A 63,943-nucleotide genomic window follows, 5' to 3' on the forward strand; every position below is an offset into this window, starting at 1 on the left:
AGTTTCTTGCTCCCTCACGAATCCTCCTGGCAATCCTATTGGAGAGATCCACGGAGGCCGTGACCGCTTCTCTCCACCCCTGCCTTCAGACAAACTCCCTCCACCATCATCCTTTGCTTGGACTCACAGTCCTCCCTGGGGCCACACTCACCCCTACCGTCTTACCTCCACAGAGCAGCCGCAGGGATCCTGCTAAATCTTATGGCAATGTTGCTCTCCTCACACACCTACAGTTGACTTCCCACCTCACTGGAGTAAAAGTCAGCTCTCATTTCGGTGGAAAAGGCCCGATACAATCTGGCCCCAAACCTTCCTTCGGGCATCCAGCTAAGCTCCTCCCACTCTGCCCCTTCCTCAGCTGTGTTCTCCCTGGCTGCTTGGCTCTGCCTGGGACACACCAAGCCTACCCCAGGGCCTTTGCATTGGCTGTGCCTGTTTTCTGGTACGCCCCTGAATTCCTGCCTCGTTCTCTTCTTTACATAGCTTTAACCTGAATGTCACCATTTCTGGGAGACCTTAGCCCCCCTATTTAAAATTACACCCATCTCCCATGCTCCCTTCCATACACTCTACTGCATTTCTCTTGGTAGCATTTATCCCTGCCTGATACAGCTTTTATTTAACTTTTTTATTTTGTGTATTGTCTACCATGGAGAGTAGAAGTGTCACAAAGGTGAGGAGTTGGGTTTTTTTGTTTTTTTTGGTCTCCAGGGCTAAGGACAGCGCCTATCCCCATGCAGATGGAGTCTATATTTATGAATGAATAAATGCCACTTCCAGGGCAGATGTCTGTGACCAGACGAGGCAGCAGTCCACAAACACACGCTGTGCGGATGCCTCGCTAGCCCACACCACACCCCTCCTGGCAGTCCTCTGGTGCGGAGGACGGCGAGTGTGTCAGTGGGCACCCCTCTCCTCTTGGTGCCTCGCAGGGTCTCCCGCATTGACGGGAGGGGAGGTGGGAGGCACGCAGGTGCAGCTGGCCCACCCAGAACCTGTCCCCCTCGTTCTAGCTTTGGCATTTCCATTTCCATTTTGCTCTGGGGACCATCTGTCTCCCAATTTCAGTCCAGGACAAGAAGGAGGGGTCCTATACACCCCAAGTTCCAGGGCCAATCTGCTGAGTGCATTCTCTTGACCACAGTGGTTGGTTTGGGGATGGCCACGTGACCTGACATGGACCAATGAGAGCCAGCCCTGGGACTTTTGTGCTGATTACTGGAGCAGAGACGCTTTGTCTCTGTGGAGCTGGCTAAACTAGAAGGATAGAAGCTAGGTGCTCCTGGGGGCGCTTCTGCCATCTTTTGGGGAAAGCTTGCAAAGGCAAACAGAACTGAGAGATGATGAGAAAGTGACTCTTAGCATATTTGAGTCCCTAGATCCAGCCTTTCCTGAAGTCACCCTTCCCTAAAACTTTCCAGTTACATGACCCAGTGATTTCACTTCTCTGTTTATACCAGAGAGTGTTGGGGTTTCTGGCACTTGCCACCCAGAGTCAAGAGATTGCCATCTGCTATTCAATCTCCTCGTCACTGGAAGACTGGCACATGGTTTAGAGGTTTCCCAGAACCTGCCATGGAACACAGGCTGACTCTCTCTGCCTTGAGACTTAGGTTCTCTTGCAGTTTAGCTGGTGAACTTGGGGCAGTCACTTGCCCTCCCAGAGGGGGTGCCAGCTTCATCACCTGGAACACAGAGTAATAACTGTGTTTGGTGTCCAGTGATGCTGGTAAATGGTCTTTATCACCTCAGCACTTGTATACAACCCATGATGGCCTTGGGTCCTGCACTTCACCTCCCGTAACTCTTACCCCGAAGTAGTCACACTGGCTTTTCTTTTGGTTTGTCGAACACAACAAACTCATCCCCACCCTCAGGGCCTTTGCACTTGCCGTTCCCTCTGCCTGGAACAGTCTCCCCTGAAATGTAGACATGGCTGGATCCTACTTCATCTTCAAGGCTCAGTTCAAATGTTGCCTCCTCCAAGAAGTCCTCCCTGACCTTCCCTTAAGGTCCTTGCTTATTCTCTTTCCAGTCCTTGTAATTTCTGAACTGTTTTGTGAAGTAACATCTGTCTCCTCTTACAAACCCACAAACGGTAAACACAGGGAGCTTGCCCTTCGCTGTGGGTTATAACCCAGAAGGCATACTGTAGATGCTCAGTGAATCTTCATGGACTGGCCATGTGACCTCAAGCTAGTCACTTCCCTCTCAGAGGCCACCTTCTTTTTCTCATGAAGATGGCTCTGTAAGCCCTCAGATGATGTTGCAATCATATTGAAAAATAAGGGTTGCTTATTAGGTTCGGGGCAAGACCTTCCAACCTCCCTACAAACCCTCACCCCACCCCATCCCTAATCCAACCGTAAAGGAGTTTAGGCTTCAATCCAAGAGGGCTTCCTGGAGGAGGGGGCATTCTCTCCCCAGCTATATCAGCCCCTGGGGCTCCAAGGTAGCCTCCTTCTTTTCAAAACCTCCTCCTCCTCCCCTGTTTCCTTCCCAAAGTCCCGAGGCTTCTCGGCAAGCCCTCACCACTGTTACCGCACCCCCCCCTCCCGGCTCCGCCCCCCCGCAACCCTGAACATTTTCTTCAAGAATGCATCGGTCAAGGGCTCGGCCTCCTCCCCCAGCGTCCCCCGCCCCCTTGCCTGGGGAATTAGACTCTGGGCCACGCCATCTGTCTGAAAACAATTAGCAATAAACGCCAGCACACTGGGGCTCCGGGTCACCGGGGGATGGAGCGGAGGGGGTTATAAATTCAGAAGGTTCCCAGCTGAATCAGCCTTCCTGTCCACGGGCCAAGAAAAAATCCTCCCGGCGGCCCAGCCCGGGGGAGAGAGCTTCCCGGCTGCCTCTTGCGGGATGCAGGATGCTGGATGTCGAGGAGGCTCTGGGGGAGTCTCACAAAGCCCCGGCCTCGGCTGGGGAGGCGGCGGGGACCATCTGGCGGAGTGCGGGACGCGTCCGGGCCAGACGGAGGAGCAGCCTTATTTGCTGTGTATTGTGTGTTCCGTTTCTGAAAACACTCCACGCACATGCTTCAAGTGCGTGGCTTGCAGCCAGCTGGGACCCGGGGTGGGGTACTTCCGAAGTGAGGGAGGAGGGGGCTGGGCCTGTCCTCAAAGTCCCCACCCACCCCACTGGCCCCGCCCCTTGGCGTCCTGCGCCACCGCCCTCCCCCCTCGCTGCTCCCCCTCCTCTCCGGCCCGCCTCCCCCTCTCCCCGCCCTCCACCTTCGCCTCCGCCCCCCTCTCCTTGGCCTGGGTCTAACGTTCCCCTGCTCGGGCTCTCCAGCCTTGCTCAAATGTCACTTCCCCTTACAAGAGAAGGGGAGCCCACTGCCAAACTCTGCTGAGTTTATCTCCATGAGGTTGGCTCAGGGAGCTGTTTTTTAATTTTGGTAATTTGAATAAGTTGCTAGTGTATAAAAGCCAGGAGATTCTACAGAAAAATCTGGATGTTCAGCTTCTTTTGAAAACTCCCCAAATCTGGCCAGCCCATGCTGTCAGCATGACCACAGTGAGCCCCCGCTAGGTGGGGAGGAGGTGGGCGGCTGCCCCTTTAGTCTGCTCCCACTTTTCTGCTCCCATGTTCGCTCATTCATTCACTCATTCAAAAGCACTGGGATCTGTCACTGTGCCCGAGTCTTTGTGGCATTTAGACTCTCACAAGGGAGACAGACGCTAAACCCTAGACCAGTGCATATATAATATAATGTCACATGGTGATAAGTGTTACTAAGGAAATATATAGCAGGGAAAGGGAACGGGTGTGGGAGGCACTGCCGGGAAAGGCAGACCCATCAGGCCCAAGACAAAGAATGATGTTTTCTTGCTGAAAGGAACAGCAGGTACAAAGGCCCTGAGGCTCAAAACTGTTTAGTGTGTCTGAGGAGCAGCAAAAAGGCCAGTGTCGCTGGGGGGTAGGGAGTGAGGGGTGGCCGGGCCTCCTTTGGAATAGAGAATCCGGATAGACCAGGGTCTGGGGTACCTTGAGCGGAGCCTGTTGCTGCTTGAGACTCTGCGCAATGGACGCAATGAATCCTGGGAGATTTTCCCAACTTTGAGGACGCCAGGTGGTTTGATCCGGATTCTCAGCCTCTTCCGGACCAGCTTCAGGTGGTCCTGGCTGGGGGTGGGGAAGGTGCAACCATTGGTAGTTAAAGCTCCAGTTGCCTGGGTTCTGATCCCCTCTCCGGCAGGGAGTCTCCCCATCTGCCAGTAACCGGAACCCACGTCAGGGGGCTGTTGTTCGATTAAGTGAAAATCTGTGTGCACATCGATGTAAAAAAATACCTACGCCAAATGTTTAGACAGGTGCCAGGCTCATACAAAGCGCTGTGTAACTTAGCGATTTCAGTTTAAGGAGCCATGGAAAACCATTCTTTTAAGGGAGTGGCTCTCCAACATTTTGCGTTCTGGACGCTGCAAAGCTTGCAACTTACAGAGGACGCCAGAGAGGCCTTTGTGTGACGTGGGTCTTGTTATTGTGATTAGAGATTGAAATTAGTAAATTAGTAAAATTTTAAAACACGCATTAATTCATGTAAAAACTGATAATATGCTCATTACATGTTAATGTCAAGAATGTATCCTTATAAAAAAAAATCACCTTTCCCCTCCCCCCAAACGAAGAAGTCAATGAGAAGAGCGCACTGTTTTACTCTCGGCTAAATCTCCTTCGTGCTCACGGTGGGCAAGGAGTTAGTTCCGAGTGTCTGCGTCTGCACCCTGTACCTTGTCTGTCATCTCTGCTGAGGACCAGGAAGGAAAGCCGGATCACCAACCCGGGGCTGTGAAAGGTAGACCCTTGGACATCCCCCCAAAAGGGCCTCAGACTCTCGGGGTCCTCGGTCCGCATTTTGAGAACTGCTGGTTTAGGGGGACCCTTCAGGCTGCGGAGGGGGCCTGTTGCTGGCTGTTTCCTGGGGGCTTGTGGAGGCGCTGGGACCTGGCAGGATGGGCGGGAGGTGAGACCCAGCCCAGGTCTGGTGCAAGTGCAAGACCGGTGGGTGAGGCGGCCAGTAAAGGGGGAGTTCGGACACTGAAGGCCATGAACCCTAACGGGGGGGGGTGTGCAGGCCTTTGGGGGAACATCACATCTTTCCTCTGGAGGGGAAAGAGCTAGAGTCCCCTGCTGGTGCCAGAAAGCCTCCATACTAATCATAATTTTCATACTGGCCCCCAGACCTGGGTCCCTCAGTTCTGGCTCTGTGTGGGTCAGTGAAGGTTCCCTCTGACGGCTGCCAATGCCCCAGTATGCCCCAGTATGCCCGTGATTACACGGAGGACACTGAGCTTTCTGTCACCCAGCACAGAGTTGGGGGTGTGGGTGGCAGAGCCTGGGACGGCTTCCTGAGCCTGGGGGTGCCACAGGGACAGCAGCAGGCAGAGCTGGGATGGTCCTGCTTCCCCAGCATGAGGCCTGTAGGGGGCTGGGTGGGCGCTGGTTGGAGGGGGGCAGGAGATCCTATGGGCTCAGGACCAGAGGGCTGCCCCTGAGAAGTGGGGAAGCATCTGCCGCTTGCCAGCAGCTCTCAGACCCCTGGTTTCTCATCTGTAAACTAGAGTGCGAGCCCCACATGGTTCTGAGAATGAAAACCCAGCTCATCTGCGGCCCCCCCCCACCAGCAGGACTTTCACCAGGGCTCACTTGGGGACCCTTTGTGTGATGACTTTTCATGCAAGCGTGCCCACGTGGGACACTCGCATCTTTGCTGCATCCCTAATGGTCTTTCCTTCCTTTACCAGACTTGGCAGCTCTGCCTGGGGTCTAGCATCCTTATCCCCAATCTACAGGAGATAAGACTGAGGCAGGGTGTCAAGTGCCTGTACCCAGGACACGTGCAATTCCCTGCTCCGCCATCACGAAGCAGGGGAACAAAGCATCTGGACAGAAATTCTTCCGGGAATAGAAAAGAAAGTCAAAACCCCAGTGTGGGGTCGCTAACTGCCCCGGCTTGCTCTGCAACGAGTGGTTCTTGGGTTACGGGACGCCGGGTGCTATTCCTGGGACAGTCCTGAGCAAGTCAGGGTCTGCTACCCTATTTCCCATCCCACGTCTGGGAGGGTAGAGGAAAAGAGGGTTTTGAACAAAGCCCCAAAGTCCCCCATCCATGGGAGCCTTCCCTCCTTGGACCCCAGTGAAGCGGATCTTCTGGCCCCGAGAAGGGGTGGCAGGGTAGGCAGGTGGCCGCGGGGGCTCACGGGAACAGGCACAGCCGCTCGGGCCGGTCAGAATGACCTCATCTGCTTATCCCAGGATTTTAATAAGATGATTGTACCAGCCAGCGGGGGAGGCAGCCAAGGCCAAGAAGAAGGGGTCATTTCACACCTGTCTCACACCGGAGGGGTTGGCAGATGGACCTGGGTGACCTAGGGCACTCGGCCTCCTGGCTGGGATCAATCCTTATACGACCAGATAATATGAAACCCTGCCTTGTTGAGCCCAAGGTCCTCTGGGGGCTGATAGCCAAGAAGCAAACATTGACACCAGTTTCCCCCTGGAATTCCCCAAAACACTGACCTTATTCACCGTGCTCGCCACAACCACGTGGGGAGGAAACCAAAGGAGTGTATCTGGAGTCTGGGCTGCTCCTTCCCGGCTGTGTGTCCTTGGGCAACTTGCCTAGCCTCTCTGAACCTGTTTCCTCATCTGTACATAACAATGTGTTTAGTTGATATTCTTGTTACTTGGTTCAATCCCTCAATCCTTTGAGAAGGTCAAAGGAGAGAGATTGGATTGGTTTTTTTTTTTTTTTTTTGGTTTTTGGTTTTTTTGTTTTGTTTTGTTTTGTTTTATGTCAGAATGGAGGTTCAGAGAGGCAAGAGTGGCTTGTTCAGAGTCCCAGAGCTCTAGGATGAACCTGGGATTTGAATATGACTTTGCAAAGCTAATGCCTATCTCCCCCACTAGCACACCTAGGCTGCCCGAGAAGGTGAGCAAAATGAAGACACACCATCAAGGAGATGATTACTTCTTGTTTCTCAAGCTGTGGCGTCTGGACCACCAACATCAGGCTCATCTCGGTGTTTGCCAGAAATGCAGCGTCTCAGGCCCCACCAGAAACCAGGTGAATCTTGTCTTTCAACAGTCTTCCCAGATGACTGGTGTGCACAGTAAAGTTTGAGAAGCACTGGGCTAGATCGAGATTTCCTGGAGTATGTTCAGGGCAATGAGAGTAAGTGTGATTAAAAGAAAAGCTACTGAGGGGAGGAGGGTTGTGCCCAAATCAATCTGAGAAGGACAAGATTAAACAAAGAGAGAATGCAGGCCTTATCAGGGCATTTAGTGTAGACCGATACCTTGTGTGTCTGGAGGAGATATATGGCAATTATATCACAGGAACAGTGCTTTTTAGAAATTCATCGTGTTCTGCTGAATATGCTGGGGGAAACCCTGGGTCTTGGAGATCTGAATGATAAAATCACAGCTCCCATGTGTTTGGCACTTACTATGCACCAGGCCTGGGGCTCCTCTATACGGTAGTGTCTGACTTTCATCCTCAAAGTGACCTCATAATTCAAGGTGCCTCCTGGAGCTCTAGCCATTGTGTCTGCATCCCAGCAGCAGGAAAGAGGAACGAGACCACTGTCCCCCTGAGTCATCCTCCTTTGAGAAGTCTTCCTGGAAGTTCCACCGAACACTTCTGCCTTCATTCACTGGCCAGATTTAGCCACAAAGAAGGCCGGGAAAGGTCACCCAGCTCAAAACCAAAATAAAAATGTCCTTTTTTAGTTTTTTTCTGCTCAGATAAACTTGAGAAATGTTAATAAACATGTAGGGAAACAAGCCCCTTACTGTAGGACTGTCCGGGTGAATCAAGGAGCTACTGATAACAGAAGCCCTAGTTTAAATGGCTTCCTGGAGGGAAGTGTTATTATCTCATGATACATGAAGAGAGGGAGAAGGATGGTTGATTTGGTCGATTTGGCAACTCACTCTTGTCATTGAGGATCCGGGCTCTTTCTGTGTTTGTGTTCTGCCATCTTTAGGCTCATCCCCTCGTGGCACAAGATGGCTGCTGTTGAGCCAGACATCCCGTCACAATGTTCAGAGGGCAGCAGAGTGAATATCCTTTCCTTGGGGCTATGGGTAGAGACAAGAAAAGCTTTCCCACAGCCACAGGACTTCCCCTATTGCTAGAATTTGCTGTGTGACGTCGCCTAGGCCAGTTGTGAACAAGGGAGGCCTGGGGGTGGGGCCGGGGTCCTCCCCATAATTGGCCTAAATCATTGCTGTCCACTTGGGGCAGGAGTGGGACCAAGTTAGCACCTGGACAAAATCAAGGTTTGCCGGCAGGGAAGGGGAAGGGTTAAGGAGGCAAAACCAACAAGGCTGGTCATAGAGACCACAGTTGTGCAAACACATTCTGTGTAATCCCCACCTGGAGGGAAGGTGCCCCGGCCGCCACCCGGAGAGCCAGCTCCTTGTGGGGAAGGGGTTGGACGGGGTGGGGGGCCAGCACATTTGGACCAAGTGGACTGGAGAACAGACTGCATGAGGTTAATGTTCTGCCCAAGCTGTGTGTTGGAAATGTGGTATTAAATACTTTTCTGATACCCAAAGCCCCACTTATTAAGGTGGAGGTGGAGAGCGGTGGCTGAGATCCCCCTCCAAGGAAGGGCCTTTTGCCCCAGCTTTGGGTGCCTCTGTTGGCAGGTGGCCTCAGCTGTCAGCCCCTCTAGGACACCCCATGACCGCAGAGCCCTCTCCTCCGGGTCATGGCCCTCCTGGAACTCTCCTGATCTGATGACTCAGCACTTCTCAGCACAGCAGGGTAGGGGGTGGAGTTTTACACACACACACACACACACACACACACACCACCACCACCACCACCACCACCACCCCCGGGGGACATTTGGCAATGTCTGGAGACATTTCTGCTTGTCACAGCTGGGGAGGGAGTGACGCTGGCATCTGGTGGGTTGGGGTCAGGGACCTGCGCAGACAGCCCCCACAACAAAGGGCGATCAGGCTGCAGCTGTCCTTGGTGCTCAGCTGGAGGAGACCCTGAGTGCTGATGAAGACAGGGATGAAACCCTGGCGGCTCGGCCCCCTGCGGGACCCTGAGAGGCCAGGCCAGCTCCAGAAACCCCCATGAGGGGGACGGCTGAGTCTCCCTCTGCCTCTCCCATGTCCTTCCCTGCCCTTCCACAAGGTGGATCTCAAGGGCACACCTTAATAGACTGTGCATTTCACCTCCCTCTCAGAGTCTGCACCTCTGGGGATGCGAATGGAGACAGTCGTTCTCCAGGAAAATTCTAGCAAGGCAAAAATCTGCTATGCATTCTGTAGGCAGTGAACACTGCAAATCTCTGACTCCCAAGATGACTACTGTTCATCACCGGTGGATGTTCATCCTGAGGTTTTTTTTTTTTTTTTTTTCTCCCCAGGCATCTGGTAGGTACCTGTTCTTTGTGCTGGCCAGCTTCCAAGCTCTTTCTGGTAACCAGGCCTGGCCTTGGGGATCACCATCTCCTATGCTCAGGCCACCACGTTTGCCAGGACCTGACTCCCAATCCCCCTCCCCAGATGGGCAGAAGACCCAGGCCTGCCTAATCAGCACAGTCCTGCTTCTGACCTCTGTGATTGGTTCAGTAGTGGGCATGTGTTCCAAGCAAGGCAGGTGAGCGTCAGCCTGAGGAATCTGTTGGAAAAAAGAAGAATGCTTTCTGCTCTTGTTGCTTAGCAGGTAGAACAGAAACCTGGAGCTGCCTGGAGCCCCAGGTGGAGAGAGACTGCTTGAGAAGAAAGCCAGAACAGACACATACTGAGCAGAGAGCTGGGGAGCCTGAGATGGCCTGGTGAAGGTAGTAAGCCCTTGATCAAGCCACACCTGAAGACACATTCTTGTTTTTTCTTTCTTTCTTTCTTATTAGCCAGGACAATAATTTCCATTTTTTCTGTCATTGAGTCCCTGTTATGAGTTGAATTGTGTTCCTTCCTTCAGAATGATATGTTGAGGGGCGCCTAGGTGGCTTAATTGGTTAAGCAGCTTCCTTTGGGTTGGGTCGTGACCTCAGGATATTGGGATCGAGCCGGACATCGGGCTCCCTGCTCAGCGGGGAGCCTGCTTCTCCCTCTCCATCTGCCGCTTCCCCTGCTTGTGCACTCTTGCTCTCTCTGTCAAATAAATAAATGAAATATTTTTTAAAAAAAGAATGATATGTTGAAGCCTTAACCCCCAGGATCCCAGGATTTGACTGTATTTGAGAATTGGGTCTTTACATAGGTAATCAAATTCAGGTGAGGTTATTAGGGCAGGCCCTAGTCCTGGATGACTGGAGTCCCTAGAGCAAAGTGAAATTTGGACCCAGAGACAGACATACACGGAGGGACGAATATGTGAAGACACAAGGGGCAGTGCCACGTGACTAAAAGGTTGTGTCTACAAGCCAAGGAATGCCTAGGATGGCCAGAAAACACCAGAAGCTCAAAGAGGCAAGGAAGGGTCTTGCCTAGAGTCATCAGAGCGTGGCTTTGCTGACACCTTGATTTTGGACTTCTGGCCTCTAGATCTGTGAGGTAAGAAACTCCTGTTGTTTGAAGTCTCTTGGTTTATTGTTCATTGTCCCGGCAGTCTAGGAAACGAATACAGTCATGTTAGTTGGTCTAGATCACTTGGAAGCAAGAATTCTGAATAAGAGCATTATAGCAATTATTTACAAAAATAGTAAGCTTCCTATTTGAAATATCAGAATCTAACATTTTAAGTAGGACCCAGACTTCTTGCACCGACTTTGCCTCCCTCCGTTCTTTTTTCCCATCAGGATCCCTAGTTAAGTCCGACCTTTGCAAGACACATCCCACTCCCATCCCAGGAGAATGTGTGATAATTTGGACCCCGTGGTTGGGTCAAGTATGCTTTGGATTATCCTTGTAAAAGGGTTTTTTTTTTTTCCCATGACCCTATCCCAGAGTGCCATGAATACCGCTGAACTGTGAGGTTCAGTAGAATGCCAACTGTATTTTTGGCTTTAATGATTCATATTTTAATGTGTGTTCAAACACGGTAACTGGCTCATCCAACCTGAGATCTCACAAATATCATTGTTCAAAGTGTCCGAGTCCTGGCACTCACACAGGGAAAGGGGGAGAGTTTATGAAGGTGGAAGCCGGGTGTAGGTTTGCGAGATCAAGAAGAAACCGGAGCAGTGCTCAGGGCTAGCAAGAGCAGGGAGCTGTTACCCGAAGACGTGGGGAGCAAGTAGCTCCCAGAACCCAGAGGGAGCTGTAGCTGTAGGAAAGGAGTGACCATCGGCAGAAGAACATGTTATAATCACAGTGAGACTGAAGGGGTGTGGGGGAAATACTCCAGCCTCTCTCTCCTGCTGCCTGCCAGTCTTCCATCAGTGCCTCCCATTGGCTGAACCCAGCAGAGTGCAAGGGAGCCTGGGTAATGTAGTCCACAGAGTCAGTCCCCGGTGCACAGAGCTGGGAGGGTTTGGAGAGGCCATGAAAGAGAGCCAGAATACTTAAAATGAGGCTATACTAATGTAAATTAAAAAAAAAAAAAAGATTTTATTTACTTATTTGATAGAGATCACAAGTAGGCCGAGAGGCAGGCAGAGAGAGGGAGGGGGAAGCAGAGAGCAGAGATGCGGGGCTCGATCCCAGGACCCTGGCATCATGACCTGAGCCTAAGGCAGAGGCTCTAACCCACTGAGTCAGCCAGGTGCCCCTATGCTAATGCAAATTTTAAGGAAACTGTGAAACACCCCCCATCCCTCTCTCCCCCTCCCCTCTGGTCTGTCCTGATGCTCCCCACTGATCAGTCACAACCAGAGGTGGGAGCGGAGGAGGCTGGTTGATGCAGGTCTCGTGGGTCAGCCCGAGCCGGAACAGCAGGGAAGACCTAGATTGAGATCATTACCCAGAACCATCCTCATTTTATGGCTGAGGTACAGGAGGAGGTCGAGTTCCTTGCTCCTGAGCGAGCAAGCCGTAGAGTCGGGATTTGAACCCAAGACCTCATGGCTCCCGACTGCCAGCTCTCCCCACCAGCGCACTGGAAGCAGGGCGTGCCCATGTTGGGAGCCCAGCCACGTGAGCACATGGCGCGCCTGTGCGTGTGTGTGCGTGTGTGCGTGCGTGTGTGTGTGTGAGTGCATTTGCTGCTGCTTCGCACGCCCACCTGGTGCCGGGCGCCTCAGCCCCCGGGCATGTGTTTCTGTGGGTGTTTCTTTTTTTCCGATCTCTGTTACCACCAGCAAGTTTCAAAAGCAGCCAGAGAGAGAGAGAGAGAGAGATGAAATGACACTTTTACTAAACAGGAACCATCTCCCACCATCTCCGCACGCTCGAGGTGCTTCTGTGTCTAATTAGGGGTTGTGTAGTTCGGAGTGTGAATGTGAAACACCGCGCTCGGCAGGCAGGGAGGCGGAGGCGAGGCAGACACCCCGACTCCCGGGAAGCGGGGGCCCCCTCTGTGGCCCTGGGGAGGCTGTCTGCTCCATGGAGACCATGCCAGCGCCCCGTGCGGAGCGACAGAAGGGCCACGTGTGCACTAATGGGTCCTCCGTGTGTGTGAGGTGCCAAGGCCTCTTTTATCAGTATCATCACCATTGATCCTTGAACTTGAGTGGGAGGGGGAAGGGATTTAATGTAGGTGAGGACTGGCTCCCTGTGATTTCATTTCCTCTCTGCCACAACCACGGAGCTCTGGTTACACCCAGCAAAATGAGAGAATCACCGTCAGTGGAGCTCTGGCCAAGGGCAGGTCCGAAAGGCTACGCTAAGAGTCCCCCATTATGGCAGGACCAGATCCTGGTGGAAATCTTGGGTTCTGGAATCCCAGTTCCTGGGTTAGACCTCCACCTCTGTTGTCTCTCTGCGCTATGATGGGTGACTTACCTGCTCTGTGTCTCAGTTCCATCATTTGGAAAGCGGGAGCGGGAGTGACCACAGGACCCCCTCCAGGGGTCAGTGAGCGAGTGCCTGTAAAGGGCTTAGCACAGTGCCGAGCTCGTGATGCGCAGACGAGCGGCAGCTCGTTATTTGCAAACATTGTGTCTCCACCCTGAGATGGGACATTTGCTTCTCTCTCCTACCTCCAGCACCTCCCTGCTACCCATCTGGGACACATCAGAGCAGGAATGTTTGTGGAATGAATTATTGATTGACTTGGGCAGGTTGCTGTGTGGAGAGCATTCAGATCCAAAGGCTGGTAAGACAGATTTAACTCTGATGGGGCTGGAGCTCCCCCGGGAGGTAAGGAGGTTCTGGGACCCTCCCATGCGGGGTTGGGAGGAAGGAACGGAGGCTTCCCACCCACAGCCTGTAAGGACCCAAGGTTTGCTGTCGAAGGTTGAATTGTATACCCCCAGATTCCTGTGTTGAATCCTTGAGCCCCGTGGTACCTTGGAAGGGACTGAATTTGGAAATGAGACCTTCAAAGAGATGATGGAGTTAACACAAGGCTGTTGAGGTGGCCCTCGTCCAACCTATGTGTCGTTCCTGTAGGAACAGAGAGCTACACCAGGGACGCGAGCGCAGAGGAAAGGCCATCCGAGGACACGGTGAGAACACAGCCTTCTGCAAGCCAAGGAGAGAGGCTGGGAGAATCAGGCCTTGAGCAGCCTGGCGCCTTGATCTTGGACTTCCAGCCTCTAACGCTGCGAAAGCATAACGTTCTGTTATTAAGCCACCCAGGCCGTGGTGGTTACCGCAGCCCGACCGACAAAGACACCTGCCAACAGCCACTGAGTGTGCTATCTCCAGCCCAGATCACGCCGGCAGGTGAGGCAGGCCAAGCCCACACCCTCAGTGTAATCTCATAGGAGACCCCAGAGCAGAAGCACCCAGATGTGCTGCTCTCGAATTCTTGACCCAGGGAAGCGACACCAGATACATACTGGTGGCTTCATGGGTAAGTTTGGGGGAGTTGTTGCTCTGCAGTAGTGGTTGGCAAATACGAGGCGTGGTTAGCCATGCGGGGGCCGCGTCTAGCCCCCAGGCTTGGCTTGACCCACGCAGCCCAAGGTCTGTAACGGAGAGAGAGACACAGCTTGCTTTTTCATTCGGCAACTGCTCTATGCTTGGCATGTAGTCAATGCTCAACAAACACTTGTTGATGAATGAATAAGGAACCCTGAGATTTGTAGGCACCCCCCCGGGCAAAGGGATACTTAATCAGGACTACTTTTTTTCGGGACCATTTTTATTTTTATTTTTAAGAAGATTTTATTTATTTATTTGACAGACAGAGATCACAAGTAGGCAGAGAAGCAGGCAGAGAGAGAGAGAGAGAGAGAGGAGGAAGCAGGCTCCCTGCTGAGCAGGGAGCTCGATGCGGGGCTCGATCCCAGGACCCTGAGATCATGACCTGAGCCAAAGGCAGAGGCTTTAACCCACTGAGCCATCCAGGCGCCCCTCAGGACCATTTTTAAAGTCCAGCAAGGGGAGACACCCTGAAAATTTCCCTTGGCAACTTTTCTGAACACCTAGCAACCTTTGATGTCGTGGATTTTCCGCTCAGATGTAGCCCAGTTTGTATCACTGGCCCCCCCTTTTTTTCCTTTTCTGGCTTTTTGTTTAATTCCTGTTATTTGTTGAGCAGACATCTCCTGAGAACCACTCCTGAGCCCTCTCCACGGAGGTGGTCGTCAATGACGGACGGCGCCTTGCCCGTGAGGAATGAGAACGGGCACTGGGAGTCAGGGGTCCTGAGTCCCACTTTCTTCCTGTTACCGGGGACTCTGGTTTCCCATTTATAAAAATGAGGGCTTTGTGCTCCACGGTGGGGCCAGCAGCAGCCTTGATCGTGTGCCAGTTCCTTGCAGTTGAGAGTGACCGCCCCAACGTCCGGGTTGAGGATCCTGGGGTGATATTCAAGTTCAGTGGGAAAGAGAGCTGAGATTGATTAGTGATGTCTGCCAGGGTGTGGCCCAGGAAGGTGCTGGGTATTTGCCAACCCCAAGCTTGGCCGGCTCAGAATTTCCTGCAAAGTCTCCGACTCCGGGACACTCCGTGGGCCCCTATGGAATGTCCATGCACAGATACGCAGCTGGTGGTGGTTGCAGCCAAGATCCATGGAGAATTCTGCACAGGGAAATGGTAGCTGGGGCCAGAGAGCCTTCCCCGTGGGTCAGTGCTTCTGAGCCTGGCCGGCACACAGATGGGGGGCTTTTCCAGGCAGCGAGAGAGGAAGGCATGGGGTGAAGTGGGGGTGTTGACTCAGCTAGTCCTGGACATCCCAAGGAGTGAGATGAGACTCCCCTTGCCCTGAGCTCCTGGAGCTTTGTTTCGGCCTGAGGATGGGGCTCTCCGACGTGGAGAAAGCCGTGTGAATGTCTGCATCACCCCAGAGAGATTCAGAGCCTTGGGAGATTGGATTATATCAGGACTGAGGCCATGTGGAAATGCAATATTGATAATAGTAGAAGAATAACAACCTCTACGTTGACTGTCGCTGATTGAGAGCTTACTGTATGCTGGGTGTGGTGAAGGCAGCTCATATGGCTTCTTCTGTGTGACCTCCAGGACGCCCCTAAGAGGCTGGTGCTGCCCTCAACCCCTGATGTCCACAGTAGCCAGGGCAGCCTTTGCAAACACCAACCAGGCCATTCCACCCCCCACTCTATAGCCCATGGCTCCCAGAAGATCTGAACTCGTCACACGACTTCCGAGGTCTATGCCCACCTCTCCATCTCATGACCTCCCCTCTTCCCTTCGATTCACTCTGCTCCATTCCTAAGGGCCTTCCTTCTGCTCTTCAGAATGATCCGTTCCTGCCTCAGGACCTTTGCACTTGCTGTTCCCCTGCCCAGAATACCCTTCCTGCAGATGTCTGCATGTCCCTGTTCACCTCATGTCCACTGCCTTGTCTGGTCCCCTTTTCTAAATAGCCAGGACCCTCCCCATAGCTTGCTGGTCCTCACTCTGCTGTCTTCTTCTTCACCATCGTGTCTCCCTGACATTATCATGGAAGATTTCTTGTTCAGCTGCCTGTTGCCTGTCTCTCCATGGGAATCTCCATGGAGGTAATCCATGGAAGTTAATCTCCATGGAAACCCCTCCCCAGTGAGGGAAACTCGCTGCCCAAAGGCCACCCTAATGCCCTTTATTGTAGCAGAGAGGACAGTAATGTCCCCAAGGGGCAGTACACCTGGCTGCCTGAAGGTTATGACAAAGCCCCATGAGTCCAGCCTGAGGAGTGTCCTCTGGGAGAACAATCTCCCCCATGAAGTTCAGGACAGACTGTCCAGAGATTGATTCCCCTTTGGGAACATGGCACCGTCTTTCACCCCTTGCCGCAAAAGAGGAGAAAGTCAAAGGACGGTCGGTCAGGATGAGCACGCCACACCAATGCCAAGCCCTGCCACACCAGTGCCAAGCCCTGCCACGAACCCTTGGGCCATATTGACTCATCTCCTTCTGCGAGTTCGGGAAGTCACCACTTCTGAGAGGCCTGGCTTCCCTCCTCCCTGAAATCACAACATTTCCGACCACCAGGGCCTGGTCAGAGTTTCCGAGGCAACGTTTTCTCCTTAGTGGGGCGTCACATTACAGTGCAGCCGACATCTATGGTGGCTTCGTCTCGGCAAAATACAGTGTCAATGCGCCCACTTTCCAGCTGAGAAAATGGGGGCCCAGGGAGGCTGGCCTTGCTCAAAACCAGGGTGTGGGGAGTGGGGGAACCCAAAAGCCGGGCTGGGTGACTCCAGCCCCCACTGGTCTTGGAGACGCTGGCTTTTGTTGCGTTTGAATGTGCCCACCATGAACCAGTGCCGCTGGGCGCCAGCCCCCATCTTCCAACCCCCCTGATACCACCCCCCCAACACCCCCACCCCCACCCTAGGGCACCTGGAAAGTGCCCTGGATGCGTCAGTGGCCCAGCATGCACCGGGGAGCACACAGCCCTGGGGAGCATGACTGTCTTTCTATTTATTGCCTGGGTAAAGAACGTCTTGGCATTTTCCAGCAATTTTGGCAGCCAACAGATCTTTATCTTCAGAGGCAGAGATGAAAGACACCTGGCGAGGACAGGTGAACGCCCAACACATCTACCTCCTGCAGAGGCCCCGGGGCCGGGGAGCCTGGGCTGGCTCTCCGTGACCACTGTCCTGAGGCTGGGATACCCCCGCATCCCCAGTCAGGCCAGTGACCAAAGAACAGGAGGTGCCATGGCCTGATCACAGGGGACCGGGAAGAAGCGGGCTCCCGGGCTCTGAACTTGGGACTCCTAAGTCCACGATCATACCCATTCTGCATCGTGCGACTCCGGGTGAACAAGAACAAGACCAGAAGACGTACCCCGGAGCGGTTAGAAGCAGACATGGGCCAAGAGAGCTGAGTTTGCGTCTTTGCTTTGCCACGTAAGAGCTGTGTGACCTTGGGCAAGTCACTTCACCTCTCTGGGCTTCATTGTCCTCATCTGAAAAGTGAGGACAGTAACAGTAGCCACTTGAATGGATTGTTAGGAAAATTACACGAGTTAAAACATGTGAAGTGCTTAAAAAAACAGCGCTTGGCGTATGGTTAGTACGTTATAAAAGCTAGCCACATTCATATGTCCACATCAATGTGTAGAAGAAAGGCGGGGAAGAAATGTATTAAAATTGTAGTGGATGTTCCTCACTATCACTAGCATTTTCTTCTTTAGAGTCCAAATTTTTTTCTAAATATTTATAATAAGCACCTTTTCGATTGTCCTAAAAAAAACAACCTCCTTTGGGGACACCTGGGTGGCTCAGTTGGTTGAGTGTCTTCCTTTGGTTCAGGTCATGATCTTGGGGTCCTGGGATCGAGTCCCTCGTCGGGCTCCCTGCTCCGTGGGGAGACTGCTTCTCCCTCTGCCCCTCTCCTCTCTCATGCTCTCTCTCTCTCTTTCAAACTAATACATAAAATCTTAAAGGAAAAAAAAAACCTTTAAAAGCTGTAAGCTAAACTTTAATAAGGTGTTCTTGGCAGCCTTGTTGGCTCTGGAGGTGACAGCCCACCTGGAAGCTCATGGCTCTGGTCTCCAAAAAAGAAGGGGCTCACAGAGGCCTGGATGACACCGGGGCAGGAGACTGGACACCATGGGTCACTCGGGGACAGCGGGGGGGGAGGAGGTGTGGTGCCAAGACTTCCGAGCTTGGTGCCAGGGGCCTTATTGGCCACTTTGGGGGCAGTTTGGAAGTTTCTACTAAAACTGAATTTCACCTCCTCTGTAACCCAGTAATTTCACTTGTTTGACACCCCGTGCACCCCCAGTTCTGCAGGGAAATGCCTCTGGAGATGTTAATGGCAGCTCTCTTTGCGATTGCGACTGCCCGAGCAAGCCCGGTAGCTGGCTGGCGACAGGGGGATGGAGCAATCAGTGGTGGTGGCTCACGGTGAGATATTTAGTACAGCAAGGAGGAAGAGCTGCCTGTAACCGCACCGGACGTGGTAGAGGAAGCTCCTCCTGGCAATGGCGGGGAGGAAACACTGAGCACACAAGGGCACTAGCTCTGATTCCATTTGCACAAAATGCAAAACAGCCAAGATTGGATTGTTGGGATGGAGGCGGGGATGGTGGCTACCTAGGGGGAGCCATGTGGGGGGAGTGGCTGAGGGGAGTGCAGGGGCTTCGGGCAGCTTCCGGTGGCTTCCAGAAGCTTCTAGTCACATCGTCCGTCTGGGTGTTGGTCACCAGATATTCTCACTTCTAGAAATATATTGCTCTGAAAACTTATGACTTATTAAAATTTGTGTCTTTAAAAAAGATCTATTTATTTGAGAGAGAGAGAGGGCATGAGTGAGAGAGAGCAGGGGTGGGGAGGAACAGAGGGGGAGGGGGAGAGAGAATCTCATGCAGGCTCCATGGTGGGCATGGAGCTGTGTGTGGGGCTAGGTCTCACGACCTTGAGATCATGACCTGAGCCAAAACCACGAGTGGGATGCTTAACCCACGCTTAACCCAGGTACCCCAACACTTAGATTTATGCCCTCTTTTGTATGGCACATATTTTGGTAAAGATGTGGGGGACAAAAGAGAGAGACAAGGTCAAGATGGTTTCCTCTTCTTCTGCTAGACATTGCTGTGTTCTCCTAAAAGGCTGGATCTGCTGCAGCCATTTTGTGACTGGGGGCTATCAGTCAAGTACCAAGCAAGGCCAGCAGAGCAGAAAGAAGGAACGACCCTGGATTCTTGGTGACCATGCTGAGGCGCTGCAGAGGTGGGTCTAACTTCCCTCTCCTTGAACCTTGGGTGAGCCTTTGTGACTGCTTTGACCAGTGGGCAGAGGAAGTGAAGCTACATGACTTTGCAGCTTGGTCGTAGAGCTGGTAGGATCTCCACCCGACTCTCTTTTGGGACATGCTCCGGACACCGAGCCATGAACTGTCATGTAAGGAGCCCGGCTCTTCTGAGGCTGTCGTGCTGGAAAGAACACTTACCGCTGGGGCACCTGGGTGGCTTAGTTCTTAAGCTCAGGTTATGATCCTGGGGTCCTGGGATGGAGCTCCATTCTGGGCTCCCTGCTCAGCAGAGAGCCTGCTTCTCCCTCTCCCTCCTCCACTCCCCCAGCTGTGCTCTCTCTCTCTCTCTGACAAATAAATAAATAAAATCTAAAAAAAAAACCCACAAAAAAACAACACTTAAGTCTTAAGGCAGATACCTGAGGTGTGCCCACGGTTTGAATCTTCCGAGCCCAGTGCCAGGGGCATAAAAGGAAAGGGCGTCCAGATTACCCTGCATGAGCCCTGATGCTTCCAGCCGCATCTTCGAACTGCTGGGGCTCCGAACTCCCTGCAGAGCCACTCCCAAGTTCATGACTCACAGAAACTGGGACTTAAGAAATGACTATTGTTGCTTTAAGCCTCTGCATCTAGAGATAATTTGCTGTGCGGTCATAGACACCTGATTGTCACCTTAGTTCTGTGCCTTTATCAAATGACTCAGGTCTTTTTTATTGTTTAAGACAGGGTTAGCAAAATGGTCTTGTAACGGACCCGAGAGTCATACTTTCGGCTTTGCAGACCTGACGGTCTCTGTCACCAATAGTCAGTTCTGCTGTTGGAGCATGAAAGCTGCCGGAGGCAATATTCAAACAAATGGGCATAACTTGGTTCCAATAAAGCTTTATTAACAAAACACAGAGCCAGCCCATGAGCAGTAGTCTGGGGACCCCTGGTTCAAGCCATTTTTGAGTTAGATTTCCTATTACTTACAATCCAAAGCATGCCACCGGTTAGAAACTCTCTAGAGAGCCTGGGGCTAAGGGCAGCCAAGAGAGGGTCTGTGTATCTGTGTGTGTGTGTGTGTGTGTGTGTGTGTGTGTGTGTGTGCACAGGCTCCTGGTGTGTGCACGGGCTCTGGGTGTGTGTGCATGGGTTACTGGGTGTGTGCACGAGCTCTGGATGTATGCACGGGCTCTGGGTGTGTGCATGGGCCCTGGGTGGGGCCCTACCCCCTCACCGTCTTATGGGCTCAGAAGAGAAGGGCTTCGTGCTCAGAGATCATGTCTTATCAAGAGGCGACCAGCTCCCTCCTTTCCTCCCTGCTGACTCCAGAATCCCCGGAAACCTTCCTACCGGACGCTGGGCCAGGCAGGCCGGCAGGCAGGAGCATGAGAACCTTTCCCAAACGGGGACCTTGGAGCTACAGCCAGAGGTGGCACAAGACCAGGAAAAAGGAGGAGGGGCAGAGGCGTGCAGTGGGGTCCTCTCTTCCGCAGCCGCTGCCCTGCGGCCCTCATAGTCCTGGAGCCACGATCACGATCACGTAGGGAGAGCCTCCTGTGTGCAGAGAGCTGGGCTCGTGTTCACAAAGGCATAATGTGGGGAAGAACTCTCAGAGGTGGATCTTCTTCTTAGCTTCACTTCATGAATGAGGAAATGGGCAGCAGAGAGAGGAAGTCACTGTCCCCAGGACACACAGCAGGAACGAGGATTCACTCAGCCTGGCGGTTCCACACCCAGATCCGATGACTCTTCGATCTGAGCCAGAAAACCGCAATGGAGAGACGTGCTCAGCCACATCCCAGGGCCATAAATCTCTGCCCACCAGGGCCCCGCCCCCGGCCTCGGCCTGCTCCCTGGTGTCCCCCACCCCCACCACCAGCCAGCCGCCCTGCTCCCCAACCTCCACTAGGGTCTGCAGGGGGCTCGTGTGGGCGACACTGCTGCTAGCTGCTTCCTGGCTCATCTTGTTTGTTCCTATTATGTCAAGTAAGCCATTATAATTTTATGTTTTTTAGATTAACATTTTTGCTCAAGGGCATAGTAATTAGCACATGGCTGGGAGTTTATTCTGGGAGACAGTGAGGCAAAGTTTTCCCCAGTAAATCTTTGGAAAGGCCTGGAGGCTGCTGCACAGCCCACACAGACCCCAAGCCCCCTCCCTCTCAGGCGGGGGGGGGGGGGGTGCGGTTATGCGTCTGGATTTCTGCCAGGGAGCTCGTCTCCCTTTTTGCCTTTCCCTAGGGTGTACCTGGCACATAGTTGCTCAATAAATTCATATTAATTGAATGAATGGACCGAGGTTGCAGACCAGTGTTCCCATGGTCATATCCAACCCTCGATGCATCAAATCCAGCCAGCACAATATATTTTTGCAGAATTTAAATGACTCACTGCCCTTTGATGAGGAGGGTAATTTATAAGCATCTAAACTTCCAGCTTCTCTACAAAGGTCAGGATTTCTGGCCACCTTGGGTCCCTATTGCCCTGTAGCAGCAAGCGGAGGAGGCAAGGTGTTTCTCTCCTCTCTAGATGGGGCGTGGGCTCCGGTTTGCTGTAGTCCCCACCACTCCCTATTGCTTCCCAGCCAACCGCACTGTTCTCACATTACCCATCTGGCCGGCTGAGCGTTCATGTTTGGTACTCCTGATTTAGAAAGGCTCTCTCTCGTGGCTCAACACAAGTGAGTCTCTCGCTCACATGCCTGTTTGGGCTCCGGGTGGTATTTTAGGTGGAGGGGGCCCTGCTTTCTCCCAGTCATTCGTGTCTCAGGCTCCTGCCATCTTATGGTCCCACCATGTCCATGAGTTTCTTGTGACAGTGGCGTCAAGTAGGGCAACAAGAGATCAGGGCACACTTAGGGGAGGTTCGGAGGGGCCCACACAGGCGGGCTTATCCTTATACATATTTCCGCGCCCCCTTGAATCTTTCGTCTGGGGGATCAATTTCATGTCTGAAACTCTTCATTGCTTGGTCTGCCCCTCAAAAGCCCAGATTCTTGCAACACAAAAGCTCTGGTTTTGGAAACAGAGTAACCTTTCACATGCTTTTCTAGTCTGTTTTTCCTTCCTGGGGGGGGGCTGGGCAATAAAGTCCTCTGGGGTCTCATCTGGCAGACGGCAAAGGGCAAGGAAAGAATCCTTGGTATAAAAAGGGCATCGGTTAGAAATCGTGTCCTGCCCAAGGTCATATATGAAGGACAACATGCTCCGGCAGGACCCAGCAATTCCCCTCGTAGGCATCCACCTGAGAGAAATGCAAACCTATGTCCCATATAGTCTCTCACACCAGCGTGCACAGCAGCTTTGTTCGTAGTAGGTAAAGACAGGGAAAAGCCCAATGTCCGTCAGCTGTTGGACAGATAAGTGATGGATGTCCATGCTGGAACCCCATTCAGTGCTGAAAAGGAGGGACCTACGGATCCACACAGTGACGTAGGTAAGTCTCAGCCTCTGTTTCGTATAAGGGCCCACTTAGGATATTTCTGGTTTGTGTGATGTAGCATCTCCGGGCCGACCATTCAACTCCACTCTTCATAGTGCAGGAGAAACCAGTGACCTAGACTCATCCGTAAATGAGTCTAATCAAACTTAGTCTGTGGGCACCGAAATTTCAGTTTCATATGCGTTTCATGAAATAGTCTTCTTTGGATTTTTCTCAACCTTTCAAACAGGTTGAAACCCAGATATTTTCATTCATTGGGGGTAGGAATGCGAAACAGTACGGTTACTTTGAAGATGGTACTTTCGGTAGTTTATTTTTTTATTACTTTTTTTTTTGATATTTCAATTTATCTATTTGACAGAGAGACACAGTGAGAGAGGGAACACAAGCAGGGGCAGTGGGAGAGGGAGAAGCAGGCTCCCCGCAGAGCAGGGAGCCCGATGCGGGGCTCGATCCCAGGACCCCAGGATCATGACCCGAGCTGAAGGCAGATGCTTAACCGACGGAGCCACCCAGGTGCCCCTTTCCGGCAGTTTCTTACAACTTTTACCACACAACCCAGCAATAAGCTCCTAGGTATTTATCCAAGTGAGCTGAAAACACACGTCCATCTAAAAAGGTGTACAGGGATGTCTGCAGCAGCTTTCTTCCTAATCTCCCAGACTGGGAGCAACCAAGATGCCCTCCAGGAGGCGAGGCAGTAAACCGTGGTCCATCCGGCCAATGGGCTGTTACTCATCGCTAGAAAGAAATGAGCTGTCCAGCCGCGAAACGACACGGAGGAACCTTTAGTGCATATTGCTAAGTGAAAAGAACCAGTCCGGAAGGACTACAGACTGTATGGTTCCAACTGCAGAACATTCTGGAAAGGGCAGAACTATGAAGAAGACAGTACAGACATCAGTGGTTGCCAGAGTTTGGAGGACTTTGAGGGCAGGGGAAGTATTCCGTCTGCCGCGATCATGGTAGGCACCTGTCACACATTGGTCCCAAGCTACAGCGTGGTACATCCCCCACGGTGAGCCCTCATGTAGACAATGCACTTGAGCAAATAATGATTTACCAATACTGGCTCAGCATTCGGAACAAATGAGCCACACTCAGGCAAGACGTTCATGGGGGAGACTGGGAACAGGGGGACGGGGTTTGGAACAGGCTGCTTACACGAAACCGTCTGTGTGCTCTGCCCGATTCTCTGTCAATCCGAAACTATACTAGAAAAAAGGAAGTTTGTTCATTATTTTTTGAAGAAGAGAAATAAAAGTAAAAAACCCTTCTTAGCTTACAGGCCTTAAACAAGCAGGCAGAGGGCCGGATCTGGCCCTGGGGGCCCCTGCTTGGGGGAGGAAGCTGGACCTACAGCGATCCATTGCTCTTCCAGTCGGGAGAACCAAGTGGGCTCCAGAGTGACAACAAGAAGACCGGTGGGGGGGGGGGGGGCCTGCCTGGAAGGTGGTGGGGTGTGAGTGAGTGATGGAAATGACCTCTGTGTCCCCTGGGGCAGTGGCACATTCTTCACGTGTCTGAACCAGGCACTCCAAGTGGCTGCCTTTTGCGAAAACAGGTCTTGGGACCCCCCAGGCTGTCGGCTCATGGGGGTCAGGGTCGTGTCTGCCCTGCTCCCCGCCAGCGCGACCGAGGACCTGCTCAGCGCCCATCTGAGTGAATGCATGAACAAAGATCCATCCCGCAGTCCAGGGCCGGGCGGGGCCAGGTGGGACGGGCTATAGCCTGTGAGAGACGTAGAGGTTTGAGGATCAATCAGGCCCACCGGCTCTCAGCCATAAAAGGAGATATAATCGGGCAAAGGCTCCGGGAAGGGCCTGGTGAGTTTGAAGAAGCCATTGGATGGGCACGTGGGTGGCTCAGTGGGTTAAAGCCTCTGCCTTCGGCTCAGGTCATGATCTCAGGGTCCTGGGATCGAGCCCCGCATCGGGCTCTCTGCTCAGCAGGGAGCCTGCTTCCTCCTCTCTTCCTGCCTGCTTCTCTGCCTACTTGTGATTTCCGTCTGTCAAATAAATAAATAAAATCTTAAAAAAAAGAAGCCGTTGGATGTGGTCTGAGCTGAGATTGGGAGGTCAGGCAGGGCCGAGGAGTTTTGTCCCCACGGCAGAGGAAACCGGGTGGTTTGTAGTCCTATGTCCTTTATATGTCTATTCCTCACCTGTACTTATCAGACCCCCTCATCCAAGGTGGTGGCCCCAGGCCCTTGGGTCCCCCTGCCCTGGGGTGATGGTGAGGGAGCAGGGGGAGGCAAGGGCTTCCATGACCTCAGGTTGGAGGCAGAAATTTCTAGATCCAGAGACAGACTCTGGGGCGAGCCGGTCCCAGGGAAAGAGTTCTCCTGACCCATCCCAAAGGAGGGCAGAACTCGGCCACCTGAACCAGGGCTGGGTTTGGGGAGGCTTTCCACAAACACAGGTGTTTGGAAGGTGTCGTTCTTGCTGCTATAACAGGTGGTCACAAACTTAGTGGCTCAAAGCGGCGCACACGTTCTGGGGTTCTGGAGGGCCGACACCAAACTGGACCCATGCGCGGACCTTGTGCCCCTTTCAGACATACCTGCGTTTTGGGGTTCCTCTGACTCTGACTCCCCTACCTGCCTCTTGTGAGGGCTGTTGGTGACATCGGGCGGCCAGGATACCCGGAGATTATCTCTTCATCTCAAGGTCCCTTTTGCATCCGTAATGAGTTTTATTTTCCTCCTGAAACTCGTACGTGGAAGCTGGAGCCCCCCGCACACGGGAGAAAGGGCCTTTCAACAGCTAATTTGGCGGAACCGACCGGCTGTGCAGAAGGCAATCTCTTACCAAGGGCTAGACCCCTCCTCCAAGCCCGGGTCCTTCTGTGGCTGCCTCTGGCTGCCTGGGAGCTTCTGTCCCATCCCTCAGGTCCCGAAGCTTCTCTCCCGTGCAGGTGTCCACCCAGCCCGTGGCCTTCTCTTCTGTCCTGCCTGTGAGGGGCCCAGTTGCTCCGGGAGCAGCCCCGAGGCCTTGCCTCACTGTCACGCAGGTGTTGGGAGTCTCAGACAAGAGTCTGCCCTCGGCGTTCTGGAAAACAAAAAAAGCTGCTTCCCTGGGGTGTTCTTTGATGGGAAACCAGAGCTCTGTGGCCTGGCGGCCCCCTGCCCCCTAAGAAACATCAGGCAGCCCCTGCCTGCATCCTGGCGGGGAAGGCCAGTGTCAACTCTGTGCAGAGGCTGCCGCTGGGGGCTGCAGGCAGCGTGTCCCGGACGTGGCCAGGATGGGGCCGCTGCGTGCGGTGCTGTGACGAACCCCCCCAAACCCAGTTCCATCACGCAATTCATCCACTGTTCATCCGCTGATTGATCCCGCTGCCCTGGGAAGTGGGGCCACAGCAGTAAAGGAGAAAGACAATAGACCAACAAACAAGGTGGCTCAGGGATTCTGGGCAGGGGGAGGAGTACCTCCGCAAAACAAAATGACATGGAAGAGTGACAGAAGGGGTACGGCTGCTCTAGAAAGGCCCCTTGCCACCACCACCACCCCCCGGTTGAGGTGATCTTTGACCCAAGCTGTGCCAAGATCTGGGGAAGAACATTCCAGGTAGGGAGAATGGCAGGTGCAAAGGCCCTGTGGCAGGACCAGCCAGGTGTGTCCAAGGGCCCATTAGGAGGCTTGTGTGGCTGGAGCAGAAGCACCAGGCCCAACACAGAGCCTCCCCCAACTCTCAGCTCCGTCTCCATTTCAGCCCAAAGCCACTGCTGGGCAGGTCAATGCCCTCTATTGCGTGGGCCCCACCCATCTTCCCGCCACACTTCCCCATTCTCTGTGACCTCCCAGGTTTTCCTGCATCCTTGCTGTTACTCATGTTGCACTGGGATTTGAGTAGATTTTTTTTTAACAAGAAGCAGGGAGTCTGCATTCCTTAGGATGGACACATTTCTCGAAGTCACTCTCTCGGAGGTTGGAGGTGGGAGTGGCAGCTGACCCGAGAAACTCCTCTGGAGGAAAGGGCGGCACGGAATACGCGGCGTGGGGCTGGAGGGGCAGAGACTGAGGGAGACCAGGTAGGACCAAGCGAGGGCAGCTCAACACCTGGGCGCTTGGCTGTCTTGTAGGGGCCACCTGCAATGGACCCACCGTAGCCGGCTATGTGGACCGTCCACCTTGTGGGGGGGTGCCACCGCCTCTGAGATCACCCCGAAGTCTCTCTGGGATTCTGTCTTCATCTGTGGGGCCTGTTATAACAAAAGTACCACAAAATGGGGGGAGGGCTTCCACTGAAAATAGAGCTCCCACAGTCCTGGAGGCTGGAAGTCCAAGGTCAAAGCTCCGGCAGATCCAGTGTGTGGTGAGGTCCGCTTCTTGGTTTGTGGCTGGTCATCTTCTCGCTGTGTCCTCATGGGCTAGAAGGGGCCGGGGAGCTCTCTGGGACTACCCTCTTGATGCCTCAATCCTCTTCTACCTCCTGGAGGCCCCCCCTCCCGTTACCACGAAACCAGGGATCAGGTTCCGTTCAATATATGAACTTTGGAGGACACAAATATTCAGTCTATATCAGCCTCAGTGGAGGCATCTGGAGAATGGGTATAAGATCGGGAAGTGGCTTCTGGACGCTTGGAAGATGAACTTAGCCTTGCTGGGGAGATCCAAGTTGCCAGCCCACCCCCACCCTGGGGGCATGGAAACTCCCCACTTGGCTAGTAGCCACCAGCGAGTTTGTCTTAGCTGTTTGCTCTCAGATTCCTCAGGATCCTGGGATCCTCCTTAGGTGATCTTTCCTGCCCCCACTCCCAACCCTCAACCCCCTCTCCTGGTCTCCACTGGTTCCTGGGGGAGGGGCTTTCCTGCAATGCTGCCCCTCCGCTCATTCCAGGGGATCCTGAGAGCCAGCAGAACAGGGGGGCCAGCCTTGAACTCAGCAAAGAGGAACGCTTGACTCATTTCCAGCTGGAAGGCTGTGCCATGGCTGGGGATTTATGAGCTGCTCTAAGTAAACACTCAGCGCTTTTGTGACGGGGGAAGGGAGCGTACGAGCCGATTCCCCCGGATCCGTGTCCCTTCCCCAGACAGCCGCCCAAGGCCTCTGCAGCCTCCAGAGCTCCGTCAGCCAGAAAGGACACCACGGTTGCCAGACCGCCACCTGGGACAGCCTGCCTCTGCCTCCAGAGTCCTACAGTTGGGGAAGACCAGAAAGTTCTGGAGATGGACGGTGGCAATGGTTGCACAACAGTGTGAATGTCCCCATTCAACACTGACTGCCCCCCCTTCCTTCCCGAGGCCCTGGCAACCACCCTTCTGCTTTCCGTCTCCATGGCTGTGACTCTCCCAGGGACCTCCTGGACGCCGAATCATGCAAGAGTTGTCCTTCTGCATCTGGCTTCTTTCGCTCAGTGTCCTGTCCTTGACGGTCCTCCATGTTGACATCCATGTGTCCCCACCTCCCCTCCCCCCACCCCTCCCCCACCTCCTCCTCCTCCTCTTGGTACCGGGCCTGGGCCCCGTGGTGGGAAGACCCAATATTTGGGCAGTTTATTTGTTTGGATTCCAGATCATCAGACATTACGTCACTGGTCATGCCAGCTGGGTATGTTATGAGAAATACTGATTTGATTCTTTTGGACGCCTAACATCTCCGCCAGCTAGTCCATTTTTAGCTCACATTTACAAGGACAGCACTGATGGCCTGCAGGGGCATCTCTCAGACCGTGGGGCGCGATACCCTCAGCAGGAGCGGGGACTTTCAAAGGCTGAATAATACTTCCCAGTCCGTTCATCCATGATCCTGTTCACCTGGTCCTCTGTCCACGGCCTTGTGGGCGGCTCCCGCCATGCGTGGGTAATTGTGAGTAATGTACGGGCTCTTTTGGAGCCTTCGGGATCTTCCAGAGCACCTTCGTGGGTAATCTGACGGCAGCGTGCCACTTGCCGGGGGACCTGGAGCCACCGGGCCTCCCACACGCTGGGGGCGGGAGTGGGGGCGCAGAATGGCACGACCGCTTTGGAAAACAGCTGGGCGCCTTCTTACAAAGGTGAAGATACGCCCATCCTGTATCGGGGCGCTCGGGTCCCGGTCCCAGGGGCGACCTAAGAGGAAGGCAGGGCGCGCCCCCCGGGGTCCTGCACCTCAACGCTCACGGCAGCCCCGCTCACCGCCGTGGGGAGGTAGACCCACGCCGAGTGTCCATCCACGGATGCGCGGACGCACACTCCGCGGTCCCTCCGCCCGGTGGAATATCATCCAGCCGTAAAAAAGGATGGGACCCTGAGGTACGGCTGGCCATGAACCATCACTGAAAGCAAGCGGAGTGGAAAAAGCCAGACGCGAGAGGTCACACAGTGTGGGGTTCCACTGACATGAAATGTCCGTAACCCACAAATGCTATAGAGACCAAGAACAGACTGGTGGTGGCTGGGCGCTGGCCGGGTGGGGTTGGGCGCTGGCAGGGAGAAAGGAAAGCACCTGCTAATGAGCCCAGGCTTTCCTCTGGGGCTGAGGAAACATGTTCTGAAATTACGTGGTGGGGATGGGTGCACAACCGTGTGAATATACTGACCCCACAGAATTGTACACTTGAAGAAAGAGAAGAGGGGCTGTTCTGGAAACCGTGATCACTCCCATTTTGCAGATGAAACACTGAGGCTTAGCAGCCCAACACCTTACCCAAGGAGATAGAGCAGGTGTGTGGGAAAGCAGGGATTTGAGCCCAGGCTGGCTGTGCCTCCAAAGCCCCACCGGTAACCCCACATCATCAGGGGCTCCCCAGGTCTGGGGCAAGCGTCCCTGCCTCTCTGTGCCTCAGTTTCTGAATCTGTGCAAATGGGCATGAAGGCAGCGAGCGCGGCGCCAGGCACAGAGCAGATGCACGGGGACGGGCGCATGTGGCTCCGCCCTTCTCTGCTTCAGGAAAGGGCAGAAAAGAGCCGCAGGTCTTCAGAGAGCAGGCATGGGGCTGCGGGAGGCCATGGCCGCTCCGAGAGGCTCAGCCCCCTCCCAGCAGCTGTCCCCAGGCACAGAGAGAGGCCGCGGCATCGTGTTCCCGCTGCCAGTGTGTGGGTGTTTCCCGACACCCCCTTTTGTGCAAACACATCCCCGTTGCCATGGCGAGAGGCACCCTCTTCTATCTCGAGTGACAGCCACCACCTTGCTGGGACTAGAGCCAGCACAGCCCAAGGGCAGATTAATTCTGCCATAGCGAGTGTGGTTCTGCAGGCTCTGGGCCTCCCGGGAAGGCCAGCTGCCCAGCGCCTTCTCTCCTTGCTAGCTGCTCCTCCCGAGGGGGCAAAACAAGCGCATGCAGGGCCTCCTCCAGGATTTTACCCTGTTTTCTGAGGTGCTTCGGGTGGGGAGCGGGCAGGCTGACACAGGTTTTGGTCCTATCCTGGCGCCTCTGTTGACAAGCTCTGTGACCTTCAGCATTACTCGGTTTCCTTGAAAAGGATCGATATCAACACCGCCCCGCAGCCTTGTTTTAGGGGATCACTTATTCATTCAACCAACGTTCGCTGAACCCTGACTAAATGCCAGGCACTGGGATGAGAGCAAGGGGCCGGAGGCAAGGTCCCTGTCCACCTTGTTAACACAAGAATGAGCTCAAGAAGCTACGTAGCCAGGAAACCTGGGTGATGGGACTCGGGATAACAGGAAGAGGGATGTGACTTTCGCCTGGGGCAGGGGCTCAGGAAGATCTTTCTGAGGAGGTAGCCATGAGAAAATCTGGGGGACACGCATTCCAGACAGAGGAACAGCACGTGCAAAGGCCCTGGGGCAGGAATGGGCTTGGCATGTTTCCCCCCCCCCCTTCAATTGCGTATGCGGACCCATAACTTGTTTCTAACCCACAGAATGGGAGGAAGGTAAAGGTGTTTTGTGAATAAGATGTGAATAAAATCCCTCATCAGTTACCTTGTGCTAATCAAAAGGGTGGTTATCCTTAGTGGGCCTGATCTCATCAGGCAAGGCCTATAGGAGAGGGTCTGGCAGGGAGAACTGAGAAGCTTGCAGAGCCCTTCTGTATCGCTGGCTGTGAAGAAGCAAGCTGCCGTGACTTCTAACAGCCACAGGGAAGGGAATTCGACTGGTGACATATGACAGCTTGCTGGGGATCCTTCCGGAGTCAGGCTTCCAGAAGAGAACACGACCCATCCTTTACCTGGCCAGAGCCTGGTGGGTCTCCTTGCTGAGAGCCAAAAGGCATGCCTGGATTCCTGCCCGGCCCAAACAGGGAGCTAATAAACGTGTGTCATTTTGAACCGCTGAGTCTATCCCAATGTGTTATGCAGCAGTGGGTAACAAAAACGCAGCCCGGAGCAGAACAGGTGCGGCTAGAGAGGGCACGAGATTTCAAGGAGGTATCACGGAGCTGGATCCTGGCCGTGTCTCTCTGGGACGGCGTGAGGTTGTGGTCCCCGGTGGTCCTCGTGGGGACTGGGTGACCCCCGGTGGTCTTCGCGTGGCTTCCGGAGGCAGCCGGCCTGGGTCCGAGTCTCAGCTGCAGCCCCTTCCTGGGGATAGGGGACCCTGGGCAAGTGACCCGCCCGTGCCTCAGTTTCCATATCTACAAATGGGTCTGTATCCTAGGGACATCGAAAGGATGAAACAAGTTCGAATGTGTTATCTGTACCTGGTGCCGGGTAAGGGGAGCCGCAGTGACGTGTTGTACGGAGGGAATAGCCGAGAAGCTCAGAGGTCCTACCATGAGAACGCCCAGCCTCGCGGCGAGATGCCCGAGGGGGGCGGGTGCCCGGCCCTTGCTTGTCACAAGGGTTTTCTGAGAACAGGTGGGGCGGGACGGAGGGAAGGAAGGAGGGAGCTAGAGGACCAGAAGCACAGCGTGTCTCCCTGGGGCCTGTCACTCCCTTCACTGCAGGGACTCAAGCTTCGCTCCCCTAGACTACCCCCCCCCTCGCCCCCAGAGGCAGGAGGGGTCCCCCAGGCTGTGCCGCCATCCCTCTGGCCCCCACCACCGGGCACCCAGGAAGCTCGCTCCACGCAAAACTCGGGTGTTTGGGGATGGCACCTCCCTGGGCCCCGGTGCTTTTCCTCTGCAGGCTCTCCCTCCACACCGGGCCTGCCCTTGGCTGACTTCAGCGAAACGGCAGGCAAGGCTGTGGCTTGAGAGAATCATGGCGAGAAGCCACTGGTTGGAGGCTCGAGCCCAAAGAATGTTCCAGAAACAAGAACTGCTACTCGTGGAACTGCACGGCCAGAGGAAAGAGAGCAATTCTGGTTGACTCTGAGGGGAGGGGAGGGGGGAGAGACAGACTGGCAGACACAGCAGCTGCCAAAGGTCTGTTCCAGAACAGAACCCCACCCTCTCAACCCTGACTTTCAGGAGCGGTGTTTATTATGCAAGTCGTGAGAACTCAGGGTTCTGGGGTCTCTGAGGGAGGCCCTGGCTGGCCTGGGATCCACACGGCGGGCGAGGACTCAGATGAGCCAGCAAGGTGGGGCCAAGAGAGAGAGAAGGGGACACAAGCCCCCCCCCCCCCCCCGCCCCTGGGGCCCCTCCACAGGGGGTCATAGGTGGGCCTTGGGAAGAGAGACCCAGGCCAGGAGGGTTGTGACCTGATTCTGGCTCAAATCACACTGGTCACTCACTTGCCGTGGGACCTGGAGCCCCTTCTCAGACAGCCTGTGACTTGGTTTCCCATCTGTCAAATGCAGATGGTGATGATCTTACTATGCCATAGACTGAGACAAGGTGTGTGAAATGCATTGTACATAGTGACCTGTTAGGTGTTGTGTTGTTGGGATTGTTTTGGGTTTTTAAAAACACCCACAGCGGGGACCTTGCCAAGCAACGTGAGCTGGAAGCTCCTACATGGGACACAACACAGAAATCATTAGACCTGCCAGGTCCCATTAAATAAGTCCTGCGTACCAGCATAGAAATTGCTCCCCTTACTGACCCCTGGAGCCAACTGGTGATGGGTCCCTGGAGGCCGGCTCTAATCAAACAGGTTCTGAGGGGTGCCTGGGTGGCTCAGTGGGTTAAAGCCTCTGCCTTCGGCTCAGGTCATGATCCCTAGGACCCTGGGATCTAGCCCCGAATCAGGCTTTCTGCTCAGCAGGGTGCCTGCTTCCTCCCCTCTCTGCCTGCCTCTCTGCCTACTTGTGATCTCTGTCAAATAAATAAAATCTTAAAAAAAAAAAAAAAAAAAAAAAAAACCCACACGGGTTCTGGGAACCACAGGAAAACTGGGCCATGCTGCCTCCTCCAGGCAGCCCTCCATTCTGCCTAATGGAGAGGACAAGGGATAGGGCGGTCTAGGCAGGCTCACCCTCACACATATCCTCACAGACAATTGAAGAGTGCCCCACACTCACAGGGACACCCCCAGACTTACCCTCAGGCCTAGAAATTGAACGCAGTGTTAACCTTTCAAGGCAAGCTGTTCTAACTCTCATTTCATGCAGAGGGAAACTGAGACCAAAGAGTTTCCATAGTCTACCTGGGGCCGCCAAACGGGAAGCGGCAGAGCTGGCATTTGGACCCAGGAGGCTGGCAGCAGTCCCAGTCCTGGCCCCAAACAAAGCCTGTGGTCATGTGTCCTCCCAGGCCGTGGCAGGCAGGCAGGCGGGAGCAGAGCACGGGCCCATCAGGCACCTGGAGTAACATCAACTCGGTACCACCTCCAGAAGTTTAGCAGCCCTCGGGGAGGGGCTGGTGAGCATTGTTGTGGCTAGGCTTTAGAGCAGAAAGGGGACAGCAGGGAACCGAACTACCTGTCCTAGACAATCTTCCCAGGAAGCCACTGCGGACTCTGGGCCGCTGGAATTGTGCAGTGTTGAGTCTGCACAACCTTCCAGGGCCACCCTGGCTGAGGACTGTTCTAGAGTGTAGCATCTCGGGTGTAGAGAGGCCCCACGCAAGCCTCTGTCAGTGGCAACATCTGTCACTTAGAAATACTGGGGGATCCCTGCAAATGACCATCTGGCTGTTTTCTGAAGCTTCCTGGCTGTGGAGCTATGGGCCTCACACCTCCGTTGTCTTGTTGGGGGGCAGGGGTGCTTCTCTTCCATGTCCAAGACACCCCCTCCCTCTGAGCCTCTTATCCTCCCTGTAGTGGAGTTTAAGGACTGAAGGATCAGGGATCTGCCCTTGCACTCCCAGAGGCCTCCTCAAGGAGGGAAACTTGGTCTCCCTGGAGCTTTGGAAGCTGAACTCCTACACCCCTGTGGACACATCTGCTTTGAAATTCCTTCAGGATCCAGAACGTAGGTGGTGAAATGTCCCATCCAGTGGCACACAGCTGGCCCCAACCCAGTCGAGAGCAGCTGCCAGGGAGCCATGTGGATATCTGGGGGGAAGCGTTCTGGATGGCAGGTATAGCAAGTGCAAAGGCCCTGAGGTGAGAAGAGCTCAGTGTGTTTGGGGGATAGCTCAGAGGCCAGTATGGCTGGAGCTGGGGGAGCGATGAGACAGAGGAAGGGGTAGGGGTGCGACAGGTAGGTGGTCAGGGGTGCTCTCCCAGGACCCTGTTTGCTGATGGGCGGCAGCTTGATCTTATTGTTGGCGGGGAAAGCATGTGTCATTAGCCTTGCTGAGAGCTAAGCCCTTGATGGTCACTGTTACAGTAGCCCGAGGGCCAACCCCAGAGCTCAGCCATCTCAGCATCCCCAATTCACAGACAAGCAAACGGAGGCACAGAGAGGAAGCTGCTTGCCCAGGGGGTCTGTCCCTCTGGGCTGACACTTCCTCCCCTCCCAGGAGGTGAATGACCTGGCCCCACAAGGGGCTTCTTGGCAGTTCAGGTCTTTTGAAGTCCCAGCCAGCGGACTGGGCCGACCTGTTTCCTCCTGGACTCCTGCCTAGCCTCTCAGGGCTGCTGAGGACAGGGGCGGAGGTCCCAGGGCAGGGGGCATGTTTTGTTTCACTCAATTGTATCTTTCTAGATTTTTCCGTTGCGTATGTACCAGTTAAGCATTTTTTTGAAGGGTGCGGCAAAAAGCACGTCTCTGACTCCCCTCATCCGCCTGTTCCCAGTGTCTGTGTGTCCTTCCAGGGGAGGCCTGCAGAAATGCACAGACACAAATATGAACATATTCCTTGAGGGACCGGGGATGGGGCCGCTCCGTCTCCAGTACCTACTGGACAATATGGCTTACACGATTCCTAAAGCTCATCACCCCAGTCCCAGCACAAGAGAAACAGCAGCCCAGTCCTGACTGGGAAGCCTCCCGCACACTCCCCGACCAGGGCTCCTAAACACCATCCAGGCTGTCAGAATCGACAGTCTGCACGCCGTCCCAGCGAAGGGGACATGCCACCTGACTGTGATATGGTGTCCCTGATGGGATCCCAGAGAAGGGGAGGATGTTAGGGAGAAACAGAGATCGTCTGATGGACGTGGGGACGTATTGAATAATAATCTACCCATACTGGTTTGTTCATGGTGACAGATGTCGCATGTGAATTCAAGATGTTAATAATGGGAGACTGAGGGCCAGATGTCCTATTTTCATAATTTGTTGTAAATCAGAAACTGCTCATAAAATAGTTTATTTTTTAAAAAAAAAATCTAACAAGTGCACCCAAGGCAACTGCATGGCGTGACCTCTTCTATTATGTATTTTTAACTCTCAGTTAAAAAATACAGAACGGAAACGACAAGGGAAGCAGAGATCTTCGAGGTGGCCCTGTGCCCAGATCATGGGACAGCCTCACCTGCTGTGATCGCTGCGGAGCGTCCCTCCTTCTGGAAGTCCCATAGCTGACATACTGGGTCCCCTATCTGGGGGCCCCTGGCTTGCTTTCAGGCTTTGTTGTGCAAATCGGTCTGTCTGTGCTTCCACACCCATCCCCGCGTCTCTGCAGGGTCACTTCCCACAAATGGAACAGCTGCTTCAAAGAGTGTCTGTGTGAGTTTGGGTTTGGATGCCAAGCAAGAGATCTTCCCAAAAAAGATGGAAAAAGATGATGCAGGGTCAGGGGAAGAGGAGGGCACTTAGCCCTCTGATGCAGGGTGGTCAGGGAAGCAATGGTATAGATAAAGAAAGAGTTGGAGGCACGTATGTGTGCAGAGAAGAGCGTTCCAGGCAGAGGAGATAGCACAGTTGCAAAGGCCCTGGGGTAGGACAACTTCTGATGTGTTTGAGGAACAGTGGGGAGGACAATGTGTTGGAGTGGAGTGGGTGAGGGGAGAGAATACTACAGAGACTGGAAAGGGTGGGCTCATGGGGGTCTGATTCTGCCATTGGCAGGAATTGTGATTGTTTTGTGAGCAGGATGGGGAAATTTGAAGGGGCGGTGACAGGCCTGAGGTAGGTTTGGTAAGGATCCCGCTGGCTGCTTGGAAGAAGAGGGGGCAGAGTGGATATAGGAGACTGGGGAAGAGGCTACTGCACCAGTCCGAGCAAGAGAAGATGGTAGTCAGACCAGGGTGTTCACTGTGGGTGGCTGGAGGGGCAGATTTGGGGTATATTTTGAAGACAGAGTCAATTGTGCTTACTGAAGTGCAAGGTTACTAGATGAGGGCACCATGGTGTGTATTCGTTTTTTAGGACTGCCATAACAAGGTACCACAGACTGGGTAGCTTAAAACAACAGTTATGTATTTTTGCAAGTTTCCGTAGTTAGAAGTATGAAACTGAGGCACAGCAGGGCTAATGTTCCTACTGTAGATTCTAGTGGAGGACCTTTCTTTGCCCCCTCCGCCTTCCTCAGCTTGCAGAAACTCTAGTCTCGGCCTCTGCTGTCTCAGGGCGACATCCGTGAGGGACTCTGTGTCTTCATTATGGAGCGCTCCTCTCTTATAAGGACACCAGTCATCCTGCATTTAGGGTCAACCCCACCCCAGCATGACCTCAGCCTAACTCAACTAATTACAACTACAGTGACTCTTTTTCCAAATGAGGTCACATTCTGAAGTCCTGGGTGTTAGGACTTCAACCCGTCTTTAAGTGGGATACTCCTCAATCAAGAACAGGGGGGAAGTAGCATTCCAAGCAGAGGGAATGGCACTTGCAAAGGCCCTGAGGCAGGAGAGGGGTGTTGGTGTCAGACCTTTGTTTCCTGCAAAACTTGTTCAGGAGGAAAAGCCTGAGGCTGAATTTTGAGTTGGGGGGCATGACAAGAAGCACTGTGCTCCCTCCCTGCCCCCCCCCCACCCCATCCAGTTGATAGCCACCCCCTCGAAATTTGCCAACTCTCCCCAGACTGCCTCCACCTCTGTTCCCTTCCTCCCTCCTTCCGTTTCAGGCAGCCAGACCCTCTTATCACCCATGCACACTACTTCCTTTTTGGCCTGAAGGTCGTTATTTTAACACCTGCTGGGAAAACCGGCAGGCACTCTCCTGGGGGGTTGGTGGAGGGGGTGGGGGTGCACTTGGGGAGAGGCTGTTTGCAAGGCTGACGGTCAAGACTCATGAGGGTGCTGGGCGGACTGGATGATCTGTAGGGCTTCCCCCCCTCTGCTGGCACTGCAGCTGACCAGGCTGTAAGGGCAGGGACCTGCGGGTCCGTCCCTCCATCTGTTGTCCCTCCTTTCCTCAGTCGTCCCTCTGTCATTCTGGCAACTGGCCTGAGCTTCTCTTCATGGTGGAAGCAGGATCCCAAGAGAGGGAAAGTAGAACCTGCCAGGTCCCTTAAAGCTTGGTCCCAAATTAGCATTAAATCACTTCAACTGCTTCCTATTGGTCAAAGCAGTCAAGGAACCCACCCACTTTGGGGGAGACTCCGCCCCTTGGTGGGAGGAGCTTCGGGTACCTGCAGGCAGGAGAGGCATGCGGATGGCCATCTTTGCAGGGAACCCTCATTCCCCTGCAGCTTGCTTCCAGCAGGCCTGGCAGGAGCTCACAGGCTGCGGAGGTCAGCACGTCCCTCCTGGGAGAGGCCAGCAACATGCGAGGGCTCCAAGGAGTCTTGTTTTATAAACAAAACAAAACAGGGAGGGGGTTTGATATCCCACCAGAGGCAAACATCCCAGCCACTTGGCACTGCAGTCTGACTGGGAGGCTGAGCACACAAATTAGATGTTTATGAGAATAAACAGTCATTAAAACTCGAGAACTAGAAGGGAAATAAACACCATCTCAAGATATTTCGCTAATTTAGCCCTGAATTCTGCCTGCCTGTGAATCTGGCTTACAGAGGGGGGTGTGTGTAAGTGTGTGTGCGCGTGGGTGCAGGTGGATGTCTGTGCATGTGCACGTTGTAAGGCCTCTAAGTGCCCTTCCTGAGTGCCTTGGTCTGCTTGTCTGTAAAATGAGGACAAGAGAAGCACTAAACTCAGGCTCGTTAGGAGAGCTGAGTGAGGAAATACATACAAATGTAGTAACACTGTGCTTAGCGCCTAGCAGGTGTTCGAGATATGTAAGCTGTTGTTTTCATTCATTCATTCATTCATTCATTCAGCAAATACTTAGATGGTCCCTACTAGTGGAGATCCTTTGCCTCGTGTGGTAAATGCAAAGCCTGGGCTTAAGGTCCTGTAATGACTGATGTCCCGGTCAGACGGGTGCCGGGGAACAGCTTTCTTGAGGAATGAATGAACGGGGCCCAGGTTCTGACCTCCAAAGCTCCAACCTGGAGAAGAGACAGACTGGTAGATAAATCATTACAAATAATGCAACAAGTTCTGTAAGAGAGTTTAAGATATAGGTTTCACCCAATACAGGTTTTTTGTTTTGTTTTTTAAGATTTATTTATGGGTTACCTGGGTGGCTCAGTAGGTTAAGTGTCTGCCTTCAGCTCAGGTCATGATCCTGGGGTCCTGGGATTGAGTCCCATGTCAGGGTCCCTGCTCAGCAGGGACCCTGCTTCTCTCTCTCCCTCTACTGCCCCTCCCACTTCCCCGCTTATGCTTTCTTGGTCTCTGTCAAATAAATAAAAAAGTCTTTTTAAAAATTTATTTATTTATTTGTTATTTTAGAGAGAGCGAGAACACGCGGGGTGGGGGCAGAGGGAGAGGGAGCGAGAGGAAACTCAAGCAGACTCCCTACTGAGCGTGGAGCCTGACCTAGGGCTTGATCTCACCACCCTGAAATCATGACCTGAGCTGAAATCAAGAGTCGGATGCTTAGCCGACTGAGCCATCCAGGCCCCCAAAAGGACAGGCTTTAATGGAATTGCAGACCCGGGGACCAAAATAGGGAAAGGCTCTGAGAGTAGGATGCCCTCTTAGACCCCTTTAAATCATACCAGGTTGGCGATGACCTCTGACCCCAGTGGGGAGACAAAGGAGCCCCCCCTCCATGTCCTCCGCCCCCAAACCAGGGGCTCCGAGCTCCTGGCTCCTGGCAGGAAACGTAGGTGGCAGGGACAGGGCCGGGCAGCCCCGGTGGAGAGGGTTTTATGTCGGGAGGACTTCCAAGTCTGTCTGTAGGGCAAGTTAATGAGTGACTCTGGATATTTAATCAAAACCAGACACCACCTCACAGACGTCTCCCGCGAGCAGCTCTGACCTCAGCAGACGTTCTTTCAGTGACACAGGCCCAGAGGGTTTCCAGCGTCTTCTGGCCAAGAGGTGGGGATCTGCAGGCCACAGCACTGGGGGCCTTGATTTTAGGCTGCATGTCTGATCTCCGCGGGCTGTCAGGGAAACAGCCTTCTAGATCCCTGTCTGGGCATCTAGAACAGGGCCTCTGTCCAGGCCGATCGCGTAATTCGTGGGGCCTGGTGTAAAATAAAAACAGAGGATCCTTTGTTCAAAAATGATGAAGAAACTCAGTGTGGTGACAGCAGCCATGGGCCCTTCTGAGGGTGGGTCCCCCCATGACTGCTCCCTGTCCCCGTCGGCCCCCATGTGGCAGGAGTGCACCCTGAGAGCAGAGAGACTGGGAATCAGGAGAGCTGGGTTCTGGGGCCTCAGTCTCTTGGCCTCCCCTCACTTTGCTAATCGACCGAGTGGGTACGCCAGTCCTGTCTTCCTGCCCTCCCTCTTCCCGCAGAGGGCGCAGGCCTGGCGAGAACAAAGTACACTCTCAAGGCCCATAAAATACAAAGGGTGATTGTGTCCGCTCTTAGCTTTGGCCCCAAAAGCAGGTGTTGTTGAGTGCGGAGTGCACATGGTGCCAAACTGAGGTCAGTGCCTTGCATCTAAGAGGTACTAAATAAGTGCTAGCTCCCAGACTTGAATTGCATCATTGCAGTGGAGCTGGGAAGCCCTGACTTACCCTCTGGTACTTGCTGCGGCCCCTCCTTGCCCTTGGATGCCGCATCAGGGAGGAGAAGAGGGTAGGAGGCAGATGGGGAAGTCGGAGGCATTAATTCCTCCTTCCTGGAGGACCTGAGAATCCTGATCAGGCACACCGACTGGACCCAGCTGTGGACAGAGGCCCTAGAGTTACAAAACTGAGAAGTTACCCCCCTGTTCAGCCCAAAAGGAACCGGGCACTCCAGACCCATCAAGCTAAATAAAACCCACCTCCCTCCACGGTCCACCGAGCCCTGTAAGACCTGGCCTGCACACTCTCCCTGCTCCTACTATGTCCTGGCTTCCTTACTATCAGCTGAATATTGCTAGTGCATTGTCGCCTCAGGGCCTTTGCACTTGCAGCTCCGGCTTCCAGGTGTGCTCCTCTCTCAGATATTTGCAAGGCTCAATTCCTCTCTGTTCTCTCTCCGTTCAATTGCAGCAGCACTCCTCCCCGGCCCTCTGTTCCCTCCGTACTACTCTCCTTCCCACCAGGCCCCTCTGCATAACATCCCATTTGTTTGTTGTCTCTCTCCTAATGGCCGCTTCCTGGAAGCAGAGACTCCTCCGTCTTATTTACCATTGTGCTGCAAAAAATAAAATAAAATAAAATAAAAAATAGAAGAGATGCACAAATGTAAGGCAGTGCCTTGTTTTTATATCAGTGAGAGGGGCATTTGTCCCGTGGTTTTGGATGAGCTTCAGTGTAAGAGTTCGGAGGTATAAATTAAACAAATGTTTACTTGCCCGTTTGTATTAGTAAAAGAGTCACATATGCCCATTTACGTCTGTGTCAAGTCACATGTTACGTAAGCGTATATACATAACGTAATACATTAAGAATCAGTTCTTTCTGTCCCGTGCTTGCCTTCAGGAGACGCTGCAACGTGTTTTGCGCCCCCCTCCCCCCAGCCCGTGTCTTTGACATGGTGGTTTGAGTCATCAAACAGAGCTTGGCTGAGCCCATCTGCTCTCCTTATGTCTAGAACTTCTCAGACATGGTGTTTTTTGAATCTGCATATGACGCAGCCACTGGAAATGTTATCCCAGGCCACGAATACCCTTTTGCATAAATTAGGACATCGGTTGTTTCATTTGCTTTGTGGGTATCTATTATTGATGAGCTCGAGCAAGGAACTGCTTCCTATATTGCTTTTTTAAAGGGATCTTTGAAAGGTTTGTTTATTGCGACAGCCAACACCTGTGAATGCCAAGTCATGCCCCCGGAATCATGGCTAGATCTGATTAAGTTTCTCGGGGTCCTCTCGGGATAAATGATTCGAGAATCCCATGCGGCACGCATCATTTGGGGTGGTTTCAGGCCAAGGCTCTGGTTCTCCCTGGGCAGTTTGTTTAGAATCACCAGGCAGGGGTGGGGGGGTGGGGGAGTGGGGTGCGAGAGGGGGGAGCTTTTCACATATATGGATGGTTCTGGGTTCCTGGGTGGGGGTGGGGGGGATAGGCATCTGGAGGCCTAAGCACTCCCCGGGGGGCGGGGGGGGTTCTACTCTCTAGCCAGATGGAGACTCATGAGGCTAATTTTGATACGACAGACCAATCGTTCCCAAATCCAAATCGTGCTCCCTGGGCCGTCCACATCAGGACCACCTGGGAACTTGCTGGAAATGCAACTTTCACCCCCAGCCCATACCTGCTGAATCAGACACTCGGGGGTGGGGCCAGCAAGATCTGCGTTTTCATAAGCCCTCCAGGGGATCCCGGTGCTCAGATTGGGGAATTGCTTAAAAAAAAAAAAAAAGTTAATGAGACAGAAATAAGGAAGCACCAGGCTTTGCAAGGACTCCAGTATCAGGTCGCTGCTGTGTCTCTGAAGGATGGCTATTCTATTTGTTGAGAGACAGAAGGAGTTAGTGTCCCTTTGATGTCCTGAGCATTCCCGGGTGTCAGCCAACTGGGACAGACACTTTGCATGGTGGCCCGGTCACACAGGGGTTCCAGTATTAGACCCAATTTATAGACAAGGGAACTGAGGTTAAAGAGGAAATTCTTTGCTCGAAGTCCCATATTTGGGAAGTGGCCTGGGTGCTCCATTGTGGGGTTAGTCCCCAAGCCCCTGCTATTTATACTACAACACCTGTCTACTGCAGGGGCTGAGGTCTTGGGGTCAGCTACCCTGGGTCGCAGGGAGTGGCCTCCTCTATCTTGTCGGGTGTGTAGGACGTTATCCCAGGCCCAGACCCCAGTGGCCCCAAGGGACCCTTCTCTGGTCCTAGGGGGCTTGTGGAACAGGAAGGGCCAACCTAAGTCCAGGTTGGGGGGACCCAAGAGGGACTGGGGTTCCCTCCGAGCCTGACATTAAGAGATTTAGTTGCAAGCGCTCTCTTTCCCACTCTGTAAAATCCGTGCACGTCAATTTCATTACTCCTGAAGGGAAATAAAACCCCAGTGCGGAAGCACCAGACACCAACTGGGACAGTTAACATTGGAAAGACGGGTAATACCCAGTGCTGGCAAGGCTGCGGAAAACCCGACCTCCCATGCGTGGCTGGTGGGAATGCTTAGCCGAACTGCTGTTCTGTAGACACTGTTCTGAAATTTCTTATAGAGGGAAGCGTATGGTCACCATAGGACCCTGCAGCCCACGTCCTGGGTATTTAACCCAAGAGGGTTAAATTTAACACATGTCCACACCAAGGCTTAGACAACAAGATTCGTAGGAGCAAGATTCCCCATCACCCAACACGGGGAACAAGCCACAACCCCAATAACTCATGACCAATAACCATGCCATGGGACTTCCACGTCACAGAAAGATATTCTACAAGTAGTCATGAACCTTCGACACATGCTGCAATGCAGATGAATCTCCAATACGTTATACTGAATGAAAGAAGGCAGAGAGAAAACCATATGTACTGTATGATCCCAATTATAGGGAACTCAAGAAGAGGCCACATTTAAGTGATCAGGACAGAAATCAAATCAGTGGTTGCCAGGGAGATGGGGCGCAGGTGGGGTAGGTCCCCAAGGGCATCTCCCAGGGTGCTAGAAGTCTTGTATGTCTTTACTGGAGGGATGGGTGTACATATGTAAAAATTCATCATGCGTTTTTCTGCACACAGGCTATAGCCCAGTTAAGAGGAAACAAAGACTCCTAAAAGCGCCTGTCTACTAACTCATTTGTAGTTCACAGAACAGCCCTCGATACATATATGCCTTGAAAAACGGCCCCATTCTACAAGGTGGTGTCCCGGTCCTTGCCCTCTGAGGACCTGGTTGGTCTTGGCACAGGTTGGTGGTGCGTCTTGAGGAGTCCAAGCCCAGGAAGCTTTCTGGCCATTATCATGAACCTTGTCGCCTCCTCTGGGCCCTGAAGAAATGTTCCAGAGAGCAGCCCTTCAGCTCTGTCCTGTGGGCGTGGAGTCTAGAGATTTAATGGTCCCCAGATAATGTCTTTTAGGATTTGCAGTAACCAAGGGGAATGCGGAGGGCTTTTCCTGAACGGAGAAGAGAGATGCTAATCTTCCCGTGATGTGGGGATCGTCCCCTAAAAGAAGGAATGGTCCAACCTCCTGCATTTTTGGTTGAAGACCCTCTCTATCCCAAACTGATTCTAGAGCCTAACTCTAGAAAATAGGTTCTAGAGCCTAACCAGAAAATAGTTTTGGCAAGGTTTTCAGTGGGTACGGGGTTTTCCAGAAATCCGGTGAGTGTGGGGATCAAGGGGCGAGCAGGGTCCATTTGGTTCAGAGTCCTGCCAAGCGTCAGGTGCCCCTCTGGCAAGCCATATATCTGATGACATCGCCATCAGTGACATGTGGGTTACTGTCACCCACACACCTGTGTGAGTCTGTGCACTACCTGGGGCCTTTGGAGTGATTCCTCAAACAGGTGCAAACCCACCGCTGGGACCAACTAGGTTGCCTGTATTTGAGCACTGACCTATAGAAATACAGATTATTTTAATAGGAATCTCTTTCTTTGATATTTCAGACAGGGCATCCTGTGTGCCTGTGTGTTATTTTTTGTACGTACCATATGTAGGTAGTCATGAGTCACATTTCTGGATCGTGGAGGCGACAGTCCAAACATTTGGCTTCCAAGGGGGCCTTGAGCTCTAGAGAACTCTTGAGCCTCAAGAAGCATGCATAGGATTTTTCACGGTAGCCTCCCTTGTTTGTGACGGGGGAAAATTGAACACCACCCGCCCGTCCGTCAAACGGTGACTTAAAAAAATACTGTAGCTACACCAGCTAATGGGATACACCGTAGTGGTTGAATCAAAGAAGTCGAACCAAGTTTATCAGCGCGGCTTACTACAAAGGCGTAATAGGGAACAGGAGATGCTAATTACAAAATCATTCCTGCTGTAGGATGTTACTTAGGTGACGTTTTAGAACACACATGACTGCATTCGAGTGAGGTAGAAGTACCCTCGGCTGAAGCGGTAGCGGTCCGCACGGTAACTTCCGGGTGGTGCTCAGCTCCGGGGAGGGGGACACCTGAGGGGCGGGGGTCCAGCGAGTGTCATCGGATCTGTGACGTTTGATTGGCTTCCGATGCATCTGAAGCAGTGTTGACCAAGGGAGGCCTTTGTTCAATGTGGGGGTGCGTAGCGGTGTTCACGATAGAATTCTCTGTTCTTAGGCCATGGGTGTTTATTTTTTTATTTTTATTTTTTAAAGATTTTGTTTATTTATTTTATAGACAGAGATCAGAAGTAGGCGGAGAGGCAGGCAGAGAGAGAGGAGGAAGCAGGCTCCAAGCTGAGCAGAGAGCCCGATGCGGGGCTCGATCCCAGGACCCTGAGATCATGACCTGAGCCGAAGGCAGAGGCTTAAACCACTGAGCCACCCAGGCGCCCCAGGCCATGGGTGTTTAAAATACTGATACTCATATATCCTATATTGATAATAATAAGCGAAATGAGTCAAGCAGGAGCAGGGCTGCTGAGCCCTCGTGAGAATCGGCAAGAAGAAGAAGAAGAAGGTTGGAGGCTTGGGTGAGCGGACGCCGCGTCCTCTCGCCTCCTCCTTCCCCTCTTACTTTACTCTTTCCTTATTTCTTACTTCCGCACGACACTCCGGCCCGAGGGCCACCGTGAGGGCTCCCGTGGTGGGAACTGACCCCGTGCGCACAGCCCCCCGTGCGCACAGCCCTCACTCTCTTGCTCAAGCATACACAGAGAGCCGGCGGAGGGCCCGTCTGACAAGAGGTCCAGCCCCCCCTCTCCACCCCAACCCCGTGGGTCCCAGGCATAGTAGCCGGACTCTGAATCCATCCACTGGAGAGGCCGGTGGTGACATTCTCCTGGGCCCGGCGGCCATGACGGTGTGGGGAGCGCACATAGACCTTCTCCCCAGGAGGACCCAGAAGTCCTCCTTTCGTGTGCTGTTGGTCAGATGGAGGGTGAACGTCTCCCCACAGGTCTAATGCACTCACCAGACAGGGGTCATTGGGGGTCAACCCCGGGCATGGTTGGGGTCTTGGGGGGTCTCTGTCAGTGAGCGTGCTTCCTGCTGCAAGTAACCACATCTGACTAGAAGATTCCATGAGAAAGGCCCAGTGTACTCTCACAAGAACAGAGGTGGAGATACGGGCAGGTGGCCGCAGGACTGGTGGCCAGCTCGGTGGCAACCACAAGGACCCAAGACCCGTACCCACTCCATGCGGGGACCCTCCTGAGCTCAAAATGGCCGCCATGGCCACGTTTCCTCACACAATTGTGCTCATCAGGGAGGGAAAACCTTCCCCAGACTCTTCCTTCACGTCCGGGGCCAGAATTAGGTCCTGGGGCCTCTCCTAGCTCAGAACGGGTGTCTCGGGTCGGTCTCCTCAGAGGCAGACTCTGAGGTGACAGTTCTATGAGGGTGACTTATGGCTAAGGTCATGCTCCTGGCACAGCTGGGGAGGGAGAGGGGAAGTGAGTCAGGAAAGGGGGCAGTTTTAGGTTAAGTCTTGGCCTTGGCCTGGTCCCACGGGGAGCTGTGGGCACGGGGCCCCCGCCTTAGGACCAGGCACTCGTCCCTGTGCCAGCTGGTGCTGCCAGACAGCTGTGCCAGGGGACGTCATCGCCAGGCAGGGTGGTGAGAGGCCTCCAGCAGCCCAGAGCCAGCCCTCGGGAGCCTCGCCGGCCGTCAGCAGCAGACAGCACGCAGAACCAGACAGCACGCAGAACCTGGGGCTGGAGGCGCAGATTCGCCAAGGGCTCCGAGGGATCCGGGCCAGCCACCAGCCAGGGTTCCCTGCACTGGGAAAGCAGACTGCTGGAAGCTTCCTTCCCCATGACAGGGAAGGCACCGTCCCCATCAAGAGCAAGGACACATGTGCCAGAGGATTCAGCTGACACATGACCACCACGGACCGCAGCTGACTGCTGCGCTCAGGCCAAGAGGAAGCAGGAGGCCACACCAGGCCAGGGAACGGTCGTGTCCCCTGTCCCCGCCCTTCCCATCCTCCAGGGAACGACTCCCCAGAACCCCTGCTCTTGCCCAAGCAGGGGGCAGCTCAGGACCAGCAGAACCTGACACGTGTCCCCAGAAGGGGAAGCTCTGTGGACAGCACATCACGAAAGGGTCGGAGAAGAACCAGAGCCCCGGGGCGGTGGGGGTGGAGGGGGCGCCTTCCCCTGACTTCTGTCTTCACTGGGCGCCCAGGGTAAAAAACATGCAAGGTCACAAATGAATTACTGGCCGTGCTCTATTAGTTCTCTCTAATTCCTTTCTCAGTAATAAAGGGAAAGGTTATTAGCACAAGGTGGCTGGTAATAAGATAATTATGGTGCTGGCAGATCGCAAGAGTGAGGAGGCCGAGGCGGTGCCCCGGGTCTCGTCTGAGCGAGCGGTTGGTTCTGAATGATTAGGGACAGCGACAAAGCTGTCCCCAGCTTGCTGTGTTATTCATTCGGCCGATTTGCCCGGGCACAAATACCCAGGCGGATCCCTTTGAACTGCTGGGTTCTGCCTGCCTTCTTCCATCCCAAGGCCTGCGGCAGAAACACAGGGGGCTGTGCAAAATACAGACGCGGGGAGGTACCAACACCGAGGGTTTCCCGACTTCCCTGGACTCGGTCCCCTTGTCGGCGAGGCCGGGAGCTTGCTCTCTCTCTCTCTGCCGCTGGCCGGGCCCCCGGCTGGCCTCGCTGTGGGTTTCCACCTGAATGCCTGTCTCGGGCTGCGTGGGAAAGAAGGGGAAGTTCAGGACAGCGGCTGACCAGGCCAGGGTGTGGGGGAGGGAAACGAAGGGCCAAGGTTGTGGGTTTGAGGCCCGTCAAGGCCTGGGAGCTAGGACTCTTGCTTCTGTGCCAGCAGGGGGAGGACAGAAGGCATAAGGGACTCATGGCACTGTGCCCCTGACACAAAGCCTGGGAGGCTGTCCAGACCACAGTGACCGACTCATCCTGGTTTGTCTGGGACTTTCTGGGTTTTAGGACTAAAGGTCCCTGGTCCTGGGAAACCCCTCCATGCCAGGGAAACTGGGACCATGGTTTGCTCTGGTCTAGAGCCGAAGCAAGGGAGTTGCCTGGAGGTAAGGAGTGGGGGGGCGGCCCTGGGTGTCGGACAACACAGGGGCTGAATCCGGCTTCCACTGACCCTCCTCTGCCCCCATCTGCTTCCTGGAAAATGGAATAATTTATCTCAAAGCACACTGGGGGAAGGCAATAGAAGGAAACAGAGAAACTTGAGTGCCCGGAGTAGAGTGAGGTCTCAAACATATCACTGGTTTTTGTTGGTGGCAGAGAGATGATCGTGGGGAGGGGAGGTCCAGATGAAGGCCTTTTACAGACTGAAATTAGCGGGGACAGGGCTGCCCTTGACCTCCAGGAAGAAAACTAGGAATCGGAGGAACTCCCACCCAGGGATGTGTGTTCCAGCGCTATGGGAAGTGAGAAGCCAGTAGGGGGCTGACTGGTGGGTCGGGGAACACCAGGGCTGTGGATCAGCCTGCAGCTCTGCGGAGATCACCGACTCCATGTAAAACGGATGAGGGACAAGCTCTAGTTACAGATTGTTGAGGAACTCTTCAGGAGGCCAAAAAGAGTGGCTAGCGGGCTCCGTTCATGGGACAAGGAAGGGCGTCATTAGTCATCAGGGACACGTAAGTCAAAACCACAACGAGACGCCATTTCACATCCAACAGGACGGCTCTAAGAAAAACCTAAAAATAAATGTTGGCGAGGATGGGGAGAAATTGGAGCCCCTCTGCACCGTTGGTGGGAATAGGAAATTGTGCAGCCTCTCTGGAAAACAGTACGGCGGGCGGTTCAAACCGTTACATGCCTTCGGCTCGGCAGTTCTACTCCTAAGTGTGGCCCCGAATCACTGAGAACGGAGGCTCGAATAAATCCTGCACGGGCAGGTTCACAGCAGTGCTGTTCGCTATGGCCAAAAAGCAGAAACAGCCCAACGGTCCATCCACAGATGAGTGGATCAACAAAGTGTGGTCTCTCCGATCAGTGGAGTATATTTTGGGCATAAGAAGGAATGCAGTGTTCATATCCGCTTCCACCTGGATGAGCCTGAACAGACGTTTGCAGAATGGAAGACGCCAGGCACAGAAGGCCACATGCTGGGTGATTCCATTTATAGGAAATGTCCGGAACAGGTAAATCCTAGGAGCTGGGGGGGAGGAATGAGGAGCGATTGGTAAATGGGTGTGAGTTTCCTTCCGGAGACATAAGAATGTTCTAGAACTAGATAGGGATGGTTGCCGATGTCCCCAGTGTCACAAATGGTTAAGTTTTATGTCAGGCATCTTTTATCTCACACACACACACACACACACACACACACACACACACACACAATAGCAGGGGGATGGGGTGGGGCCCCTGGCTGGCTCAGTCAGTGGAACATGGGACTCTTGATCTCAGGGCTGTGAGTTCGAGCTCCATATTGGGTGTAGAGATGACTTAAAGGTAAAAAAAAAAGCAGGGGGAGGATACTTACCAACACATGTATGTACACACGTATGTCCTGGTGTCTGCCCGTAATATGTCTGGGAGGAAACACTGATGGGCATGGTTGTCTCTAAGGATGGGATTCAGCGGGCTGGGGATCAGGGAGGGGGCATCTCTTTAATTGCATATCTTTTGGGTCTGCTGGAACGCATTTTATCATATGCACGTGTTACTTTAAAAAAAGTAATAGGGTCTCCAGGTGACTTTTACACGAAAAAGAACATACGAAATTCAGAAGGAAAAATGAGATGTCAGAGACAGACTCCCCGAGGGAGGAGATGGGGTCATGTGGTCATACAACAGGAAGAACACGGAATCACTCATCTTTGATGCAGCTCTGCCTTCACCACTGAGGCCAAACGTTCTTTCAAATCCCACGGGAGGAAGAGAGGTTCTGAAGAGAGAATTGAATTCACGGCTCTCCGGGAGATAGTAAGAAGGGACCCAGAAGAAACCGCTGGATGGAAATTGGAGCCTAAGATGGGCAAGGACTTCCATTTTCTAAAAGGGAAGATAATATGGATTCTGGAAACCCCAGATGGGAAATGTCTGACAGCAAGAGCTCTTTGCAGAATATTCTGGAACAGAGCTTTACACAGATGGCTTGTGACTGTTTAGAAGAAAATATGATAATCATGAGAAGCTAACACAGGTTCACGAAGCTACCTTGTGTCAACTCATGCCAATTTCCTGTTTCCGTGGGGAGACCACCCTGGTAGAGCAGATGGCCACTTAGGACCCTGCGCTCCTAAAGGATCTGTAGAATACTGGTTTTATTATCCTTATGTTAGGAATTATTACCAACTTCTAGATTATCTGCCTTGTGTTTTCTGCATCTGTTTTATCTGAAAATTCCTATCCCACATGTTTTTAAGTCATTTCCCCAAATAGTTGTCGATTTGTAAGCTACTCAGACTTATTTTAATAATCTATATTAATCAAGAATCTTTTGGTCACAAGGGAAAGAAATCCAGCTCAAATGGTCATAAGCAGAAATGTCTGCAAGTGATGAAACTGGTTTCAGGTATGGCTGGATCCAGGTGTTGAAGAGCTATCATAGGGGATTTGAATCCTGCACAGATCCTGTGTTCGATCTGCTTTCCCTTGTATTTGGTTTCATTCTAAGATTGGATTTCCTCAAGGGGAGTTAGAACAGTGCCAACAGCTGTTGGTTTACCTCTTATCACCTTGGCAACCTGAACAGCCCCAGTATCTGGGCCAGCTCTGATTGGCCCACCTGGGTCTTATGCCCATACCTGAACCAATTACCATGATTGCTTGGGTTAGTCCATGTCCTCCATACAAATCACATTAGAGATCATTTCCTTTGGTGTAGGAGAGGAAAAGTTCCTTAAAGGAAAATTGAGATGCTACTATGGGGAAAAGAAGGAATGTGTACTGGTCAGGCAAAAAAGCCCCAGCTTAATCAAATTATGATTAGTTATGCAAATACCACGCAAGGAGGATAGGTCTGAACGGCATCCCAAAGTCAAAATGAATCTGCTACCGTTTCTCCATGTTCCACCCCTCCATTAACACAGAAAACTAATTGGTAGCAGTCTGGCTCGGGAAAACTATATGGTGCTTTTGTGAGATCCGCTTGGGCATGGAGCACACAGGTGAACATATGCAAGGCTTTTCTGTCTAGAAGTGAATGCTGTACAGGAGAGGAAGGGGGTCTGGTAGCGGGAAAGCAGGTAGGGCTGAGAGCACAGATGGTCCAGGCATCACGCGATGTGACCTAGTCCAAGACAGAAGCTGTGGATGTCTCCCCTTCTGCACTCTGTGCTGGGCATGGCGATCTCCTGGGTGTGTCCTTGGCAGAGGTAAGACCCACGGCTTAGAGTCCTCCTGATCAAGGCAGGGCAGATATTTGGAGCTGGAATGTCAAGTAGATGTCGTGCAACAGCAAGCTGCCACTGTTGGCAACAATTCTCCATGATGTTGTGTTGTAAAGGATTAACAACTTAATCTGGGATCAATGGACGCGAGTGCTGGGATTGATTAGCAATGCCTGCCTGGGAATGGCGGGTAAAGGGATAGGCGGCACACCTTGTATTTGCTGCAATAACCAGGACTTCCCAAGGTTATTCCAGGGAGAGGGGCTTTTAAGAGGCCAGCCCAACAACTGAAGACAGATCTATTTCCATCAAGTGTTAAATGAAATAATCTCTAAGCAAATAGTACTTTTTATGCCATGTCTGTTCTCCTAAGCCTCTTCTCTTAGTCTACATTATCACAACAGGTGTTGGCTGTTCATTCGACTCCAGCCACTAAAAAAAAGGCATGATAATAACGATGATATAAGACAGATTCCAAGACTTCAGTCATTCCTGAAAACCCGCACATTCCAGAAGCCAATATACTGATTCTATTGTTTAGGTAGTATTTTTCTTTTCTTTTCTTTTCTTTTTTTTAAGATTTTATTTATTCATTTGACAGACAGAGATCACAAGCAGGCAGAGAGGCTGGCAGAGAGAGTGGGGGAAGCAGGCTCCCTGCTGAGCAGAGAACTTGATGCAGGGCTCCATCCCAGGACTCTGGGATCATGACCTGAGCCGAAGGCAGAGGCTTAACCCACTGAGCCACCCAGGCGCTCCTAAAGATTTTATTTATTTATTTGAGACAGTGACAGGGAGGGTACGAGCAGAGGCGAGGGCTAGAGGGAGAGGGAGAAGCTAACTCCCTGCTCGGTGTGGAGCCTGACGCGGGGCTCGATCCCAAGACCCTGAGATGGTAACCTGAGCTGAAGTCAGATGCTTCAGGTGCCACCCAGGTGCCCTTGAAACTATCCACTGAGGTATGTCATACATACAGAAAAGACACAGGTCTTTAGCGCATGCCTTAAAGAATTCGTGAAACAAACACACGGGTTTAATCAACACTCACTCCATGGTTTCTCAGCTCAGCTTTCCTAGGACTCCCCCTTCCCAGGCCCTTTTCCTATCACTGTCCCCATGGATGACCATTACTGTGACTTCTAATGACAGGTTAGCTTTGCTTGGTTTGAGACATAAATGAATGGAATCCTGCAGCTGGATCTCTTCTCTGGTTTTCCCCGTGCTGTTATATGGAGCTGCGGTCTTGTCTGCCACGGCATAAATACCCCATGATTTATTTATACGTTCCACATTGATGGGCATTTGAGGCAGTTTTTATTCTGAATAAATCTTGTCTGGACATCCCGGTGCCTGTGTTTTTATGAACACATGGGCACATTTCTAAAGGGTACCTACCTGGGATAGAAATCGCTGGGTCCTCAGGCAGGCTCATGTTCAGACTAGCAGAGAGGGTTTTCCAAAGTGGTTGAACCATTTTACCCTCCCACCTGAATGTATGAGAATTTGCCCATGGGGGCACCTGGGTGGCTCAGTGTTTAAAGCCTCTGCCTTCAGCTTGGGTCATGATCCCGGCGTCCTGGGATCAAGCCCCTCATCAGGCTCTCTGCTCGGCGGGGAGCCTGCTTTCTCCACCCCCACCCCGCCTACTTGTGATGTCTGTCTGTCAAATAAATAAATAAAATCTTAAAAAAAAAAAAAAGAATTTGTCCATACATTTCATTTTATGTATTTTGTTTTATTATGTTATGTGTATTTATTATTTTTTGGTGTAATTATTATTTCAAAGTTCAGAATAGTGCCACGTAAGCTTATCCTATTTTATTTTATTTTAAAGATTTTATGTATTTATTTGACCGAGAGCAGGAGGCAGGGCGAGAGAAAGCACAAGCTGCAGGAGGAGCAGAGGCAGAGGGAGAAGCAGGCTCCCCGCTGAGCAGGGATTCCCGATGTGGGGCTCGATCCCAGCACCCCGGGATCATGACCTGAGCCGAAGGCAGACGCTTAACTGACTGAGTCACCCAGGCGCCCCTAAGCTTATTTTAAAAAGGAAATTGTATAGCTATCATAAAAGAAAAATCAGTATCACTGGCCACAAATAAGAGGTTATAATAGCTATTATAAAAACTAATAACTATTAGAAAGGTTCATCTAAAACCTATTAAAAAGTTCAGCACCGAAAATTACCTTGTGTGCTGTCAGCAGTGTGGACGTCACCCTTCAGGAAAGACGGGTTGGGGGTATTTCTGCTGGTTCTTACCCAGAAGGACGAACCTCGGCTTTATCAGAGTCCTGACAGCCTCCGCTGACCGGGCCCCTCAGGGATAGCTGAGCCCACCACCAGCTCCAGGGACGACCTCGATGGATCTGTGAGCCAGCCAATCTCCCTTCTCTGGGATGGGTTCAGAAATGTGCACGTGACCCAATTCTGGCCGATACGACGTTCACGACATTGTGTGTAGTGCAGTCACGCACCTGCAGGATGGCCCTCAGGGCCCTGAGACCCCAGCTCAGACCCTGCTTCTCTGCTGCTTTGCCCTGGGTAATCTGAGCCACGCCACTCCTCTTCTCTGACCCTCTGTCTCTTCATCTGCCCGGGGCAGCTGATAAAGGCAAAGGCGAGAGAGGTCCCTTATGCCAAACACTTAGCCCAGCCTCTCTCTTTTAGCAAGGACCACTCAGATTCTTGTTTGTTCTGGGTGGAATGCTCACTCAAGTCCTTCCACTACCGGCTTCTAGAATGGGTCTTGCAATGCAGTCATTTTCAGCAGCTTTTTGTTTTGAATTAGGGGGAGACTAGAGAAAAGTCTTCCACAGTCAAGGCAAAGGAATAAGAAGAGATTTTCTGGGCCGTGCCCTGGGGAGGAAGCTGAAAAAAAGATAGTGGTAACTGGGCTTGTCGAGATCTGGGCTTTGCGTGGTCGACTCATGACACTGTCAATACAAGCCTGTGAACAAGGTCCCATTACTACACCCATTTTACAGATGGGGAAACTGAGGCCCAGAAAATGGTTCAGGGGGAATGTGGCAGAGCCTAGATTTGAACCCAAGCCATCGGCTGCTGAAGCAATGATCCCCTTCTTTCTTGCTGGGGAAGTCATGATTTTACCAAGGGGCCCATGTGTCTCTGTGTGGTTCAAGAAAGCGTGACACAACTCCAACTCTGGGGGTGTGTGGTGGTGGAGGGAGGATCTAGATTGATCTCAGGTAATTGCTCTGATCCTTTCCCAGAGATTGGTTAAGCCATGGGCATGGGGCCTAGGTCTAGCCAATGGGACATGATCGAAAGCCGGCAGGAGGCTTTGGGAAATTTCTTGTTCTCCACGCACCGGCTGTTGTATCTGCATGTGTTAGCTGGAGCAATGGCAGTCATTTTGTGGCCATGAGGCAATTCGGGATGAGAACAAAGCTGAGGAGTGAAGGATCCTGGAGTCCGCAGCAATGGCCCTTTTAATCAAACTAAGGACTCCCTCTCCTCCTGATTTCCTGCTGTGCGAATTAGCAAATGATCACAGCGTTTAAGCTGATTTGAGCTGGGAGTTCTGTTACTTGCATCGAAATGGATCTCATAGAATGATGTTCAGCTTTGTGCAGACAAGGATGTTCTCCTGTTTTGGTTGTCACTGTATCTCCTGTGTCTGGAGCTCTGCCTGGCACATAGTAGGTGCTCAATTACTGTTTGTTCAATGAAATGGTGCAGCAGAGTCACTGAAGCACACAAATGCAGGTTCAAATGATGAACGTAGCAAAAGCCCAGATCCCGGACTGTGGCCACTGTGGGCCTCGAAGTCTGACAGTCGCAGTTCAGGGCTCAGCACTCTCTTTTGAGCCAGGTGACCTTGGGCGAATTCTTCCACCTCAGTTTTCTTGTGCATAAGATAGATCTGGAAGGCAAAATAATGCCTTCCCCAAAGCTATCCCCATCCTAATCCAGGGAATCTCTGAATGTGTGACCTGACATGGCAGGGGGGCTTTGTAGTTGTGATTAAGTTAAGGATCTTGAGATGGAGAGATTATCCTGGATTATCCAGGTGGCCCAGTGTAAACACTAGGGTCCCCATAAGAGGGAGGCCAGAGGGTCAGAGTCAGAGAGGAGATGTGAGGACAGAGGGAGAGGTTCAGGGGGTATGGAGGGCCACCAACGTCTAAACTCTGGAAAAAGCAAGGAAATGGACTCTCTTTAGGGCCTCCAAAAACAACACAGCCTTGCAGACATCTTGATTCTAGCCCCATAGGGCTCGTTTCAGACTTCGGACGTCCACAACTATAAAGTAGTATGCTTTTGTCATTCAAAGTCACTGAATTTGGGCGGATTTGTTATGGCGGTGACAGGAGATTTATACCCCGAAGCTGATAATTGTGTCTCCTTCCGAGAGTCCTGGCAGGGATTTAGGAAACTCAAACATGGCCGTGGCATGTTGTGAGAGCCCTGCTAGCCATTACTGTTCCTCAGCAGTTCCAGCTCTAGCCATGCCTCTGCCAGGAAGCCACTCCCGAGTCCTCCACCTCATGCCCACCACCCCTTCCTGGTTACCGTAAATGAAAAGAGTGGCCCCAACGCCAAGTTAAAAGTTTTACCTCAGTATCTCATTTGATTTCAGGCCCGTCCCATGAGGAAGAGGCTTACAGGATACCCATTTCACGGAAGAGAAACTGAGGCAGGGAGAGGTTTAGAAAAATAACGGGATGGGATGAGGAGGTCTGATCCACCTGCCGTGGACAGCCTTCCTGGGCTTGACTTGGACTCGGATGGCCCGGAGAGCAAGACAGCCCGGGCAGCCCCAGGTGTGCCTTTCCATAAATAGCTTCAAAGGAATTACAGGGAGCACGAACGGAAAATGTCCCTGCACGCGGCTGCCAAAGCAAACTGTTTTGCAGGTACCAACGGGCTCCACTCCTTTGTCCTGGCCCAGACTTGTCTCCGTGCCCAGCCCTGCAGGTCTCTCTGCACCGGGATGCTGGGGGTTGGGTCCCCCCACTCCGCCCCCCCCAGCCCCCCGCCCATTGCCTTCTGAACCTCCCCGGCATCCTTCCCCTCCTCCCTGCTGCACTGTCCTTGTCCTGACACAGCGTTTCTTTCCGCAAGGCCTCCTACCTCACGTGCTCAGACGGATCACCGTTCTGAAATGTGACCCAGGCCAGAGGACGGTCCTGCGGAAAACCTCTCAGGGTCTCTCCAGTGCTTGCAGGTGAAGTCCGGACTCCTTGTTGTGGAATACAAGGACCTTCATGTTTGCTGGGCTCATCCAGCCTACCTCAGGACCTTTGCACTTCTCCTCCCTGTCCGAAATGTCATTCCCTTGGATATCCTTACAGCTGGCTCTCTCTCTTCATTCAGGTCTATGCCCCATGGTCACCTCCCCAAAGAGGGCTTCCCCAGCCACTCTCTGCTTTATTCTTCTTCCTTCAACACTAGCTGAAATTACAATACGCCATTGTATGCTGATGTGTTTCTTTGTTATCTCTCACTGGATATTTCATCCAAGACAAGCAAAAGGTGAGAAAGCAAGTCCAAGGTGACAGAGAGGGAATGGTCAGTACAAAGGCCCTGAGGCAGCATTGTAGATGTGTTTGAAGAGGCCAGGGCAGTGGAACAGTCAGGACGGGGGAAGTGGGGATGATGAGGCTGGTGGGGGGTGGAGGGGGGGTGATCTTGCTTTTCTTCCCCCTCCTGCATAGTCTAGCAAAACCAACGCATTCTGAGCTACGGGCTGACACACTGGCCATGGTGGGGCCAATGAGCCATATTTTTGCCTCGGGGGACATCAAGCCTACACCCTCTGTGGCTGTTTATTCCATCATTGGTCTTGGTCTGAATGCCTCCTCCGAGCAGTGGAAATCACAGTCACCACAGGGACCCAGCTGGGTCTTAAGGGATGGTTGAGGGAAGCTTCCGGTGCCAGGCAGAGCTGGACTTAGATGCCAACAGCTCGCCGGTGATGGCATCGGGTTGGTGATGGAGCTCCCTGAGCCTGCATTCCCTCCGCCGCACGCTGGGAACCGTAGGAGCGCCCGTCTTCTCAGGTTTGTCGGCGGCTCCCTAAGATACAATGACGAGCTTCCGTTTATAGAGGACCTACTACGCGCTGGACATGGCCTGCTCTGTTCACAGTAATTCATTTTCATGGTAATCCTCTGAAGGAGGATCTGTTGGTTTTCCCCATTTTACAGATTAGGAAATAGGCTCAGGAAGATTGAATAACTTGCCCAAAGCCACGCAGCCAGGCAGCGTGGCTCCACAGTCCTTAGGCTACACAACATCTCTAGATCCGTAATCCCTGGAAATGCTCAGCTAGCCCAGGGCGCATTATAGAAAGAGCTCTTGAAGAATGTTCTTTAAGATTCTGAAGGGTCCCAGAAATTCGGGGTCTCAAAGGGTATTCCGTTATGTTTGCTCACTGAATTCCTGAAACCACCCCTTAAAGAATCCAGCCCATTTTGCAGATGAGGAACACTGAGGCTCAGGGAGGGAAAATGAGCTGTCCATCCTACCACACTCCAGCAGCACGGAAGACACCGAGTCACTTCCCATGGGATGGTCTTTGCATCTGCCGTTCCTTCCACTTGGCACGCTGTGCCCTCACCTTCTGGTGAGGTGCCTCCTTCCCAACCTTGGGAAGCAAGAAGTCTGGAGAACATACTTGCTGGCTTCTGCTTTCAGGGAAGGCAAGCCAGGAAGAGCAAGGCATGACAGTCCCCAGCTGCTCTGCCTGTGGGAGCCCAGAGCCACGGCTCTGGCCCAGGGTTCCGTCCAGTGACTGAATGAGGTGTCAAATTTGGGGGCTGAGCCCAGATCTGTCTGACACAAAATTGGATCCTTCCATTTTAACTCACTCTCTCCATAGTTGGGCGTGTTGGGCCCCCACTTGACAGTGTAGAGCCCCAGACACTTTACACATGCCGTACTGGCCTTTGAGTCATTCCTGAGGGTGCTGAGAAGCCTGGAGAGCCCCTCTGAGTCAGGTGAACCCACCATGGTGGCATTTTCTGCATTTAGATTTTAAGTAGGTTCTGCACTCAACGTAGGGCTCGGACTCATGCGCTGAGATCAAGAGTCACACGCTCGGCGGATTGATCGCCAAGCCACCCAGGTGCCCCAGAAAGGCTGATATTTTTTAATGAGAATTAGGATTGACTCTGCTGGACAGGAGCCAGTGGGGACCAGGGAGAGACACATGTGCCTGGCTGTGAGGCTGCAGGTCTTCTCAGCTATGCTAGGGCCTCTGGGCTCTGATTGCTCCTTGATTGGGGACCTGAGCTCTGGGCCCACAGCAGGACGGGCCAGGCCAGGGCCCCTTGGAGAAGCAGGTCACGCAGCTGCTCCCCAGCTCTTCCTCCTTCCTGGGGCTTTTGTCGGCTTCCCAGGCCTCACTGGGAGGTCAGGCCACCCAGGGGCTAATTCCTGACATTCTCCGGAAGTCTGAGAAATAGCAAATGTGATGTGAAGAAGCTGGAAAGGAGACCTCCTTGAAATCTCAAGGAAAAACCCAGAAGTGCTCACAGGGAACGTCCAAAACCAGATGGCCACACTTGAAAGAAAGAAAGAGAGAGAGAGACACACACACAGAGAGTGGGAGGGAGGGAGGGAGGAAAGAAAGAGAGAGAAAGGAAGAGAAAGGAAGGAAGGAATAAGACAGAGAGAGAGAGAGAAGGGGGGAAGAGGAATGAACTTTCATTCTGCATCTTTAAATATGGGGCATGGGCCATGGTCAAAGCCAGTCACCACCCCCTACCACAACTCCAGCTCCCAGGCATCCCCTCTACCCAGAGGCAACCCCCAGTAGCATCTCTCAAGTGTCCCGTCCCCCTGTCCCCGCCCCCAGGCTCATCCGTCCCTCCTCACCGCCACTCCATCTTGCTCTCATACTGGCCTCCTCCTTGGTCCTTGAAGGGGCCAAGGGCCTTCCCATGCCAGGGCCCTGGCACAGGCTGTGTGCCCTCTGCCCAGATACTGCACGGATCCCCCTCGGCAAGGCCGCCGCTGACCTCCCTACCCCTGTGCACAGTCTTCCTTTCCAGATTTGTTTCCTCTGCAAGCGCGGGCTGTCTTCTAATACATTGTACATTTATTCGGTTTTTCCTTATGTACCGCCCTCCCCCACACCCTTAGAATGTCAGCTCCATGAAGGTAGGGACTTTGCTTATCTTGGTCACTGCTGAATTCTCTCCGCAGGCCACGGTGCTTTGCACACAGTAAGCTTTTCTTTTGCACACGTACCACACTACGTACCAGCCCGTACTTGCTTCTGTGCTTAAACAATGTATCTTGGACCTCTGCCCCCCACCCGGTAGAACGTACACCGTGTTCTCTTGCTTGTCCACAGGTGCCAGACTTGTTCCACTGGACAGACGCCCAGGGTCATGCTGCCAGCTCCACTGACGCCTGCTTTGGCGACCCCAGCCTCTGGCCACCAAAAGCGAGGCTGCAGGGACCACGGTCCCCACTGGATGTCTTCTCTGATGTTGCCCTCTCTGGTCCCAGCCCTCTGGCGCATGAGAACAGAGACTCAAACAGAGGCCCTGGGGTGTGGGTGGGTGGGGGTGGGGGGGCCAGGAGCACACTCCAGAAATGCAGCCTGGGGAGAAAGCGAGTTATCTTCAGAGATGATCGGACCTATCAGCCAGGGGCTTGATCTCATTCTCTGCTTCCTTCTTTTTGAAATGCACGGTGTTATCAATAAAGGTGCACACATCAGAGAAAGCGGGGAGGGTGACGCTGCAGTTTCTTTTAGCAAAAAGGGTACAAGGGGGCTGGGCGACATCGCCCGTGATCGGTTTGCAGGACTGCAAGATTGGAAGGGGACTTCGGACTCCATTATTCCGGAAACGCGGGGATCTGGGGAGATCCTGACCCCTCCAAATCTTCTGTGTTCTGACATGTTGCATTTTTTTGAACACCAGAGTATTTTTCTTACCCCTCTAAAGGGATTTTAGTGCACGGGCATCGATGCGCACGGGCGTCGATGCAACTCCCCACCTCCCCACTGGAGGCCCGGTCCTGAGGGCTGGGCTTGAGCTCCTTCGCTGTTCTATCCGACAGTGCCCAGCACTCTGTAGGCAATAGCTAACTACATATTAAATAAATAAAGCTCTGAGGCATTCATTGAAAGCAGGCTTTCCCTCCTCCTGCTTATGATTTTGCAAGAGGGTCCTTTGTTCACTAAGGAAGTTTCTAACTTCCTGTGCCCATTCGACCCCTCTATTTTGGGTAGGGACCACCGGTGGCTGAGTGGAAGATTGGCCTGAGCAGCTAACACTTTGTAGGTGGTCACCTACCGCTGAATGCCGGTGGTCACCGGCACCTGCTGAGGGCAGCCCACCCAGGCATTTGGTGTTTGGTTTGGCTGACTTGTGTTTTATTTTTTTTTTTATTTTTATTTTTTTTAAGATTTTTATCCATTTATTTGACAGAGAGAGAGAGATCACAAGTAGGCAGAGAGGCAGGCAGAGAGAGGGGGAAGCAGGCTCACTGCTGAGCAGAGAGCCCGATGCGGGGCTCGATCCCAGGACCCTGAGATCATGACCCGAGCCGAAGGCAGAGGCTTAACCCACTGAGCTACCCAAGTGCCCTTTAGATAGCATTTTAGGGGCACCTGGGTGGTTTAGTTAGTTAAGCGTCTGCCATCAGCTCAGGTTATGATCTCAGGGTCCTGGGATCGAGTTCCGCATGGGGCTTTCTGCTCACTGGGGCGTCTGCTTCTGAGATCATGACCCGAGCCGAAGGCAGAGGCCTAACCCACTGAGCCACCCAGGCGCCCCTGGCTGACTTGTGTTTTAAACCAAGGGTGACTAGGACAGCCTGGGAACGGGCGTAGGGGTGTACCGCAGGCCCCACCTGTCTCTGTTACTCACCTCCCCATCAGTCCCTGGCTTGTGGTTCCTGCCAGGCTCTGTGGGCTTTCAAGTGTGCAACCGTGGTTTAAAGCATGTCTAAAGTATGAACTCTATATGTAAAGATTTTCCCTGTGCATGTGGTTCTGGTGGGTATGCAATGTTTGTCCTGTGAATGTTCATCAGGGTGCCTTTTGGGGTATCCTGGTAGAGGCCCAGAGAGTGAGGGCTTCCCTTTGCTTGTGTTCTGAAGGCCAGTCCAGGGCTTGTGGGGATGCTGTGGGCAGGGAGGCTCAGGTCATCATGCCCTCTGGCCTGGGCTCTCCTCCAGGCCTGTCCAGGTGGCATTCTTTCAGGGCAGAGAGTTTGATCAGACATCATGGTTGTCCATATGGACTCTTAGCTTGAATGGGTTTCTCCTGGGTGTCAGGTCCGGGGTTGGGTGCTGGATCCCCCCCCACCTACCCAGAGGCTGAGATGGTGGAGAGAAGTGAAGACTTGACCGTGTTATACGCCAGAGGGACAAGTGCTAGACAATTGGGATGCAGGAATCAATCATTCCCACCTGAGTCCGGGTTCTGCAAGGCCAAGCCTGATAACCCAGCCAGTGCCTTCCGTGTTGCCTGAATTCATTATTCACTGCTCATTTATTGTCAACACTTTTTAACTGCTGTCTATTGTGTGCTGGCGATACAGCAGTGGGCTAGACAGATGAGGTCTCTGCTGTCATGGACCTGACGTTCTGGTGACAGAAGACAATATATGTGACAAATACCCAGGATAATTTTAGGTGGTGATAAATGGTGAAGAAAATATATAGGGTAATGAGTTAGTTAGTGCCTTGGGAGTTTTGATAGAGGATCAGGGAGAGCCTCTCTAAGGAGGTGACATTGAACTGGGACCAGAAGCTAGAAGACGGCTCTCTCAGGCAGAGAAACAGCCAATGCAAAGGTCCTGAGGCAGGAATGAGTTTGACTAGTCTGCTAATTATTTAGAAGGGAATGGTTGAATGATTCGAAATTATAGTAGGAACATAGCCTAAGGGCAGAATTTGTCCCTTGGATTTCTCAGCTGTTTCCAGCTGCTCGGGACCCATGTACTGTATGTGGCCCAATGTCCTTGGGCGAGTTCCCTTGATCTTAATCTCTTCACCTATGAAATGGGCATATTGACAGTCTTTCCCTCACGGTGAGATGTTTGGGAGGCTCTGAGCTAGCATTATTATTAACCCCCATCCCAGCCCAGTGTCTAAGGGCCCTCCAGGGAGGCTCTTTGGGGCGGAGTGTTCTTTGGCAATTTTTCAAAGCTGTTGTTCCCATTAGTTACATGAGAACCCCTGAGGCTGCTTGCTGCTCAGAGCCCAGTAGCAAATGGTGCAGTGCTGAGGACTAGCAACGGGGGTGCGGGGGTGCTGGGTACTGATCTGTGGCAGGAGGGGAGGGGCGTGGGGGGCTCCGCGGGTAGGCAGGGGGGTGGAGGGGAGGAGTTCGGGAGGGCAGGGGCTCAGCTGAGACTCCCAGTTCATCCCTTCGAAACCCCATGGTTTCTGGCGCCCATGTGGAATCACTAGCAGAAGGTTCTTAATCTCTCTGGGTCTCAGTTTCCCTATCTGTAATGTGGAGTCCATCCTAGGAACCCACCCTCTGAGGGTTTCTGGGGGGAACCTGTGAGATCCTGAGGACATGTACTTATATTTTTCCGTGTGTAACATGGCTGGTCCGGAGGACACTGACGTTTGAGTCCGTCCTTGGCTTCCTTTGAGGGGTTTCCAAGTGACCCATGCGACAATCCCCCTGCCTGTCTGCCCCACTCCGATGTTCACAGCCTCAGCCAAAGCCCCCGGACTACCACTGGGAGGCAGAAGCTGGGCAAGGGAACCTCCGAAGACGGTACCCCACACCCTCCTCCTCCAGTGCCAAATCCCAGAGCAGATCTCTTTGAAGTGCAGATGTCAGGAGCGGTCTCAGGTGACACAGGGGGGCGGGGAGGAGGGCTGAGGAGGGCTTCCCAGGCCCCCTTCTGCCCTGCCCTCTCTTCCCCAGGCCCTTCAGAGGGCTAGGCCTTCCGTCTGCCGGGCTGGCGTTTTGCCTGTGGATTCCCACGGTCTGGTTGGCAGCTGTGGAGCTGGTGGGGCCAGGATGCGAAGGGAAGGGGCCGCTGATGTCCCCCTTCTCGTTCCAAACCTCTCTTCCCTGCACACGCACTTCCCCTTTTTCCAGGTTTTGGTCAGCCCCAGGTGCTCCCTCTTTCCCCTCAATAAAAAGAAAACGAGCAGCCTGAGAGGGCAGAGAAGGACAAATTGCTACAGGGGAGGCGGGCAACACCCCGCCTGCTGGCAGGAGGCACGCGTGGGGCCCCTGGAAACCGCATGGCCGCCTCCCCACCGCAGCCATTCCCCACTCCCCCTAGGGGTTCTCAGATGTTGGCAGATGGCAGAACTGAATCTGCTGAGACTTCGCTCCAAAAAAGGAAAGCTGAACTGAAAACAAAAATTCAAACTCTCCAACATCTTCGGGGGAAAGGAGAGGAGGAGGGAGGCTCCAGGCCTGGGGCTCCCAGTGCCCTCTGCTGTTTTAAAAAAAAATCTCCCCTAGCTTGGGAGGGCCACCTGGGAAGGGGTCACCGGGGACGCACAATCGGCAGGGGGCCAGAAGGGTTCTTGTTGGAGACTGTGAGTTCCTGGGAGCGGGCCCAGGACTGTTCACGTGCGTGTCTGCGACCCCACATGCTTGTGCCGTCTGGGCTTGTGAGGGTGTGTGTGTCTCTGTGGATGGTATCACAGGCTTGCGGCATCAAGTCCATGCATTTGTGTCCCCTGGGGTCTCCAAATGGGTGTTCCCTCAACCACACATTATGGAGTCCCTACTGTGTGAAAAGGCCATGTAGAAACAGCCAGAAATCCCTGCCCTCGGGAAAGAGACATTCTGGTGTGTGTGCCTGACTGCGTGTGCAACTTGTGTGTACGTGTCCCGTGTTTACCTGTGGGTGATCTTACACTTGAGTCGATGCCCCAGGCTACACGCACGTCTGCGGTGCGCTGTGAGTTTCCCCGTGCGATCACTGGGCCACAGCTGCTGTCCCGCGAGGCCCAGGGCGCGTAAGCCCGTCGCGGAGACGTGGGCTCTCTACTGTGTGCTGCAGTACTGAGTGGGCTCCCCCACGCGCGTCCCTGCGCATCGGCGGGTGGCCCTCCCCGGACGCCCCCTCCCTACCCACCCACCACTCTGGAGTTATCATTTAATAGCTGAAACGCGATTCCAGTTAAGTATCTGGGGGCTGAGGAGGAGGAGGAGGGCTCGGAGCCCCACAGGAGAAGGAGGAGGGGGCGGGACGGGGAGGCGCTTTCCCCCTCCTTCCTCCTTCGTGGAGCTGCTAAAAAGAAACGGCGTCGCGCCCAAGTGTGAGGGTGGGTGTGTGTGTGTGCGCGCGCGGGGGGGGCAACGTGAGCGCGCGCGCGCGAGGGCGCGCGGTGCCCGGGAGGCGACGCGGGCCCTTTAAGGAGCCCGAGGGGGCCGGGCCGGGGCGCGTCGGTGCGGGCGGGGAGTCGGGAGCTAGGAGGCCGAGCCACCGCCTCCCGGGCTCCCGCCCCGCCCCCTCCTCCCCCTCCCGCCACCGCCGCCGCCGCCGCCGCCGCCGCCGCCACCGCCGCCGTTGCG

General features: G+C 53.3%; 1 long non-coding RNA gene across 2 annotated transcripts; it reads left to right on the forward strand.

Annotated features, from left to right (window-relative positions):
• Positions 1-28,074: 28,074 nt before the first annotated feature.
• LOC132023073 (uncharacterized) lies at positions 28,075-58,971 on the forward strand. Of its 2 annotated transcripts, none has more exons than XR_009405846.1 (3): positions 28,075-28,404; positions 55,543-55,645; positions 58,781-58,971. It is a non-coding gene; the product is annotated as an uncharacterized LOC132023073 (long non-coding RNA). The 2 variants fall into 2 exon arrangements; XR_009405847.1 differs by lacking the exon at positions 28,075-28,404 and adding an exon at positions 46,305-47,186.
• The last annotated feature ends 4,972 nt before the right edge of the window (positions 58,972-63,943 follow it).

Source organism: Mustela nigripes, chromosome 8 (assembly GCF_022355385.1).
Source record: "Mustela nigripes isolate SB6536 chromosome 8, MUSNIG.SB6536, whole genome shotgun sequence".
Taxonomy (NCBI): Eukaryota; Metazoa; Chordata; class Mammalia; order Carnivora; family Mustelidae; genus Mustela; species Mustela nigripes.